We start from the raw sequence: 72089 nt of genomic DNA on the forward strand, positions 1-72089 counted from the left end.
AAGGATAGGAAGGGTTGAGGAAAGAGAGAGAGAAGGGGAGAGAGGTTAATAAAGTCTCTTGTTCCTTACTGGTTGGGGCACTCTGGCCAGTTGTCTGCATCAGGAGGAGACCAGGGACAAATGGGTCCTAGTTGCAGCCGCTGGGTCTGGTACTTTGGCAGGCAAACTGGCCCCTGAGTACCCCGTGTGGTCAGGATGTCAGTCTCAGCAAAGAAGAGTCCCACCAGAGTCACCATTTGTTGCAGGAAAGCGGACACTCTCCAGGGCCCAAAATTGGGCTCTTGTCTAACATTCGGAAATGAATTGTCCAAGGAGACACATGTGCTGACAAAGAAGAGATTTTATTAGGAAAGGGCACCCGGGTGGAGAACAGTAGGGTAAGGGAACCCAGGAGAACAGCTCTGTCTCATGGCTTGCAGTCTCGGGTTTTATGGTGATGGGATTAGTTTCTGGGTTATCCTTAGCCAATCATTCTGGCTCAGAGTTCTTCCTGGTGGTGCACACCTTGTTCAGTCAAGATGGATACCAGAGAGAAGGGTTCTGGGAGGTGGGCAGACAGGTGGTGTCTCCTTTTGACCTTTCCCAAACTCTTCTGGTTGGTGAAGGCTTATTAGTTCCCTGTTCCTTACCAGGACCTCCTGTCATAAAACAACTCATGCAAATGGTTACTATGATGCCTGGCCAGGGTGGGTGGTTTCAATTAGTGTGCTTCCCCTAACACAATAGGGAGGGGATATATGTATAAATATAGTTGACTCACTTCATTGTACAGCAGAAAGTAACACAATATTGTAAAGCATATACACCTCAATAAAAATAAATAAATATTTTTTTAAAGAAAAAAGAACATGAGGAAACTTTGGGGCCTGATTAATATGTTAACTGTCTTGATTGTGGTAATGATTTCTCAGGTACAATATGTCAGAAGCTATTAAACTGTATGCCTTTGAAAAAGTATAGTATAGTTTATTGTATGCCAGGTATAAATGTCCATCTAGTCAAGGCTATGGTTTTTCCAGTGGTCATGTATGGATGTGAGAGTTGGACTGTGAAGAAAGCTGAGCACTGAAGAATTGATGCCTTTGAACTGTGGTGTTGGAGAAGACTCTTGAGAGTCCCTTGGACTGGTAGGAGATCCAACCAGTCCATTCTGAAGGAGATCAGCCCTGGGATTTCTTTGGAAGGAATGATGCTGAAGCTGAAACTCCAGTACTTTGGCCACCTCATGCGAAAAGTTGACTCATTGGAAAAGACTCTGATGCTGGGAGGGATTGGGGGCAGGAGGAGAAGGGGACGACCGAGGTTGAGATGGCTGGATGGCATCACCGACTCGACAGACATGAGTCTGAGTGAACTCCAGGTGTTGGCGATGGACAGGGAGGCCTGGCGTGCTGCGATTAATGGGGTCGCAAAGAGTCGGACAAGACTGAGCGAGTGAACTGATCGAGAAAAGATAAAGGAAAACAGTGAGCTACAGATCACAGTCAGTATTGACTGAGTCAAAAGCTGATCTGATACTATCCAGAAAACTCACAAATTTCTGCTGCCTAGGACCAGCTCACAGACACCACTCTCCCTGAAATCCACTTTTCTGTTCTTATGAGTCTGCTTTGTTCCTCACAACTACATGTAATCTTATAATAAGATTATCCATAATCTAGAAAAAAAAACAATGAAAATTAAAAAGAAAACAATGATAATTAGAAGACAAGCTACAGATTGGGATACAATATGTATCTGTGCAAAAGAGACATTTGATAAAGGACTGGCATCCAAATTATACAAAGAACACTTACCACTCAACAATAAGAAAATAACTCAATTAAAAGATGGGCTAAAGGCCTTAACAGACACCAACACACCTCATAGGATGGCCAACACCCAGAACACTGATAAAGCTGAATGCTTGCAAGGATGTAGAGTGACAGGAGTTCTCATTCATTGCTGGTGGAAATGCCAAATAATACAGCCAAGTAAGTTTAGTGGTTTCTTATAAATTAAACATACTCTTTAGTATATGTGCTGCCGAAAAGAGCACTGAATTAAACATACTCTTAACATATGATCTAGCAATCATGCACCATGGTATCTGCCCAAAGGAGTTGAGAGCTTCTGTGTGTGTGTGAGTCACTTAGTCATGTCCAACTCTTTGAGAGTCCATGGGCTGTAGCCCACCAGGCTCCTCTGTCCATGGGGATTCTCCAAGCAAGAATACCGGAGTAGGTTGCCATTCCTTTCTCCGGGGGATCATCGCTTGCATTGCAGGTGGATCCTTTACCATCTGAGCCACTGGGGAAGCCCCATCAAGAGCTTATGTCCACACAAAAATATGCACACAGATGTTTATAGCAGCTTTATTCATAATTGCCAAAGCTTGGAAGAAGCCAGTATGTCCTTCAGTAGGTAAATAGATAAAGAAGTTGTGATATATCCAGGCAATAGAATATTAATTCATTCCTAACAAGAAATGACCTATCAAATCCTGAAAAAAATAAGGAAGGACCTCCTTAAATGAATATTATTATACTAAGTGAAAGAAGTCAATCTGAAAAAGGCTACATACTATGTTTTCAAATATATGACATTCTGGAAAAGGCAAAAGTATGGAGATAGTAAAAAGATCACTGTTTGTCAGGGGTTAAAAGCACAGGAAAAGATGATTGACTAGGTGAGGACACACAGAGGATGTGTAGGGCAGTGAAAGGATTCTGTATGATTCTATAATTGTGGATACATGACATTATACATTTGTCCAAACCCACTGAATGTACAACAGCAAGACTTAACCCTGATGTAAACTATGGACATTAGGTGAGAATAACGGGTCAATGTAGGTTCATCAGTTGTAACAAGTGTACCACTCTGGTGGGGGAGACTGATAAAGGGGGAAGCTATGCACAACTAAGATCAAGGCACACTTCATTGTGAATAGATGGGGAAACAGTGGAAACAGTGTCAGACTTTATTTTGGGGGCTCCAAAATCACTGCATATGGTGATTGCAGCCATGAAATTAAAAGATGCTTACTCCTTGGAAGAAAAGTTATGACCAACCTAGACAGCATGTTAAAAAGTAGAGACATTACTTTGCTGACAAAGGTCCGTCTAGTCAAGGCTATGGTTTTTCCAGTAGTCACGTATGGATGTGAGAGTTGGACTATAAAGAAAGCTGAGTGCCGAAGAATTGATGCTTTTGAAATGTGGTGTTGGGGAAGACTCTTGAGAGTCCCTTGGACTGCAAGGAGATCCAACCAGTCCATCCTAAAGGGGATCAGTCCTGAATATTCATTGGAAGGACTGATGTTGAAGCTGAAGCTCCAATCCTTTGGCCACCTGATGCGAAGAAATGACTCATTTGAAAAGACCATGATGCTGGGAAAGATAGAAGGTGGGAGGAGAAGGGGACGACAGAGGATGAGATGGTTCGATAGATAACTCAATGGACAAGAGTTTGAGTAAACTCTGGGAGTTGGTGAGGGACAGGGAAGCCTGGCATGCTGCAGTCCATGGGATCATAAAGAGTCAGACGCGACTGAGTGACTGAACTGAACTGATGTGGTGACAGGGTCTACATGAAAAATCTCTGTAATTTTCTGTCAATTTTGTGGTGAACCTAAAGCTGCTTCAAAAATATAAAGCCCTTAACAAAAGACAACAACAAAAGAATATTAGTTGTATTTCAAAAATTAAGCATAGCATATATTCCAATTTGGGACATGATAAAGGTAGAAACATCCAATCTATAGGAGACAGATTAGTCAACAAACACTAAAACAAAGGAAAATTTTAAGTAGGAAAGCCAGTTTTGTTATATTTTTAATAGTTTCTATGTAAATCATATATAACTCTTATAAACAAAAAAAAAGAAGTATTTTAAATATTTTGTCTAATCATTGAGTTCTTTTCTTTCTGATTCTGTCCTATCATCACCATGTTTCAATGGAACCCTACATGTCCATACTCAAGCTTGTTGAGTACTCTGATAATTTCTTGTAAAAATTAAGAGGATATATGTTTCAATTTTCAGTTACCTCATTTTTTATTCTAGTGAATTAAATATTCTCTCCCTCAAATATTAAGATTTAACAATCATTGTGTTTTGTATGTATGGAATTTAAAAACTTTTTCTAATGATAGTTCTTTTAATGTTTTCAAAATCTTTTGTACAAGAATTTGAGAGACTGTAATATGTAGTACCATGAAATATACTAGAGGAATAGAAAAATAATATATGTTCTCATGCCAAATTCTAGTGAAGAAAACAGCTATATTCACAAATACCTATAATATAGCACTGAAATAGAAATGACTACTGGACCCGAGGATTTGACCATTTGAGAGATTTTTGGTAGTACAAAATATCGATTTAGTAACGTATAACAGTCAAAAATGAGCTACATGTAAAAGCTGCCATATTTCTATTAGTTCCCTTTCATGTCACTAAACAAATCCTTTCTTCTTTTTGGTTGCTATTACCTATTTGTCTTATATAATGTGATCAGAAAATGAAATGTGTCTCTGCTACATGTGACATTATCAAAGCTACTTCCTTTAGTGAAGTCCTGATTTGAGAACAGAACAGTATTCCAGAGGCTCAGTTCAATTGCTCCTTGCTCTCAGAAGACTCCGATTATACATTGAGGGATAATTAATCACCCTAAGGACTCTATACTAACTTTTATAAAAGTCCTAAAAATGTGCACATCCTTACCATCTGTGGCTTTGCTATCTTAGAAACTGCTGTCCACTTCTATGCATCCTTCCTTCCCTGAGAAAGGTGGTCTTCTCACACACCATGAACTTTGATGCTCTGTTCTCCAGAGGATCCTCATGCATATTGTCTTAGTTTCTGGAGCTCAACAAGGACTCTCCCTTTTAGATGGTATATAGTGTTCTCCTTTGTTTAAGACATGGTTGATATTGTTGCTGGTTGCAGAATAAGGGAACTTGGTCTGGTGTGAGACACTTCATGTGTTTGAAATCATAGGGGAACACTAACTCACTCAGGCAAGTACAGTAAAGCCTAACCCAAACTGTCTGCTCTACCTGGCTTCAAAGTGTCTTGTTGGGGCTATCAACTGTCACCAGGGCATCTGACCTGGCCACTTTGCCACATGACCTGTCCTTCCATCTCCTTTCCAAAAAGTGGAAGGCAATGGACATTCTGTGAAACTGGAGGATGCCTGAGCCTCAACACACACAGGCACATGTGTGTGCATGTATATAATTCTCACTGACAGCTCTGTGTTGTAAAGGTAATTGCTGCTGTACAAAATAAGGAGATTGAGGCACAGAAAAAGGTGTGATGTAACAAGTCATGTGCTCTAGTTCTTATAGCTAGAAAGTGGTAGAAGTATCTGTGTTAACCGGGTCTTTCTGACTCCAAAACCCTGCTCCTTTTCAAGGACAACTCACTCACCACTAGTTCATGTGAGGTGTCACAGAACAAGTGTAACAGTGAGTGCACACGTTGGGGAGAAGGCAGGGCTAAACAGCTTCCTGTCTCTTTTAGCATCTTCCTGTGAGTTTGTGGATGAATTTGCATTAGCTCTCATGGTTTTCTCTCTCATATCTGAACTGTTTATTTTCCTGTGTAAATTACTTCAATAACTGAGGTGAATTCTGTGAGGGGTTAGCCTTTGTGGCTTCCTTTTCGAGTTTCAAAGGACTCCACAACCATTAATTACTCACCTACATCTGGAAGACAAGGCAAGAATTATTGCCTTCATTGAACCAAAGGAAACCGAGAGGTCAAGCAGTTCCCTGCAGTCCCCACAGCAAGCAAATGATGGAGTGAATCAAGAAATGGAAAGCATACTTCCTAATTTCAACTCTATATTTAGATATTGACTTTTAAAAAAATTTTCTGTTATAAAGAAGGGCAGCACTGCAAATGATGCTGAGCTCTTATTCTACCCATCACTCAGAGGAAGATATGTTTATTAGAGACAGGAAAGACAAGGAGTGAGAAAGAGAGACAGACAACACAGATGGGGCCAGAGAGATAATTTTTGAATAAAAGGAATGAACTTCCATATTCATCATGGAAGAGTTTTGTCAGGAAGAAAGGAAAGCTCAAGGTAAACAGGGAGGATACCAGCAGCAGTCCAGAATTTTCTTCATACCAGAGGTGCTCCTCCCCAGCAGACTTAAGCATAAAAAGAGATGACTGAGTAGGGTTCCCTGAGCTACACAGTAGGTTCTCATTAGTTATTTATTTTATATGTAGTACCAATAGGTGACCTAAATGGGAAGGAAATAAAAAAAAAAAGAAGGGATATATGTATACGTATAGCTGATTCGCTTAACTGTACAGCAGAAACTAACACCATATTGTAAAACAACTGTGTCTGTCAGTCATTCAGTCATGTCCAACTCTTTGTGACCTCATGGACTGTAGCCCACCAAGCTACTCTGTCCATGGAATTCTCCAGGCAAGGATACTGGAGGGGTTGCCATTTCCTTCTCTAGGGGAACTTCCCTACCCAGGAATCAAACTTGAGTCTCCCATATTGCAGGCAGACTCTTTACCATCTGAGCCAGCATGGAAGCCCAGAGCAGCTATACTCCAATAAAAATTAATTTTTAAAAGAAAGGGTAACTATGTAAAAAAGGCACTGATGTAAGATTTCAGAATTTTGAGTCAAGTACATCTTTGCTCATCATACCAGAGTATTCTTTGAAAATCTTCAGGATCTTTCAATAAACAACAATGAAAAAGATTCAGCATTTAAGAAGGGAACAAATGATTTTGAGGGTCTATTCAGCAGAAAACAACCTGGCCACAATTAGGTAAAACTTAATTAGCAAACATGCAGAAGGATTATAATCTCCTTTTAGAGCTTATTTCAATGCTATCTCATAGTCTTTGCATTCTTTCAGACATAAAGTGATTATTTCACATTCTGGAGCTTACTCTTGTCTAAGTGGTATAGGTACATAGTATTTACTCATTAAACAGATTTATAATGTGAAAGAATGTTTGAAATATTGAATAAATGAATTATTTTTGATATCCACACATAAACCATATCCCAGAGTAATAGTTGCATTCTCAATTTTTTTTCCATCTTCCCTGACTCCAGAAAATGGTTATAAAGATAAATTTTGGAACTGTTTCATTGCAGCCATACTATAGAATACAATGCAGCTACTAAATAAATATAGTAAATCTGCATATAATATTTGGGGGAAAATGTCTGAAATATGCTGAGTTTTAAAAAAAGTAAATTGTAAAGTGTACGTTTAGTATGAGCCTGTTTGTAATTTTAAAGACTCTATATTCATTTTATGGATAGAATACGGTGGACAGTCTATGTATGTAACTCAAATGGACATCCCACACTGGCTGAGGATCCTACTGTACTTGCCTTATGGGTTTGTTTATTAATATTGATCTTCAGATCAAGTTTTTGACACTGAATCTCCTCAAGTATCTTGTAATGTCTCACTGAGCTAGTGACTTGACTTCATATTTTACTGAGAAAATAAAAGCCCATAGATGAGATCTTACCCACAATCTTAGCTCATAATCAAACCTATCATGTTGCCTCTCTGCACCCATTTTGCCCATCTTCCCTCTGTCTATTACAATGGAGGGAGTGTCCCTCTCACTATCAAGCCCATCTTTAGCACTTGTGTACTAGAGTCCATATCCTCTTGTTTCTCAAAAATCTTATTTTTATTGTCATTCATGTATATCCTTTCCCTCTCCCACCCTCCCTACCTCCCTCACTCATTGTCTGTCAGTCTTTCTATCTCTCAACAGTGAGATGAACCCTATATCTGTGCTGATCTACCCAATCCTCAGTCCAGCAGAGAATTCCATGGGGAACAATGGAACATGGGGAAGTTTAGCTTCTTGCTTAAACTATGACAGCTAGTGACTAAAGATTTAGACTGTTACTTCTGTTGTGGATGTTGTTTTAATCCCTTACTCCATACCTGGTAGTTCATCACTCTAGTTACCACACATAGAGTGATGTTCATAGCCATTATCATGTGTATGTGCTCAGTTGTGTCCAACTCTTTGTCCACCAGGCTCCTCTGTCCATGGGATTTCCCAGGCAAGAATACTTAAAATTTCCTCCTTCAGAGGATCTTCCTGACCCAGGGATCCAACATGCATCTCCTGCATCTCCTGCATTGGCAGGCGGATTCTTTACCACGTGAAACACCTGGACCACCTAGCTCAGCTGAATTCCTAACAAAAACATTAGATGGGATACAAGGGAAATAGAAAAACCAAAATACTTTTAAAATGAAGAATAAAGTTGGAGGGTGTAAGACTTGACATAAGACTACAGTAACCCATACAGCATGATATTGGTTACGGGAAAGACACATAGATCAAAGGAGCAGAAAGAAGAGTTCAGTAATGACAGAGAGTCTCTCTCCTTGACCAAGGTCTAGTCAGGCTCCTCTGAGCAATTCTCCATTAGGCTTCAACCTTGATCTATAAGACTTGAAGACATACTAACATAGTTTCTAATAGCTCAAAGCTACATCCCTAGGATTACCAGTAGACCCCTTAAAATGCCTGCCTGCATGAGAAACTCAAGATAGCCCCCAAGTTTACTACTTATTCTAGCCATCATCTGAAGATAGAGCCTCTGTCTTCCAGCCTCTGTGGGAGTGTAGAAGTCTAACTTCAGTAAGCACCAGTCAGCAAACCCAGATGGGTATCACACATACCAATCCCTCCCCGTGTCCTCTACTAAGGGCCGACTCACACATTTCCTGGTCTCTCACTCTTGCAAATGCCTGCTTTCTGCTAAGTCGCTTCAGTCATGTCCTACTCTGTGCGACCCCATAGATGGCAGCCCACCAGGCTCCCCCGTCCCTGGGATTCTCCAGGCAAGAACACTGGAGTGGGTTGCCATTTCCTTCTCCAATGGATGAAAGTGAGAAGTGAAAGTGAACTCGCTCAGTCATGTCCGACTCTTAGCGACCCCATGGACTGCAGCCTACCAGGCTCCTCCACCCATGGGATTTTCCAGGCAAGAGTCACCTCTGTATAAGTATGCCTAGTCACCTCTATATAAATCAAGCTGAGTTTGTACTGGGCTCTTTTCCCTATTGCAGCAGTGTATTACTGAATAAAATCTGTCCTTACCACTTTAATGTCTGGCTTTGTTTATTTTTGACAATATAGACCTACAGAGATATGACAAATGATTTTTCTACAAATACACAAAAACATTTTGATGGAGAAAGTGTTGAAAAATGGCATTGGAAATATGAGACATCCATATACAAATCATGAACCTTACAGTTTATATAAAAATTAACTCATAGGTTGAAATATAAAATGTTTAACTATAAATCTCTAAAAGAAAACATAATAGAAAATCTTTATGACTTGTTATGCAAAAAGTCTTTAGAGATGACAATATAAGATCCTTAGAAGAAAAAAATGCTAAATTGGACATACTAAAATTAAGAACTTTTGCTCTGAGAAAAATACTATTAAGAAAATTAAAAGGCAAGCTACAGAAAAGTGTATCATATATATATGACAAAGGACTTGTATCCAAAATACATAAAGAACTCAGTATACTCAAAAGGAAGAAAAAAAAATCAACAGGCAAAACACTTGAAAGAACAAGTCACCAAAGAGAAAAGCTGAAACATAAGCAAGTGAAAATATGTTCAACTAGTCATTCAGTTCAGTTCAGTTCAGTCACTCAGTCGTGTCCGACTCTTTGCGACCCCATGAGTTACAGCACGCCAGGCCTCCCTGTCCGTCACCAACTCCCGGAGTTCACTCAAACTCACATCCATTGAGTCAGTGATGCCATCCAGCCATCTCATCCTCTGTTGTCCCCTTCTCCTCCTGCCCCCAATCCCTCCCAGCATCAGAGTCTTTTCCAATGAGTCAAATCTTCACATGAGGTGGCCAAAGTACTGGAGTTTCAGCTTTAGCATCATTCCTTCCAAAGAACACCCAGGACTGATCTCCTTTAGAATGGACTGGTTGGATCTCCTTGCAGTCCAAGTGACTCTCAAGAATCTTCTCCAACACCACAGTTCAAAAGCATCAATTCTAGTCATTAAGGACATGCAAATTAAAACCATGATGAGATGGTCTTATACACATATTAGAATACCTACAATTAAAAATTATGACAAATTTTGGTGAGGGTATGGAGAAACTGGACTTCTCATTTATAGCTAGTGGGAATGCAAAATGATACAGCCACTAAGGAAAAAAGTCTCGCAGCTTATAAAAAGTTGAATATGAATTTATCATATAACCCAGATATTTCATTACAAGATATTTACCCTAAAGAAAAAAAAAATATATGTTCACATGAATTCCTGCACTCAAATATTTATAGAAGTCTACTTATAATTTACAAACACTGGAAATATTTCAAGTGACTTTTAAGGGGTAAACTGGTAAACCAATCACAGTATATACAACAAAATACTACACAGAAGCAAAAAAAAAAAAAACTACTGATATACTCACACAAACCATATACAACAATTTAGATAAATCTCAAAGGAATCATGCTGAGTGAACAAAGCCAACCTCAAAATAAAATACATGTGATTTCAGTTATATAAAATTCTTGACTACACAAAGCTACAGTGATGTAGCACAGATCAATGATTGCCAGAGGGTAGGAGTAAGAGGGGGATGTAACTGCAAAGGAGGAGGAAGAGGAAATTTTGGAGTTGAGAGCACTGCTCTTTATCCTGATTATGCTGGTTGTTACACAAATCTATATGTACTTTAAAATCTATTGAAGTGTATATAAAATATTTTATTGTATATTAATTTAAAACCAAAATGTTAAATGTGAGTTTTAAAAATGGTCTTCCTTATTCAACAATATCAGTTAGATTTTTAAATTTCTTTATAATGTTGTGTTAGTTTCTGCTGTACGACAGTGTGAATAGCCTCCCTCCAACCATCCTCATCCCCCTGCAGGATGTCTCAGTATCATATTTAAACACCAATTATTATAGAACTCATTTTTTTCATAAATTCAGCTAAAATGAGCCAAATGCATGCCAGATTCATTCAGATCATTATTATATTCATTCTAATGGATTTTTAAAGAATATAATCAACTAATTACATGAGCTTCCTTTCAAAAACTAGAGTCATTTCAACAACTCTAGCACAGTTACCACACAGCTCAAGCTAGAGTTGTAGGTCAGAAAGTATTAGTTATAAGGCCTGTTCTAAGAGTGTTGCATAGATATGTCACCATATAAACATTTTAAAATCAATTTTCACCAGTAGTTCTTTGGCCTTCTCCATTGTGTTATAAGCCCACACAGGCACTTGAGTGAACATGTTTTGTTTTGTTTTGGTTTTTTTTCATAAACTTGAAGTTAATAGCCTCACAGCTTTCTCTTCTATACTACTGACTAGATGGTATTCTAAACTAAGGCTCACATTTTAAATTACACAATTTCTTCCCTTTGCATGAAATTCACATACCTAATAAGTGGTTTAAAACTAACAATTAATTCAATGAATATTTACCAAGAACCTACTAGCTGTCAGTTATTGTGTTAGGTGATCAGGATATAAAGATGAACAAAACATGGATCCTGGCCATAGGGATATCAAAATCTAATAGAGGGCATGAAAAATAGTGATATTAACAGAAACCACCAGTGAGTAAGCTATTCTTCGGGTATAATTTTGTCACTAAGGGAAGAAATATTACCTTCCTTGAGTCTGAAAGGTCACTGGTGAGTATACCTATTAAATGGTTCTTGATGGAGTGTCTGTCAAATTCAAATAAGTTGTTCACATGCTAGTTTTCACCAGGTTGATGATTTTTTAAATCAAATTCTTCTGAAACTTATTACAACAGGACAGCACATCCCCAAAGCCCAGGAGGATGAGCAAGTGAGAACAAAATATCAATATAGTGCATGACATATTGTCCCTTTAGTTTTGAACTCCCCCTTTCACCCATTTTGTTTTGTAGGCATTAGGAAATGTATAAATAATAGTGCTATTTATTTTTTCTTTAGAAAATCATGTCCTAGAGTCAATTTAGTCTATTGACATAAAGTGAACATAATTCATTTTCTTCAACCAGCTCTCTATTACATACCAAGCACTGTGCTTAACACTAGGGACATACAGAGGAATAAAATGAGAGATTATCCTTCAGATGGCTCAAAATCTAGTGAAGGAAGTTAGACACACATGTGGTTTATGAGGAAGGAGTAAATGTATGTATTACATGTTGTTGCTGTTTAGTCTCTAAGTCATGCCCAACTCTTTTTGTGACCCCAGTGACCATAGCTTGCTAGGCTCCTCTGTCCATGGGGATTCTCCATGTAAGAATACTGGAATGGGTTGCCAGTTCCTCTTCCAGGGGGTTTTCCCAACCCAGGGATCTAACCCATGTCTCCTGCATTGGGAGGCAGATTCTTTACCACTGAGCCACCAGGGAAGCTCTATGTATGATATGTAGACATAACATAGAGGAGATTGGGACCAAATTTGTTGGGTGAGAGGGATGCAAGATATGGCTCAAAAATTTACATTCTAACATATTAAAAAAGGTTGTAGCACTTGACATCATGGATCTTTTTATCACTGAAACTTTCTTTTCGTTTCTAGGTATCACGATCACCTGGTTTTTGTGATTTTTATTGATACTCTCAATATTCTCCTTTTTTCTCACTGTCTCTGACTCATAAATGCTACTGTCTTGTACTGTAGGTACGGAAAGCTTGTGTTTCCCCAAAATTAGTATGTTTAAATTATACACACACACACACACACTGCCAATGTGATGATATTAGGAGGTGAAGCTCTGTGAATATGATTAGGGCATGGGGGTGGAACACTTGTGAATGGGATTAGTGCCCTTAGAGACCCCAGAGAGCTCTCTTGATCTCTCTGTCACATGAAGATAATATAAAATCAGCAGTCTGAAAACTGGAAGAGGATCCTCACCAGAACCTGACCATACTGGTGCACAAAAGTTAGATGTTAGCTTCCAGAACTGTGAGAAATAAATGTCTGCTGTTTATCAGTCAGTTTATCTATGGTGCTTTGTTATAGCAGCTTGAAATAGACATGCAGGGTTCCATCCTTTGTCTTGTGCTTTCCTCACTCTATAGGAATTTCCTTGGAAGTCTCAGCCACTTCCATAGCCTACATCAGCACATCTATTACCTCCATCTCTAGATCCTCCATGAGTTTCAGGTGTATATCTAATTGCCTGTTATACATCTTATACGTTCATTCATTATCTATTTGTCTGACATTATATATCTTAAGTGCCTACTATGAATCAAGCACTTTCCTAGGTATGGAGGGATATGTTGCCTTATGAAGTTGTGTCCAATTCTTTGTAACCACATGGACTGTAGTAGCCCGTCAGGCTCCTCTGTCCATGGGATTCTCCAGGAAAGAACACTGGTGTGGGTTACCATTTCCTTCTCCAGAAGGTCCTCCCAACCCTGGGATCAAACCTGTGCCTCCTGCTTGACAAGCAGATTCTTTACTGCTGAGCCATCAGGGAAGTCCATGGAGTGCCAAGGTCCAGAGAATTCAAAGGGGAGATGGAGTCGGCATCTTAGAAAAGAACTATTTAATTTTAAATATAAAGAGAGATTAGGAAAGAATAGTGTAGTAGGAAAATTAGTGGAAAAAAGATGCTGAATAACTTGGTTTATGTGGAAAGCTAACAAAGTCTCAAGACAAGAAACTTGCACCACCTACATAGGCCACTGGTGCCCGCTTGAATAGTGGAGAGTGCCCCGCCTTGGGCTCCATCTCACATGGGTCTTAGAAGCCAGGGCAAGTAAGTAGACATGGTGAGCCTCCACGCTCCAGATGGGAATTCAGCCAGAAAAGAAGAGAAGGAGAAAAGACCACATGGGGGAAACCAGTCTTTCCAGTGACTGGCCCATCCTTTATTGTTCAGGAAAGCTTTTTATACTTTTGGTTGTACATAGGGATCAATGGATAATATAAAGTTATGCAGCGTCAGCAGCCCTGACTCTTATTGAGACCAGGCTTTCTCTCTGCATACCTAGCTGTATACACAAGTCTTAGGTGATTTACATCATCTTCTGGCCAGGAGGCCTATTAGCATTTTATGGCCCTTTTCTGATAAGGGTCCATCAACCAGAAAACTTATTTGCCTTAAAAGTGTTGTTCTTACTAAAGTCTGGTGCCACTCTCAGAAAGCACTAATTAAGATTACATTCTTACATAGCAAAGACACAACAATTTATAACAAGGAAAGAGAAGTACAGTGATTTATAACAAAGAGAAAGTTCATTAACTCAAAAGTCTAGTGTTGCTAACATCAAAACTACTATATTCCTTTTTCTATATCCCAATTACATTGATTAATATCCTCCAGGTGCCTAAAAGATAAATAATATGGAGGCCTGGCAGCAGTCATTGACTCAAAGTGAAACCCATCACCAACATAATTTTTAGCTTTTTAGAAAAGGCTCTATATCTTTAAGATGCTTTAAGATGCGTGCCTCTCACGGTTGAAGAGCTGTAAACAATCACAAGTTGTAAAAGTCCCTAACTGTCAGGCAAGTTAGACAGCCATCAGAGGAGTTTGAGCTGAGACACTCCTTTTATATGCAGGAGACCAGTTGGAGCTCTAAGTTAACTTTTTCCAGAGAAAGATGGTCAGGGATAGCCCCCTGTTATGTCAGAAGAGTGGAAAGCACAGTACAATAAAGCAAGCAGACTCTGGTTTTGGGGTAGATGCTCAGGAAAATCCAGGGGTACCCCTGAGGCCTGATCTCAGCCTTTGCCTTTTGCCAGGCCCCCTTCCTCATGACCTTTGCCATGGGCGGGATTCCCCATGCTGGCTCCCGGCAATGGAGGGAATACAGTGATGAGCATTAACAGATCTTGTCACCGTCACATGGCAACCCCACAAACATCCAAATCTCAGCATAGTCAAACCTGAACAAACACACTTTCTTTCCTAAAGGAATAATAACAGTTAACATTTATATAGTTCTTATAGAGAGCCACGGTTCTGAGAATTTTATCTTCAGTAACCTATTCAATCTCAATAGCAAACCTACGAGATAGATACTATTACCTCCCTTTTAGAGACAAGAAAACTGAAGCAAAGGTACATTAAATGTCTTACCCAAGTTCACACAGAAAATAATTGGTACAGCTGGACTGTAAGTCAAGATGGTCTCTTTTCAAAGCCCGAGCTTATATCTGCTACATTATACCTTTTCTGGAACTTCATTCAGTGTTCTTTCTAAGGGACACCATTAGCCATCCTGTTGTTGTTGAACTTTCCCTCCTACTTTCCCTTACCCTTTCCCGCTCCCTTTCCTTTTTCCTGTCTCCCCTCCCCCTTGCTTTCTCCTCTCTCTCTCCCACCTATGTCACCCAAGCAATCAATCACAAAATCCTATACATGTGACCTCTCTCAGTAGTTTGTATCATCATATTGCACAGATTCTATATTTCTACTGGATCTGCCACTTAACAGTCCTCATGATTTTTGTTCGGGACACTGCAACTGCTTCTTCACAGAGTTTACAACATTAAGCATTTCTTACTTTAAATTCAATTTTCATGAAGTTGGTATCATAATTTATCTAAATAGTCAAAATTACAGACCATACCATTCATTTGTTTTAAAGCCTCTATAATTTCCTCTTTCTTTGTAGACCCTTGGGATACAGAGGGAACTCCCCTTGCTCCCCCTCCTACCCCACCCCACCACTCAATCTGCTTTCTGACTTTCTCTCTAGCAGCATCTTCTCCTAACTCCATCCTTCCAGGTCATCCACTCACAACTCTGAAATGATAGCAACTCCCCCCACAAGTCATGTGATCTCTGAGCTTCACCTTTTGGCCCATGCTCTCCTCTCTGCCTGACATTCTTTCTCCAACTTCATGTAGTTCATTTCTGCTCATATTTTGCAAAGTTAGCTAAAGCATTCCTTTCTCTGATAGCCTTCCCTGGCCACCAGAGTGTTTGATGGCTTCCCTCTGGGACCCAGCAGCACCCCGTGCTTGCCTCAGCCTTCAACTTATCACTGTGTATCATGATTTTCCTTTGACCTGCCTTAGATTAGAAGCTCCTGAAGGTCAGAGACATATTATCTTCTGGCCTCAACATCCCTACTTCATAACCCTTTCACATTGTAGTTTTAAACTCATCTGTGATTATTTAATTAATGTCCATCTCCCTACTGGGATGTAAGAACTATCCATGACAGCAAGAATTGTGCCTATATCTGCATCACATCATGTTCCTAGCACCTAATACAATGTCTGGCCTAGAACAGATGAAAGACATAATGGAAGCTTTACTTGAATGCAAACTTTTTGCCAAATAGAGAGTCAAGCACTGGGAATCCAGAAGGAGCAGAAGTTATGGTCCCTGTCTTGTGGGAACACATTATTGGGGATATGAAACCAGAAGTACATGAAACTAGAGCAAATATCTAAGTGATAAATACTCACATATCCAATACTGTGGTACAGTTCATATACTCATTATAGGTGAGAGGAGAGGAGAATATGAAATAAAGGTAATACTTGGGTGATGTTAGAGAGGAAATACTGAAGGAGCTGAGTGCTTGTATGGCATTCATTAGTATATGCTGAACACTTAAGACCAGAGAAAACAGTAAAAGATTTTAAAGGTTATGTGAGATAACATGGTCCTTGCACTTCTACAGCCTGTTATGTCAAACAGAGGAGGAAGAAAATACTATTTATCTTCTTTTTTCTCCTTACCCTCTCTGGTATCCATTGTAGGCAAGAGGTGTCAGCTCTCCAAACTGGCCCTAGGTCACATGGCATTCCAAGACAGGCATGTGTTTACATGTTGTAATGTTGTGCTGAATGGTATATCTACAACATTTGTACAGCATTTCAACAGGTTTTCTAGTGTTAGCATATTTCCCTGTGTATTTTTTGTTCAGATAGTTAATGTGGTTTGTAAGTCCCTGAAAACAACCTTTCAAAAAGAGATGACATGGTTTTCTCCAACCTCTTTACCCAGATTTCTACAGCATGGGGACTGGCTGACTCCATAGCATTCCATTCAGAAACAGCAGTCCAGATAGACTGAGTCCATTGACCACAGTCACAAATGTAGTAAGTAGCAGAGCTGTGATTCAAAAGGTTTGAGGATTGGAAATATATTATGTGGGAAATGCCTGGCACACAGTAGGCACTAGATACATGCTAGGTATTACTCTAATTAATCCTGCCTGGAGATAAAAGGCTGAAAATACAACCCTTTGAGGTCCCCTTCTGTGCTTTGAAATGTGATCTTTTCACAAATAACAAAGGGTATTATAAGGATCATGGTTTATCTCTCTAAATAGAGCCTATTGTAAAGGATGAGCCATCCATGTGTTGGAACTCTTTTTCTCAATTTTAGTGGAATAGATTTACCACAACATAATGAGTCTCTGCATAATTTTTACTTTTCTTTATGATTTAATTAGCCTCAGTCTTTTCTGTTCTTTGTTTTGATTGGGGCCTTTCAATCTCTACAGCTATTTATTATGAACACTTAGTAATAGACAATACATATTCATATGGCTGCCAAGCTTTGACCCGGGATATTAGAGCTTATTTTCCTTTCCTCATGCATTATAAATAAGAGATTAAAATGTTTATGATACTTAGTTGGGGGCTTGAATTTCATATGCCAGAGTGAGAATTGTACAGATTTGTAAAACAACTTCTTTTATACTCATGATACTGTAATATAATCATTAATGATTTTTTTACTCCTGTTGTTTTTATTGAATTCTACCTTCTCCTGGGTCTGGGTACTATAAGTTTGGGTTTCTACTCTTATGGTTTAGTCCAGGGGTTGGCACATCATGCTACATGGGCCAAACCTGGCCAGTCACCTGTTTTACTAAATACAGTTTTATTGAACCACAGCCACAGCCATCATTTTCATACTTACTATGGCTGTTTTGTGCTGCACTGACAGATTTAAATAGTTGTGACAGAGACCTTACAGCTCACAAAGCTGGACAGGTTTGTCATCTAGACATTTACAGAAAAAGTTGCTTGACCCTTGGTCAAATCCATACCACTTTTCCTATCAGTCAATAGCATATAGTCTTGTGTGAAATTGGAGATTTGAAATATTTTCCATTCTTATGACTGAGACCAATATTCTTACCACTTCAAGTGATCCATGTGCAAAATGACACAACATTCCATATTGGGAATCTCCTGAAGTTCTATTTTCCAGATATTATACTGAGGAAACTGCCCAGTGCCTGTCCAGAAAATCCCAGTGCTAGACATTCCTGGAATAACTGACTGTTAATAACTGTTTTGCATTATGTCACCACATTTCTAAACTCACAGAGTTATCTTGAAAGAAACCAAGGTTTCTTGACCTTCACTGAATTATAGAAAACTGGACTTCACTACTTCTTTATACTTTGCTGTTTCTGCTAGTTTGACTTTACTTTGAAATGTTATACATATTTCAACAAAAAGATTCAGAAAGTAGTTGCAGATGAATTTAATGAACCCATGAGGGAACATTTCAAACTTGTATTGCATGTGATAAATAAAGTCCAATACTGACTTTGGAAAGAATTCTAAAATTCTTAGATTAATCAGAAGACTTGGAAAATGTAAAGAATAACTAGATAATAATAGTTTTAGTAGAAGTGAAAAGTTACAAGCGTGTTGACATGTCATATCTATCATCAACCTGTATTTTCTTAAGTTCACATTTCCTATTACATCAAGCACTGCCTCTTGCTTCAAGTCTAGGAAAATATTTCCTTTATGCTGAGTCATACAAAGGTATAAATCTATACTACATTTCCCTTCTAAAAAGAGCCTTGGATAAGAGATACGCCTTTCTCTTACTGCAGGTATATAATTCATGGTAATACTACATATACAGGATAATACACCTTACGGTTAGGTATTCTGAGTGAGATAATTACACCCAAACTTATGTAAATTTCCTTCTGTTGCCTTAAATTGATAGGTTCTCCTATCTAGTTACATAAAAACTCACAATTCCTTAAGGTTAAACATTTTAAATAAAAAACCAGAACCAGGCTTTATTTGTCATTTTTTTGGTCTGGTTAAGAGAGATAGAATCTCAGGAGTCAGCCTGTATAGCTTTCTCTTTTTCATTTGTTACCTTTATTGGGGTGGTAAGGAAAGATCCAGTATAGCAGAATTATTCTAAGTTTAAAATACATTATGCACTTGATGCCAGCATATACAGCTGATCTGTTTTAGGTACTAAAGCATTTAGGTACATTTCCTCTTCACAAAGCATGACTTCCTGTTTCTGCAAAATAACAGGCTAGGCTACTCTTTGGCACATACACCATGTTGCCTTTAAAATAGCAAACTTGTCTATTTTGACCTAATATGCATTAATACCTACTGATTCCCTCTTGTGCTAGTTGGATCTTTGGGAGTGTAAAAAGTCTAAATCTAATAACTTGAAAGTTATAACCTTCTTATGATCTGATGTGTAACCCATCTTATTTTGATGTTTTGTGTGAGGTAAAGATATTATTTGGTTTTGTTTCAATACACAGCAAATATCCCAAAACTACTTTTTAAAACAAGTCAGATATTTGCTATGTGTTTGGATCCATTATTGAATATTTTCATTTTATTTATGAATATATCAAAGACATAAAAGGTACATATAGCACATGTACAGTTTAAAAGTAACTTGAATACATGGACAATTATGTACCCACCCTTCAGCGTAAGAAATAGCACATTAGCAGTAGCACATTTGAAAACCTTTGGTGTCCCTTTTCTTTTTTTTTTTTTTTCCCCCGTTTTATTTATTTATTTATTTATTTATTTAAATTTATTTTTTTATTTTACTTTACAATTCTGTATTGGTTTTGCCATACATTGACATGAATCCACCACGGGTGTACATACGTTCCCGTTTCCCTTTTCAATTGCACAGTTTTTCCTTTCAATCCAGAAGTAACTGCTGTCCTGAGTTTGTTAAGCACTTGCTTGTTCACTTTATGGTCTGAATGTATTTGTATTACCTACTCCAAAAAGATATATGTTGATTGGTTTTGTCTGATTTGTTAAAAAATATTTAAATAAAAATTGTATACACTTTTCTGGACCTTATTTTTCCACAAAACATGATTATATATATATATGTGTATGTGTTAGTCACACAGTTGTATCCAACTCTTTGCGACCCCTTGGACTGTAGCCCACCAGGCTCCTCTGTCCATGAGGATTTTGCAGGCAAGAATTTTCTGTTACTTTCACTACTGTATCAACAAGATAGACTCCATTCTTTAAATTCAATGAATATTAAATATAAATATGAATTAAATTCCTCCTGATATAAATTTTAGATGTACTTAAGAAACACGTATTTCACAGAAGATTTCAGTAAATACCTTTTTATAAACGGTTCAAATCAACAACACTAGCCATTGCAAAATGCAAATTAAAAACCACAGTAAAATACCTTTCCAAACCTAAAATTAAAAATGACAAGATGTGATGCACGGCAAACTCACATACTACTGATAGGAATTTAGATTATTGAAATTATCTAGCAAATGGGCAGATAAACGTAATATACCCCACAATTTCACTTCTAGTGATGGGCTCTAGTTAAACACATGCCAGGTAACAAGTATAAAGAAGCTCATATAAGACTGATCTTTTCAATTAAAAAAAAAAAAACCCTTACAATAAGAATAACACATATTTTATTCATTTCTTCAACAAGTATTTCTGATCACCTACTAAATATTTGCTAAGCACTCCAAATATATTAACTCATTCAGCCCTCACAACAATCCTATAAGATAGATACAATTAATATCCCCAGTTTAAAGGTGGATAAAGTGAGATTTAGAGAAGTTATATACGTTGCACAAAGTCACAGATACTAAGTGGAACAGCTAAGACTCCAATCCAGGAAGCCTTAACTCTACAGTCCAAGTTCTGAAAGATAATTTCTGAGCATGACAACTCCCAACAGTGTTTGTGAGAGAATTCCAAAGATAGCCAAGATGGCCTGAACTGTGATGCTTGAGTATTGAGTGAATCACTTTCAGCATATTTCTCTACTATTTCACTGATATAGTTTGATTTATCACACATTTATATGTAACATGCTTTTTCAACGGTCCAGACCATCTGATTGTTCTTTGTTTAGGCACAATCTGAACTGAAATTCTCCTGCCAAGTAGGGTAAAGAGCTGAATTGTCTCTAGAGGGCTATTTCAGCCTGAAGGTTTTGTGATTGAAGTTTTATATCAAGTAGATTCTTTATACCATCAAAAATGAAGAAAGTGCATCTATTAACACACTGCAATATCCCTCAGGCTATCTCAGTTTAAAAAATCATGAAATCAACTGTAGCTTCTAGCAGAGTCCTCATCAGTTTAGGTTTAGCAACTGAAATATAGGTGTGTCTCAGGACATATCAAAAGAACAATTTCCCTAAAAGGAAAACAAAATTCCTTTAACTTTTTTGACAATCATTCATCTTTGCCTGGTTAGACATGGATATGTAATGACTATGAACACATTTCACTATTATTGATTATTTCCATTTACATTTAAAGTGGATTACAAAGTTTTCACAGTAATTTCAACTGCATTAGCCTTTGAACCTCACAAAAACTCTACTAGCTTTTGAAAGGTTGCTGCTATGAGCCATGAATGACTCCAGGATTCTTGGCCTCTGGAGGAAAGGAATTCAATCCAGGGCCAGGGATGAGGCTTGATTGCTCAGAGCTTTTGTGTAATAAAGTTTTATTAAAGTATAAAAGAGATAGAGAAAGCTTCTAACATAGACATCAGAAGAGGGCAGAAAGAGGGCACCCTTGCTGGTTTTTAGCAAGCAGTCACATACCTATTAGCAAGCTGCAGTCCCTTGAACTGCAAGGAGATCAAATCAGTCAATCCTAAAGGAAATCAGTCCTGAATATTCATTGGAAAGACTGATGCTAAAGCTGAAACTCCAATACTTTGGCCACCTGATGCAAAGAATTGACTCCTTAGAAAAAAAAAAAAAAAACAACCCTGATACTGGGAAAGACTGAAGGCAGGAGAAGAAGGGACAACAGAGGATGAGATGGTTGGATGGCATCACCAACTCGATGGACATGAGTCTAAGCAAGCTCCGGGAGTTGGTGATGGACAGGGAAGTTGGCTTTCTGCAGTCCTTGGGGTTGCAAAACGTCAGACACAACTGAGTGACTGAACTGAAATAAACAGAAGCTGCTAATTAGAGAAAGGAAATGTCGCAAAACTCAGAGAGTGGCACCAGGCCCCTCACCCACATCGTAAATTTTGAGATAGCATTGGCACAAGATGAGTCATCCTGGGCCATAAAACAATTGACAGGAATCTTGAAGAAAGGCAGATTTCCAAGCAAATACATGGTTCATTAACATAGATTAAGAAAAATATTTCCATAAGAAAAACTCATTGGTTAGCTCAAGGTTTGAGAAAAGTTAAGTTCAGGTGAAACCAGGTGACAACACAGAATTTTAAAAGGAAACCTCCTTTTAATTTTGTATAGGAAAGGGGTAATACAGTCTGACACTTGTAATTTGTTTCCTCCGCCAATTAAGAGAGAGGAAGAAAAGTCTGACTCTTGCAGTCTATTTCCTCCACTTGGGGACCCCCAGACTTGCCTGTTATCCTCTCATTTTTCAGGGCAGGAGTTTTATATTTTACTGTGTTTCTCACATAAGTATACTGAAATCCTTCATCTCATACTATGGACATCAGGAAAACTCTTATTATGATTTAATTATTACTAAATTGCAAAAAGAGTTCTAGGATCTTTCCAAGACAAAGGAGCTGAAAAACTATCTCTCCGCTGGGCTCACAATCTAAGATAAGGTAATTAAAATCTAAATCACCAGGTGATGTTAGGTGACTGGCACTAGGGAGATATATTTGCAACTGGTATTATTTTGATTACCCACATTCTACAGAGCGCACACTATTCATTCAGAGGGCAGAGAAATTGATGGTCTCGGAGGATACGATGAAAGATTGTGTTTGAAGCAGGGATTTTCACTTTGGTGATAATGGAACAAGTAGGCAGGGGTCAATCATGAAATCATGGAAGAGAGCAAAAGCAGGGTATGGGAGAGGGTCCAACAATGGTTGAGAGGGGGGTTCATTTGTGTAAAGATATGCTTTTTTTTTTCTTTTAATGTTTTGAGACTAATCAGTTCAGTTCAGTTCAGTCGCTCAGTCGTGTCCGACTCTTTGCGACCCCATGAATCGCAGTACTCCAGGCCTCCCTGTCCATCACCAACTCCCGGAGTTCACTCAGATTCATGTCCATCGAGTCAGTGATGCCATCCAGCCATCTCATCCTCTGCTGTCCCCTTCTCCTCCTGCCCCCAATCCCTCCCAGCATCAAAGTCTTTTCCAATGAGTCAACTCTTCACATGAGGTGGCCAAAGTACTGGAGTTTTAGCTTTAGCATCATTCCTTCCAAAGAAATCCCAGAGTTGAACTCCTTTAGAATGGACTTGTTGGATCTCCTTGCAGTCCAAGGGATTCTCAAGAGTCTCCTCCAACACCACAGTTCAAAAGCATCAATTCTTCAGTGCTCAGCCTCCTCACAGTCCAACTCTCACATCCATACATGACTACTGGAAAAACCATAGCCTTGACTAGACGGACCTTAGTCGGCAAAGTAATGTCTCTGTTTTTGATATGCTATCTAGGTTGGTCATAACTTTTCTTCCAAGGAGTAAGCGTCTTTTAATTTCATGGCTGCTGTCACCGCAGTGATAATGGCACATAAATTTATACACTGCTGTTGAAATTGGTAATACTTTATAGCATCTCTTATTTCCTCCTCTCAAAAGCCTTTGTGGACAGGAAAGGCACTATGGTCAGATTACCAATGAAGTTACAGACTACAAAAGGTCAATTTCACTTGGCAAGTGTCACAGAGGTCCTGATTGATGGGGTAGAGACTAACAGTCATGCCATATGAATGCTTTATCTGGGCAGTATCCATTCAGCTACATTATTCAGTGTTCACTTTTGTCTTGAGTTTTCACTTCTATAAAATGGCAATAACATCATCACCTTCATAGGGTTCTCATTAGATTTAAATAAGTTTAAAAGCAACTAAGTCTCACTCTCACACACACAAATGCATAGTACATTTGACTTTGTGTTCACTTAGCAAATACTTGTTGAGTATATACCAATGAGCTGGGCAAGAATCCAAAGTTCTAGGGAAACAGTTCAGTTCAGTCACTCAGTCATGTCCGACTCTTTGCAACCCCATGAATCACAGCACACCAGGCCTCCCTGTCCATCACCAACTCCTGGAGTTCACTCAAACTCATATTCATCGAGTTGGTGATGCCATCCAGCCATCTCATCCTCGGTCGTCCCCTTCTCCTCCTGCTCCCAATCCCTCCCAGCATCAGAGTCTTTTCCAATGAGTCAACCCTTTGCATAAGGTGGCCAAGTACTGGAGTTTCAGCTTTAGCATCATTCCTTCCAAAGAAATCCCAGGGCTGATCTCCTTCAGAATGGACTGGTTGGATGTCCTTGCAGTCCAAGGGACTCTCAAGAGTCTTCTCCAACACCACAGTTCAAAAGCATCAATTCTTCGGTGCTCAGCCTTCTTCACAGTGCAACTCTCACATCCATACATGACCACTGGAAAAACCATAGCCTTGACTAGACGGACCTTAGTCGCCAAAGTAATGTCTCTGCTTTTGAATATGCTATCTAGGTTGGTCACAACTTTTCTTCCAAGGAGTAAGCATCTTTTAATTTCATGGCTGCAGTCACAATCTGCAGTGATTTTGGAGCCCCCCAAAATAAAGTCTGACACTGTTTGCACTGTTTCCCCATCTATTCCCCATGAAGTGATGGGACCAGATGCCATGATCTTCGTTTTCTGAATGTTGAGCTTTAAGCCAACTTTTTCACTCTCCTCTTTCACTTTCATCAAGAGGCTTTTTAGTTCCTCTTCACTTTCTGCCATAAGGGTAGTGTCATCTGCATATCTAAGGTTATTGATATTTCTCCCGGCAATCTTGATTCCAGCTTGTACTTCCTCTAGCCCAGCGTTTCTCATGATGTACTCTGCATAGAAGTTAAATAAGCAGGGTGACAATATACAACCTTGACGTACTCCTTTTCCTATTTCGAACCAGTCTGTTGTTCCATGTCCAGTTCTAACTGTTGCTTCCTGGCTGCATACAGATTTCTCAAGAGGCAGGTCAGGTGGTCTGGTATTCCCATCTCTCTCATAATTTTCCACAGTTTATTGTGATCCACACAGTCAAAGGCTTTGACATAGTCAATACAGCAGAAATAGATATTTTTCTGGAACTCTCTTGCTTTTTCTATGATCCAGTGGATGTCGGCAATTTGATCTCTGGTTCCTCTGCCTTTTCTAAAACCAGCTTGAACAACAGGAAGTTCACAGTTCACGTATTGCTGAAGCCTGGCTTGGAGAATTTTGAGCATTACTTACTAGCATGTGAGATGAATGCAGTTGTGTGGTAGTTTGAGCATTCTTTGGCATTGCCTTTCTTTGGGATTGGAATGAACAGTACTGAATAACAAAATTCTTTAAATGTAGAGAGAATATTGTGATTGGAGAAGGGAGTGAATGTAAATAAATAAGAAAAACATATGTTAAAATGCTCTAGAGAAAACTAAGCTCAGTAAAGTAAATCAAGAGAGCACTGGGGAGGGGACGCGGAGCTATTGTTTTCTATGATTGCCACTGAAACAAAAATCAATGTACAGGGACTGAAACAAAAATCAATGTACAGGGACTTAAAACCAAGAATTTTCCAACTAGAGAAATAAAAGCATATTCAAAAGCTCTGAAGGACCATTCCTTGGGTGTTCAAAGACATCAACCAGGTCTACGTGGTGAGACAGAGGGATGAAGTGGAAGTATCGTGGGAGATGAAATCAGGGAGGCAGAGGAGAACTAGCAGCTTGTAGATCCTGCAGGACCTTGTTCATTACAGGTAGGACTGTGTCTGTTTCTGTCAGTGAAGTTGGAGCCATTGGACAGTTTTGAACAGAGCTGTGACAGGATATGCCCTAACTTTCTAAATGGACACTTTTTTGTCTGTGTTAAAAAGAGACTACACGGGTCAAAGATTTGAAAGCAGTGACAAAGCTGAGATGAGAGATGATGGTGACTGGGACAATTTGCCATCAGTAAAGGTAATGCAAAGGTGTTGAATGTTGGATGCATTTAGAAGGAAATGCTAACATTTTGCTGGCAGTTTGGGTGTGGGCTGTGAAAGAATGTGGAATCAAGAGTGACTCCATTGGTGTTTCCTGAGTGGCTAGAAGGATTGGGTTACCACTAAGATGGGGACGCTTATGGAAAGCCAGATATGGGGGATGGAAGGTAAAATAGGAATTCAGCTTGATACAAATTAGGTTTGAGCTGCTGAAGACCCATTTGTTTCAATTATCTACTTTTAGGCAACAACCACTCCATCTTATTGGGGCTTAGAACAACAATAACAGCATTTGTTTTGCTTAAAAGTCTGCTATTTGGTATGATGTGATGGGGACAGCCAATCTCTGTTCCACTGCATTCACTGGGCGATTAAAAACGGGGGCTGGAATGATCTAAGGCTTCACTTACTCACCTGTCTGGTGCTTCCTACTCTCAACAAGAATCTTGCCTGTGAGGATTGCCTAGAGCTCTAGCCAAGTGTCCTCTTCATGGGGTGGAGGCTTCCTCACAACATACTTCTTGGGTTTCATGGACAAGCATAATGAAGAGACAGAAAGGCAAATCTCACTTTGCCGTGTATAACCCAGCCTTGACAGCTACATAGTGTCAATTAAGCCACATTCTACCACAAAGGGTATCACAAAGGCCTATTCAGGTTTAAGTAGACAAGAAACAGATGCCACCTCTAGATGAGGGAATGGCAAGATTCTAGCAGAGTGTGTGAGATTGCAAATATTGCTTATTACCATTTCTGTCACAATGTTCAAGCAGAGATTTTGAATAGGCAGATGAACCTGGGAGCCTGGAATTCAGGGTAATAATGTTGCCAGAGATATAAAATAGGAATTCTCCAACAAAAATATATTTAAACAAAGAAGGATGAAATGAATTACTACAGGATAGTAATTCCATAGGGAGTTACTATGGATAGAAAAGAAAAAAAGTATACGGACTGAGCTCTGAAGAATCCAATAAACATGCATCAGAGAGATAGCAGTGAGGCATCAAAGTATGAACAAAAAGAGCGAGAAAGGAAAAAAAGGAAGGGGTGATATCCTGGAAGTCAAGAAAAGAAAGTAGTTTGAGCAGGAGTCGAGTAAAATGAATCTGAACATGTGGTGTTGGTTTCAGAAAGGTTTGCTCTTATTGTTCAGAGCAAGTCGGGTGGAATGATGGGAAGTAAAGTCAGACGGATGATCCCTGCATGTGACATGTGAAAGAGAATGAGGAGGGTGCTTGATGTGGTGTGTGTCACATGCAGAGGCAGTCTCAGTGTTTTGTGGGATTCAAGCATGAATGCTCTACAGGTGAGAATGAGTCAGAGAAGTTCAAAATGGAGAATAAAGATAATTTGTTACTCTTATTGTCTAGAGAAACTAAATTGAATTTTACCAAACTATTTATAAATTGAAGTGCAAGTTGATATAAAAGTTGTATTAGTTTCAGGTGTACAGCAAAGTCATTCAGTTATATACTTTTTCAGAATTTTTTCCCTTATAGCTTATTATAAGATATGAATATAGTTCCTTGTGCTATACAATAGGTCCTTCTTTATTAGTAGGTAGTAGTGTGCATCTTGATGAAAGTGAAAGAGGAGAGTGAAAAAGTTGGCTTAAAGCTCAACATTCAGAAAATGAAGATCATGGCAACTGGTCCCATCACTTCATGGGAAATAGATGGGGAAACAATGGAAACAGTGTCAGATTTTATTTTTTTTTGGGCTCCAAAATCACTGCAGATTGTGACTGCAGCCATGAAATTAAAAGATGCTTACTCCTTGGAAGAAAAGTTGTGACCAACCTAGATAGCATATTCAAAAGCAGAGACATTCCTTTGCCAACAAACGTCTGTCTAGTCAAGGCTATGATTTTTCCATTGGTCATGTTTGGATGTGAAAGTTGGACTGTGAAGAAAGCTGAGCACTGAAGAATTGATGCTTTTGAACTGTGGTGTTGGAGAAGACTCTTGAGAGTCCCTTGGATGGCAAGGAGATCCAACCAGTCCATTCTGAAGGAGATCAGCCCTGGGTGTTCTTTGGAAGGAGTGATGCTGAAGCTGAAGCTCCAGTACTTTGGCCAACTTATGTGAAGAGTTGATTCACTGGAAAAGACCCTGATGCTGGGAGGGATTGGGGGCAGGAGGAGAAAGGAACGACTGAGGATGAGATGGGTGGATGGCATCACCAACTCAATAAAGGGGAGTTTGAGTGAATTCCAGTAGTTGATGATGGACAGGGAGGCCTAGCGTGATGCAATTCACGGGGTCGCAAAGAGTCGGACTCAACTGAGTGACTGAACTGAACTGAACTGAGTGTGCATCTATTAATCTCAAGCTACTAATTACACATATTTTTTCTGTAGATACGTCTTAATCATTCCCTTTATTTTTACATTATGTATTCCTTTCCTTGAGACGTTGCCTTACAATGGGAGTTTCCTATTGCCATTGTAACAAATGTCCAGGCTTTTAGTTACTTAACATGATAGTGGTTCATTCTCTGGCAGTTCCTAAGGTCAACAGTGTGAAGTGAGACCTCCAGAGTCCATTTCCTTCTGGGGGCTTTAAGAGGGAACATCTTTTCCTTGTCTGTCCCAGCCTCCAGATTCTGTGATGCAGCCACAAACCAAGGAATGCCAATGCCTGCTTCCATTATCATATTATCTTTTCTGTCTGGCTGTCCTGACTTCATCTTATAAGGTCAATGGTGATTTAATGGGGCCCATATATGCAGAGTACATCATGAGAAATGCTGCGCTGGAAGAAGCACAAGCTGGAATCAAGATAGCCAGGAGAAATATCAATAACTTCAGATATGCAGATGACACCACCCTTCTGGCAGAAAGTGAAGGGGAACTGAAAAGCCTCTTGATGAAAGTGAAAGAGGAGAGTGAAAAAGTTGGCTTAAAGCTCAACTTTCAGAAAACTCAGATCATGGCATCTGGTCCCATCACTTCATGGAAAATAGATGGGGAAACAGTGGAAACAGTGTCAGACTTTATTTTCGGGGGCTCCAAAAATCACTGTAGATGATGATTGCAGCCATGAAATTAAAAGACGCTTACCCCTTGGAAGGAAAGTTATGACCAACCTAGATAGTATATTCAAAAGCAGAGACATTCCTTTGCCAACAAACATCTGTCTAGTCAAGGCTATGGTTTTTCCATTGGTCATGTATGGATGAGAGAGTTGGACTGTGAAGAAAGCTGAGCACCAAAGAATTGATGCTTTTGAACTGTGGTGTTGGAGAAGACTCTTGAGAGTCCCTTGGACTGCAAGGAGATCCAACCAGTTCATCCTAAAGGAGATCAGTCCTGGGTGTTCATTGGAAGGACTGATGCTGAAGCTGAAACTCCAATACTTTGGCCACTCATGTGAAGAGTTGCCTCATTGGAAGAGACTCTGATGCTGGGAGGGATTGGGGGCAAGAGGAGAAGGGGATGACAGAGGATAAGATGGCTGGATGGCATCACCGACTCGATGGACATGAGTTTGGGTAAACTTCGGGAGTGGTTGATGGACAGGGAGGCCTGGCGTGCTGCAGTTCATGGGGTTGCAAACACTCAGACATGACTGAGTGACTGAACTGAACTGAAATGAACTGAACCTGTATAATCCAGGATACCCTGCACATCGCAAGAGTCTTAACTAATTGTGTCAACAAAGAACAGTTTGGCATGTAAGGTAACAGTCACAGCTTCCAGAAACTTGGAGATGAGCATTGTTGGAGAAACATCATTCAACCAACCACATTTATGAATTTTAAGTCATTTGCCTGCAGACTAAAAATCTCCTTTCAAACTTTCTTTTGTGTTTCCTTTTGTTTTTATTTGTTTTGGTCTTTCTGTGCAATACCTGCAGCTGGTGAAATCAGCTTTGCCTTTAATTAAACCATGTTCTCTCCAACTAGATCTGTGTAGAGATTGTTTCTTTCCTATCCTGAAAGAAAATCCAACTTAACAAATGTAAACTACTGACAAGTCATCTAGGGGAATGAAAGAAGGTCAAAAATTGAATATGCTTCACGGTTATTTTTGTTTTTTAGTAATATTTCAAACCAATGTGCAGGATTACAAAAAGGGATGGGTTCTAATAAAGAATGGCTTATGCAAAAAAATGTCCTTTCTTAATTGGAAATTATTTCTTCTTTGAATTGTGAGATTTCCAAATATATACCCTTTCCTCTGGACTTGGGATAACAGACTGGTGCAAAATTGGGAAGAGTATGTCAAGGATGTATATTGTCACCCTGCTTAATTAACTATATGCAGAGTACATCATACAAAATGCCAGGCTGGATGAAGCACAAGGTGGAATCAAGATTGCCCAGAGAAATATTGATATTTATTGAGGTTATTGATAACCTCAGATATGTAGATGACACCACCCTTATGGCAAAAAGTGAAGAGGAACTAAAGAGCTTCTTGATGAAAGTGGAAGAGGAGAGTGAAAAAGCTGGCTTAAAACTCAACATTCAAAAAACGAAGATCATGGCATCTGGTCCCATCACTTCATGGCAAATAGATGGGGAAACAGTGGAAACAGTGTCAGACTTTATTTTCTTGGGCTCCAAAATCACTGCAGATAGTGACTGCAGCCATAAAATTAAAAGACACTTGCTCCTTGAAGAAAAGCTATGACCAACCTAGACAACATATTAAAGAGCAGAGATATTACTTTGCCAACAAAGGTCCATATAGTCAAAGCTATGGTTTTTCTAGTAGTCATATATGGTTGAGAGAGTTGGATCATAAAGAAAGCTGAGTGCCAAAGAATTGATGCTTTTGAACTGTGGTGTTGGAGAAGACTCTTAAGAGTCCCTTGGATGGCAAAGAGATCAAACCAGTCAATCCTAAAGGAAATCAGTTCTGAATATTCATTGGAAGGACTGATGCTAAAGCTGAAACTCCAATACTTTGGCCACCTGATGTAAAGACCTGAGTCCCTAGAAAAAAACTTGATACTGGGAAAGACTGAAGGCAGGAGGAGAAAGGGATGACAGAGGATGAGATGGCTGGATGGCATCACCGACTTGATGGACATGAGTTTGAACAAGCATCGGAAGTTGATGATGGACAAGGAAGCCTGGCATGCTGCAGTCCATGGGGTAGCAAAGAGTCAGACACAACTGAGAAACGAAACTGAAATGAACCCTTTTCTCTGGTTACTTTCCTCTTGCTAGAAATATAAATCACTTTCACCATCTTCATTTTTTTCTCCATATTAACAGAATAGAAAAAGGTCATCATTATAGGGCTGTTTAAAAGAACACATGTAGTGACATGTGTATATTTATGACATCTTTGCCTTCATGAAGGCTTAGATGCCTGCATGTGATGCAAAGAGAGACAAGGCAGACCAGGCTGTGCCAGGTGCAAAGGCAGCAGGAGTGCATGTCTCATTTGACTGGAACATGGCCTCACTGCAGGTGACAGCAGGTGTTGACACTGGAAAACAGGGCTTTCCTTCCATGCACTTCAGGTCAGGGTTAATGACAGCAATATGATCAGATACTGCAGCCATCCTTCAGAATCTCTTTGCAACGTGAAAACATCTCAATTGATTAGGATACGTTTTAGAAGTCAATGAAAATTATGGCATGCATGACTGGAAGGTCTCTATTGTGCCTCCTCCTATAACATTGATGAAAATTAAACAGTAAGGTAAGGAGCAGCTCCTCACGTTAAAATCGGTACAGCAAGTAACAATCGGTGCAGCAACCTCCATTTGGTAAAGCATATTTGCACCTAGCAATATGGAAGGCCATTTTAGTTCAGAATTTGGAGGATAGATGGAGAAGAGTAAATCCTACCCAAATATAACATATGCCATGAAGTTCTATGATATATATTTAATGCACACTTGAAGATATTCTCAACACTTGACCCATTTCAACAAAGTTAATCTTCACAAGAACCCTATAAGATAGGGACCACTGTACGAACTTCAAGTAGAAGGAAACTGGCACTCAGGTAAAATGACCTAACTTCACACAGGAAATACCAAGCGAAACTAGAGAGTAAACCAAAGCATTCTGAAATCAGATTTTGTGTCTTTAGTCACAATATTCTACAGTTTCCTTATCTTGTGCTAAATTTATTTGATTGCTTTGGGATATTTGATTCTAGGTTGATTTGTGCAAATTTCTATTAACAGAGCAGGGTGATTCATGATCTGAGTTGGTGTCTACACCAAACATAGGATTAAAACTACTTCTGACCATGGATCTAAATAAAGAAGCAATTTTTTTTAATTTACATCCACAAGGTTAACTGCTGGTTAATAATTAAAATATTTTGTATTTATATGGAGATTTTTAATTTTCTATCACCATATGCAATACCTCATTTATCCCTCATAACCACATGTGAAATGAACAGTATACTCATTTTAAAAATGAGTAACTGAGGCTTAGATATTTTAAGAAATTTGTTCAAGGTGATACAATAGATGGAAGTGGCCTCGCTGCAAACTGAGTAGACACCAGTTATGAATCTCAGTATCTTAACGGAAGTTCTCCTCTACTATTTCTTAAGCAGTCTTATTCCTGACCTTGGCCTTACAGTGGCAGTTATAGCCCCTAATAAAGATGTGTGTGCTTTGAGGTGAGATAAATAACTAGATGACTATAAATGTTCATGCCTATAGTTCTATGATTTTCTGTTCTCTGAGGATGTGACCTGATTGAACACATGAATAGATGATATGAACTGTATTTTCCAGAAGCTCAATTAACCTTGGATTTTCTATGGGGAAAACATTATTAGTGATGCATCCATCTGAGTTTTTATCAAGGTTAGGGCTCCAACAATATAGCATAGACTATGAAGTTTGAGCATTTATATTCATCAGAGTAATAAACAGTATTTTGTGTAACAATCTAAAAATGTGTCTTAACCTAACAAATATTATTTTTCCCTCAACACAGATTCAAGGCTGTTCCTTGCGGGCAGCTTTTCTGAGTGGTAACTCATAACTCTGCCATGTCAGACCCTTTACTTCTAGTCAAAAGGAGATAGAGATGGTGGAGAATGAAAGCATGGGAGGTTACACAGAAGGTTTTAGAAGTCAGAAACGGAAGTGGTACACATCACTGCCATACATATTTTATTACCCAGAGTTCAGTCACATGGTCCCTTTTTAGAGCAAGGGAGGAGGGGGATGCAATTCTATATAGCATTGTCTTCCTGTGTTGTAAGGAAGAAAAGAAGAATATGATGAAGCCCATGGCATTCTCTGTGTCAACAGAGAGGTGCATCAAGGGTTCTACCAGCCCCACACATACCTTATTCCAGCCCTTTCCACACAAAAGCAAATTCCCATGTTTAGAGTCAAATGTGGTTGAACAAGAGCATATATTTGTGTGATGGGCCTGGTAGAAATCATCTTGGCTACCTCTGCCACCACTTTGGCTTGTTAGAGAGAACTAGCCATAGGACATTTATAACATTTATTGAAAGTGACCCCATATCATCACTGTTGCTGTGGTCCTCTTCCATCATCTTCAACAGTAGTACCCGAGGAACAATACTAAGATATGGTGTCTTACAATCCACAAAGAACTTGACCAACTTGATATCATTTAAATTTCACCATCTTCTGAAATGGTCAGGCAGGAAGCAGCTTATAGAAACCAGAGTTCAGAGAAGTCAGAACTGTTTTCCTTATTGTTTCCCTGGTGGCTCAGATGGTAAAGAATCTGCCTGCAATGCGGGAGACCTAGGTTCAATCCCTGGGTCAAAAAGACTCCCTGGAGGAGGGAATGTCAACCTACTCAGTATTCTTGCATGGAGAATTCCGTGGACAGAGGAGCCTGAAGGGCTATGGTTCATGGGGTCACAAAGAGTCGGACAAGACTGAGCAAATAACACTTTCAATTTCAGGAGGCAGCCAAGTGGAAACTAGAACCTTGATCTCAGATCACTTGCCTCTAGTAGAGTCCTTTCCATTCTGCAGATTCTCCTGTCACACTTCTAGCATCTGTATACAGATTCCTATGTGAGGTCTAGGCAAGAAGGAACTCTGAAGCAAAGATACTGAAATAGATTTTCCTTTTTTTTTTTTTTTTTAGTATGGGCTTCCTCACAGAGTCAAAAACTCTGTCAGTCAATAAGTGTTTACTGAGTACCCACACAAGGGAATGACACTGTTATGCAATGCCTTTGAAAGGAATTTATACTTTGTTAAGTGTTTGAAAATTGACTTTCACAGGGTGAAAAACTTTTGCCTTACATTTGGCAGAATATTGATTTGAGAACAACAGCTCTTTGGACAAATTCAACACAGCAAGATTTTATGCTGTTGATAAATCAGGCCAGGTTTTCTTTGAGCCTAACCTGGAGACAGTGACAAAAGGAAAAAAAAAATCAATTAGTGTGTTGGGAGTAAACTTCTACTGTCCACACAATAATCTTATCCTAGACTGTGATAAAAATAAGAATTCAAGTACATATGTTAGAAACAAGCAGATGAAAACAACTAGAGACGGTCAACTTTGCATGACTATGATGCTTCTGGACTAGCAAATGTTGGCAGTGCCCTTCCAATGGAAGATCTCCCTGTACATGTAGCTTAAAGATGAGTATGAATTGCCTACTCTCTGTCTCTGTATCCAGGTCTTACATATGAGATGATCTTCTGTGAGTTAAGCTGTGTAACTCCAAAACAACCTGCAAAGATTAGCAGTCTACAGAGTCACCTAAAGAAACAGAGTAGACAACTAATACAAGGCTTCCAAGTGTTTTACTGTCAGACGGAAGATGCATCAGCTATATTATCAGATAACAGTTAGATCATTTGTACACCTACAATGTGCCAGGCATATGCTGACCATGTTCCATGCATAGGTTTAGTCAGTCTTGGCGTGAGAACCAATGACTGAAATATCCCTTATATCATCCTCATTTCACAGATTAGGCAACCAAGGCTTACAGTCATCAGGTGATCCTTCCAAGGTCATGCAGCTAGTGAATTATGGAGTCAAAAATCAGGATTCAGATACATGTAGGGCAGATTTCAGAACTGGAACAGAAGCTCAAGTGGCCTGCCACCTACCTGCTCATCAGAATCACCTTTGGGGCCTAAAAAGAGAAATGGCTCTGTTCTGCCTTATATATGGCATCTGAATTCTGAGCATTGGGTTTAAGAATCTGTACTTGGAAAAATCTTTAAGATGAGTCTATTTTGCAGTGGAGAAAGAACCACTCCACTAAGAAATGCTGCCCAGAGAATGGAGAGTTACTATGACTGGAAGAACACTAAGCTGGCCCACATATTATACCTTATCATATCATATTATACCTGAATGTACACACACCATCTAATCTTCTCCCTTGTGTATGAATGGAGCCTGTGAATATCACTGGAAGCGTACAGCTTGATGAACTGACATGTCAGAGATGATGGAATAGTCACCTCTGAGTTTGTTATTTTATACAGACTCTATCTTAGATTGGATGAGAGACTTTGCTGTTGTCTTGTAAAAGCAAAACAGTCATGTTTGGAGAGGACTAGTTGCTGAGAATGGTCCTTGGCCAACAACCACTAAGAAAAGGGAAACTTACTCTTACAACCTGAAGGAACTGATTTTGCTACCATGATGAAAAGGACCTTGAGTTCCATAAAGGAACACAGATGATCCAACTTGTGGTTTTCAGCTTTGTAAGACCCTGATTTGATGACCTAGTTAAGCTGTGCCCAGACTCCTGACTCATACAAACTCTAAAATAATAATTGTGTGTCTTAAGCTACTAAGTTTGTATAGTTTGTTATACCGCCATAGATAACTAGTACAATTGTAAAGGAAAAATTATGTGTCATTCAAGCATAGTTCAGAAGAGGCTGCACGGGACCAAGAAGGCCAGCAGTGGTCGCTGTATTTGCAGTGAGAAGCTCATTGCTGATGAGCTCTCTAGCTATACCTCTTCGGATTCTATGCTAGCCACGTATACTTCTGAATTGTATTTGAGTTTTCCCATAGGTGTACACAAGATGTATGTTAACTAAGGGATGGGAGAGCTTTGGTCCCTTAACAATGTCATGTAACATGACAAAGGAATTAACTGGCGTTCTGGTTTACACCTTACTGTCTGTGGCCTTTGTTAGTATGGATCTCCTGGTGAGAGGGCAACCATTTTGGGTACAAGTCCAGCTTTTAAAGCAGCTTTCCCTGGAAAGACCCCTGTGCATCATAGCTTCTCACCTGAATAAAAATCAATGATATGCCTGCTATGTCCTAGACTCTATCAGCTCCCATTGTGGGTACTCTGATTGAAACGTCTTCATCAAGAAACTTCTTATTTGATAAAAGCAGCCAAGTAACTAAACAAGCAAACATACCAAGAAGAGTGGTATATGGAAGCAGAGAGATGAAAAACATTTTGGGGGTGTATTGCCCCAAATGTAAAGCACCTATTTTCTTTCATGACAGAAATCTGTGCAGTATGGCATTCACAGGTTTGACATTTACTGTTTTATCTGGGATTTCCTCGCTGGTAAAATCATCTCAGCGAACATTGTGCACTGGAATTCTGTCTCCATTTGTTTTAATAGCCAGTGTAATAGCAGAATGCTGGTGCCAACGTCCTCTATTTGTCCTTTACTGCAATCTTACCTGGCAAGCCGCAGGAAGCAGTACAATAGCTAATTTCTAGATAAGTATATCTTAGGACACCACACAAAAATCAGCTGCAGGTTTGGACTGCCAGATTGAATTTTCTAAACATAATAGCTTAGCTGTAGCAGCAATAGAGTAGATATTTCTTCTCTGATGCATTTGTATCCACTGATACTGAAGATGGGCAGTTAAAGGAATGGAGCCTATTATTACCATCTTTTTGCAAGCACAGATTTATCACAGATTCACACATTTTCCTGCCTATCTCACGCTCAGTTACTGGGATGTTTACGAAATGTCCCTAAAGGAAAAGGGAGGTGGTCGAGTAAGGAGGAACTGGGGCTGTATTTTCTCAAGCTTCGGTTGATATCAAGTTTTACAGATATGAGTACTAAGATCATGCTGCTTGCTATGAAAATGCTATTGCTCTCCCTGACAATTATAGTTAAATTTCATAGGGAGCATCAGACCCAGATCAGTTCCATGTTAGATGGTGGGCTGACAGTGATGAACTCAAGTTAACACAGCTTCTGTCTTCATGGTAGCTGGAATTACTTGAAGAGACAAAGAAATAAAAAATCAGGTAAATACCATTTACCCTAAAAAATGATAAAATTATTGGACAGGACAAGTAATAATGAAAGACAAAAATTTGTAATTGCTCACATTTGTATGAGTCTTTTTAGTTTATCTTTATAACTCTAGAGGAAGTTGTGATTAACCTTCATATTAGCTCTGAGGTAAGATTTGGAGAGGTTAACTGACATGCTGAAGACCACTTATAGGGGCTTCCCTAGCAGTCCAGTGGTTAGGACACCACTCTTCCAATGCAGGGGGCACAGGTTCCATCCCTGGTTGGGGAAGTTAAATCCTGATGCTGTGTGGTATAGGTAAAAAATAAAAAAATAAAAAAAATAAAAATCACACACACTTTTAATGCACTAACTCAAAGTTGTTCTCCTAAACTTTGAATCCAGGTCAACTTCATCAATTCTCAAAGCAGAAACTTTCTATAGAGACAATGAATTATCATGTGGAAGAAGTCTCATGTGAATGAATGTAATGAGGGGAAATGAATGATCAAAAGGAGAACAAGGTGAAAAACTCATAATTAAGGACCTCCTACTGTTGAAATGGAAGCCAAAGAATGAGTTAACTTGACAGCAGGATACGGAGCCAAGTCAGCAGCATTACGAGTAACAAAGAGGCCCTAACATACTCTCTGTTTTCACTGCATAGCCCTGTGTATAACTATAGACCCACCTTCTTCAGTTATTTGAACACAGAATTCAGTGCAGGAGACCCAGGTTTGATCCCTGGGTCAGGAAAATCCCCTGGAGGAGAGCATGACAACCTACTCTAGTATTCTTGCCTGGAGAATCCCATGGACAGAGGAGCCTGGTGGGCTGTGGTCCATGGGGTTGCAAAGGGTTGGACACGACTGTGTGACTAATGCTTTCATTGCATACCCTTCAAGTAAAAATGAGGTTTATGGAGTTTGACAAGTGACAAGTATCCCTCACCCAGGTCCTTTTGTCAAAGAGATGGTGTTTACAAAAGAGAGAGAGTGTGTATCTCTCTTCAGTGGTACTATTATCACTATGCCACTCATACTGCCATCTGGCTTCCACAGAGGCCCAAAGGTGCTGAGGAATTGAGTCTGTGCCACATGTGCTAGCCTATTAGCAACCCTAGTGTGGGAAAGTATTAAGGGTCAAAGAACAGGAGGACCACTCCTGTTTCTATACCCCATCTCCTTCCTGGCTGTGCCTCCTTATGGTGGGGGTGGGTAGCAGAACGTATCACAGATAGTCTGAGGAGATAGACTTCACCTATTCACATGGGACTTGAAGGTGATGGTTATCTCTTATCTGGCCCTGGCTCAGGAGCAAGCAAGCATATGCTGCTAATGGGCCTCCATAAAACTCATCTTCTGGATCAAGGATAATGCAAGAGAAAAGAAGGAATATGTAGTCAGCCTTCCTTTGCACTTCCCAACTACAGGGAGGGATGCCAAGTCCCAACAATTCACAGACATTTATGAAATTGTTTTTAAAATATGGTAACTCATGTATTGAGGGAACTATTTTTTTTAGCATCAGCTTCTCATGCTGGACATTGCTCATGGCATCCCCATGGTCCATAAAGTCATTGGCGATACATTGGCTACACTGGTTTGGCGTCTACCTTAAAGAAAAACATCAAAAATAGCTCTGAAATAAATATGAGAAGAAAAGTAAAAGATTACAGTTTCCTTAAAAGTAAGGGTATAGCCTATGTCATAGGAACATGGAAAGGTAAAGAATAGTAGGAAGATGTACTAGATAGGGTCCCAAGAGAGAAAAGAGAGTATACTCAAAATGAGATAATTAATCTCACCCCAAAGGGACACTTCACCAATTTGTGGGTATAAGGGAACCTCAAGAGAGGATACAGTAGTAAGGAGAGTTACCAGTTGTAAGCAGTTACCAGAACTTAAAAACCGAAACTGTTATATATTTGCCTTAGGAGGCATAGTGACCTCTGGATTCAGATACACTTATTCAAGGTGACTCTCTAAGGGGAAGACAGATACTGAGGAGAATTAAACTCTTCCTAGCAGAAGCATTTTTGAATTTTTTTTTCCAAATAGTATTGTTAGCCTCAGGAAGCTTTTAAGAATATATTACTTTTAATCATTAAAAACATGAACTTTGAAATATCAATAACTTCAGATATGCAGATGACACCACCTTAATGGCAGAAATCAAAGAGGAACTAAAGAGCCTCTTGATGAAGGTGAAAGAGGAGAGTGAAAAAGTTGTCTTAAAACTCAACATTCAAAAAATGAAGATCATGGCATCTGGTCCCATCATTTCATGGCAAATAAATGGGGAAAACATGGAAACAGTGAGAGACTTTATTTTCTTGGGCTCCAAAATCACTGCAGATGGTGACTGTAGCCATGAAATTAAAAGACACTTGCTCCTTGGAAGAAAAACTGTGGCAAATCTAGACAACATATTAAAAAGCAGAGACATCACTTTGCCGACAAAGGTCCATATAGTCAAAGCTATGGTTTTTCCAGTAGTCATGTACGGATGTGAGACTTGGACCATAAAAAGGCTGAGGGCCAAAGAATTGATGCTTTCGAATTGTGGTGCTGGAGAAGACTCCACTCCTGACAGTCCCTTGGACAGCAAGGAGATCAAAGCAGTCAATCCTAAAGGAAATCAACCTTGAATATTCATTGGAAGGATTGATGCTGAAGCTCTAATACTTTGGCCACCTGATCCAAAGAACCAACTCATCAGAAAAAAGACCGTGATGCTGGGAAAAATTGCGGGCAGGAGGAGAAGGGGATGACAGCGCATGGGATGATTGGATGGTATCACTGACTCAATAGACATGAGTTTGAGCAAGCTCCGGGAGATGGTGAATGACAGGGAAGCCTGGCATGCTGCAGTCCATGGAGTCACAGAGTCGGACATGACTGAATGACTGAACGTCAACAATGTATTGGTAAAGTACACTATTTTGAGAGTATTGAAACTCACAGGTAAATATTTGTAAGATTTCATAGTTTACTGAGGTGCTATGGTTTGAGTGTGCCCTGTTCCTAATTCATATGCTGAAACCCTAATGCCAAATGTAATGACACTCTCTATAAGGCATTTAAGAGGAACTTAGGTCATGAGGATGGAGCTTTCACAAATGGGATTAGTGCTCTTTTAAAAGAGAACCTACAGAACTCCCTAGCCTACTTCTATCATATACAGACACCGGTTATGAACTAGGAAGAGGGTCCTCATCAAAACATGACCATGCTGAAGTCTTGAACTTGGATTTCCAACCTACAGAACTGTGAAAAAGAAATTTCTGTTTTAAGTTACCAAGTCTGTGGTATTTTGTGATAGCAGCCTGAACAGATGAAGACACAGGCTTACAACCCAACAGTATTAGTTTTGCACTTTGGGATTTTGAACAAGATGGATTCGTTGCACAAAAGGGCAACACTGGTAGACATTTAGAATTGACAATGGCTAGAAACAGCCTGGAATCTTCACATTAGGTTGTACAGTATCTCCAAATATTTCTTTCTTAAAAATTCCAAGGGTGAAAAGAGAGTTCAAGTTAGATGACTGTTCAGTTCCAGCTGCTCTACAGAGAATGCCAATTAAGCCCAAATCACATCATGGAGATGCAGCATGTGGCCCTCTAATCATTGACTCATCAGAAAAGTCTTTGATGCTGGGAAGGATTAGGGGCAGGAGGAGAAGGGAATGACAGGGGATGAGATGGCTGGATGGCATCACTGACTCGATGGATGTGAATCTGAGTGAACTCCGGGAGTTGGTGATGGACAGGGAGGCCTGGTGTGCTGAGATTCATGGGGTCACAAAGATTCGGACATGACTGAGCAACTGAACTGAACTGAACTGAATGATGACCAGCTCTTACCAAGGAGCAGTTTTTCCTTACTGTCCAATGTGATTGATTGAAATCAAATCCTAATTTGAATGTGATTATGCCAATGAATTGCACACTTTCTGTTGGTTATAAATCACAGTAATGCTAGAAGTTTTATTCTTGGTACAGTATTAATTTGAAGCTTTTGACTTCCTGGATATGGGAAATTAGGCCCTTTCAATGAAAATTTAGGACCTACCATGTCTTTGAGAGTCAAAAGCAACAATATGCCTCAAATTTCCTCCTTGTGTGCCAGTCTCCCATGGGCAAATTTCTGTGGCACCGGCTCTTGTGATTCAGAACCAACCTAGTCCCCTTCCTTCAGAGACCCTTCCTACAAGTTTGTACATGGTGATTAGGGTTACATTCTTTGAGAAATGCTGCTCTGAATCTCCAAGGGCAAGTTCAAAACCTGGAAGCTCCACTTGGAAAGATTTGGATTCCTTGTTGAGGAATCATTCACTCTGAAACACCTTTACAGGGCTCAAAAGCTCAGGAAGTACCAAATGTGCTGGTGGTACTTTGTTTTAATTTTATGCTATATTCCAGAACCTGTGTCCTTCATAAAGTGACAGTTCTGTTATGAAAACATAATATCCACCCAAAGCCGTCTGAGCCCCACTCCTGATTGGTTCAAGTATGGCTCATCAGGATACAACCAATGATGAGAACCTGGCCATTGGGCTGGTCTTTCTTTTACTTATAAGAATGTGTGTAATAGATAAACATTATCCCTTCATTTCCATTTCTGCTCCTCAGTTGGTCAAAGCTTCAGCTGGGTTCTATCGTGATTCTACATGATTTCCTCCCCCTCTATGTATCTCTGTTTAAGAACATGCAGTCTATGACTCTAGTAGCTGCAAACCTGAGGAAGTGTACAGTATCATATGCTCCATGGCAAGATAAAGCAACAGACTAAGAAACCCAATGCTTTTCTTCAGTTACTGTCTATTCCACAGTGATTGTAAACCAATGTTTGGGATATCATTTCCTTAACTCTTATGTGGTATTAAGCTTCTTAGCTTTGAAGACAAGCAGAATTTATTATAAATGAGGCCCATAAAACTATGTGCACTATAGATATGACTTATACTCCAACCTACATTTGTAATATCATTGTGAAATGAATTGACCTGTCTTGCCATTCCTGATTGCCTAAGAGAAGGAAACTATTATCAGCACTGAATATTCACCTCAGACAAAAACAACCACTAGAAATGAACTAGCCACACCCTACATCACTGTTCAGGACTTTATAAATAGTATATTTTCCCCAGGGAATCCTTCATTATCCAGACGTTACTCCACATACAACTCTGTCTGTCTCTAAGTCTAACTTACTTTCACATTCCTCTGCAACTACCAGGGATTCACTGTTTCCATTGCATCATTCAGATTTTGTCTCCAAAGGCGGCTTGTCTCCAAATTGACCAATACATGCACACAGGTCAAACAGATCTCAGTTGGCATTTTTGTAAAACATGACAAGCTAATTATAAAATTAGCATTGGAATGAAAAAGATCTAGAATAACTAAAATGATCTGCAAATAAAAATAATTTGGAGAATTCACATTTTCTGATTTCACAACCTACTTTAAAAACTATAGTAATCCAAATAATGCAGTACTGGCAATGAAATAGATGTGTAAACTCATGGAACAGAAGGGAGGTCTCAGACACAGAGTCACACATATATAGTCAGTTTATTTTCAATAAGTGCTTAGATAATTAATTTGGAAAGGGATTTTTTTAAGCAGTCAAAAATTATTTATCTATATACAAATATTTATACATATAAGTATATATCCAGATAGATACACATGTGTGTACATACATATATGGATATATATATATATATATATATATATATAATAATGTGTATATATACCCCAAGCTATACAGAAAAATCAAGTTGAATTATGTCACTGACATAAATACAAGAATTAAAACTATAAAACTTATAGAGAAAATATGGGAGAAAAATATTTGTGACCTTGGATGGGTAACATTTCTATATGAAGTAAGAAACATTTAAAAATGGCATGCTCGACTTCATCCAAAATAAAAACTTTTTATATAAACTGTCAGAAAATGAACATGCAAGCCAGAAACTAGGAAAAGCCCAAATATTCACCAACTAATGAATAGATAAAACAGTTGTGTTTTCTATACAATGGAATGCAATTCAGAAATGGAAAGGAATAAACTACTAATATATGTAGCCATATGGCTGAATCTCAAAAGCAACATAAGTGAAAGAAGCCAAACACAAAACTCTAACCACTGTATGACTGCATTTATATAAAATAGTAGAAAAGACAAAATTATAGTTGCAGAAGGCAGATCTATAGTTTCCAGGGCCTGGAATTGGGAAGAGGAGAATGGCTGCAAAAAGTCTAGAGGGAACTTCAGGAGACAATACAAATATATCTCTGTTATGGTTATCGTCAAAAGAGTCTATACATTTGTCAAAACTCAGTAAATTGTATAGTTAAAATTGGGGGATTCATTTTATGGAAATTATACCTCAATGAAACTGATTAAAATATACTTGATGAAAAAGATGCATATGTACATTTTCACATATTTGATATATACATATATATTTTTATATGTGTATATACTTGATGTTTAATAAAGATAAATGGCAGCTTTGTAGCCCCTTTTCTTATGTATCAGTGGGTATAATAGCTAATAATTCAGCTATACAATAAATACCACTGGAATGAACAAGTCAAAGTACTGTTAATTAAAATACTAATTTTTAAAATTAAAAGTACATATGTACAAAAGAACATATGATTTTCATGAGTGCTTTTTATTTTGACTAGTAGAGGCACACCCATCAGTGCCCTTTCATAAGAACAATCATCAGCTGGGGCTTGGGAGAAGCCCTGTTGGAAGGGCAGTCATGTGCGTAAGATATAGGTAAAGCAGGCACTGGTTGGGCAGGGAATGTACTGAGAACCCGAGGACAGCTATGTTGAGTGGCCTGATCACACATCCCACCTCTGTATACCCTGCATGACCCTTACAATCTTGGTCCGCCCCTCTTTCACAATATCCCTGGGGTCAGGTATATACAGGGCACTGCAACCAGATACAACAAATATAATACAGACAGTAGCAGGCAAAAAATATTGAGGGTAAGAGATCTAGCATGCTCAGAGAAGTCATTTATTTGCCAGGATGTGCAGGCCAACTTTTGAATCAAGCACTTACTGGGTCAATGGAGAGCTGGTCAACAGCAGCAGTGCCCTGTCCAGTTATAAGGGAGGTAAGGCCACACCTGGTTTTCACCAAACGAGGGGAAAGGAAGGCTCTCATGTATGGCAAAACTAATACAGTATTGTAAAGTAAAATAAAGTAAAAGAAAAAAAAAGAAAGAAACATTCTCATGGCCAAGCCAGGAGTCAGCAGGCATAGTACAGATATATCAACCCATGTTGTGTTGAGTGCCATTAGGGGTGGAATCATTAGGTCTTTCTAAACAAAAACCAAACTAGACAGCATATTAAAAAGCAGAGACATTACTTCACCAAAAAACGTCCATCTAGTCAAAGCTATGGTTTTTCCAGTAGTCATGTGTGGATGTGACAGTTGGACTATAAAGAAAGCTGAGTGCCAAAGAACTGATGCTTTTGAACTGTGGTGTTGGAGAAGACTCTTGAGAGTCCCTTGGACTGCAAGGAGATCCAACCAGTCCATCCTAAAGGAAATCAGTCCTGAGTATTCATTGGAAGGACTGATGCTGAAGCCGAAACTCTAATACTTTGGCCACCTGATACAAAGAGCTGACTTATTGGAAAAGACCATGATGATGGGAAAGATTGAAGGCTGGAGGAGAAGGGGATGACAAAGGATGAGATGGCTGGATGGCATCACCGACTCAATGGACATGAGTTTGAGTAAACTCTGGGAGTTGGCGATGGACAGGGAGGCCTGGTGTGCTGCAGTCCATGGGGTCACAAGGAATCAGACACAACTGAGTGGCTGAACTGAAATTGAAACAGAAAAGCAGTCACTTCCACTAGTTGGACTTGAGTGTCCAGAAGCCAGCCTATTCCACTCCACAGAGCATAGCCCAGTAGGGCTCATGGGCAGTCAGTTGTAATGTTTACCAACAGGCTCCTTCTGATGTATTGGCACGTGAGACAGAAAGATGGTGAGAGTCTTCCTCCCCCATTGCCAGTAGTCCCCATATAGTCACAGTAGCCAGGTCAATTTTGCCTGAGTGCATTTGTTGATTGATTGATTACCAGTATGCCTGAGTGATTACCTTGAAAACAGATCTAGTTGTCTGAAGGTCATGCCATATGCAGGAGTTCCATGCTTACAAAATGGACAATTAAAATATCAATTAACTCAAACTCACATTCTACGTGAAATCAACTAGGAATGAGCAGAAACGACAGAAACAGAAGTTCAATCAATAGTTGCCAGAGCTTGAAATACAGCCGAAAGAAAATAATTAAAAAACCATAGAAGACCCAGGCAGTAAATATGTTCAAAAGTCAGGGAAGAAAAATAACATTAAAACTGTCTGAAGCACCCACACATGTGCACAACCTTATTTTACTTTACTTCAGTGACCACTGACCAACCAGTTATATTAGTTATAATCACTAAGCAAAGATCTCAGCAGTACATACCTGTGTTATAATGAAGCCTGTGCTTCTTCTTAGTTCCAAAAGATCTGCAGCTTGCAAAGACTCTGCCATATGGAAAATTGTGAAGCCAGCTGTCTTAAGGACTCTGAGGAATATGTCAGACTAAAAAATATAAATGATAAAACAAACAAATCAACGGTTATCCTAACTCATACGGCATGAGAAAGAGTTTATCAAGCCATATATTGTAGATGAAGAATATCATGAATTAATCTGCAATCTCTTACTGTTCATTTATCAATAGCTCCTTTTAGCAGCTGTGTCCCTCTTTGCCACATTAGGTAAACATTTCACATAAGGAGCAGTGCTTCTGACTATTCATAAAACCACTTTCTAGATGATCTAACCAGACTTAACACCTTATACTTCCCTAAATTGAACTCTCCAAACCTCCAGTTTCACAGTATTTTCTCTTATATAATTCTTACCATACCCCTACCATGTAGTATGAGGTATCATCTTCTTGGTCTTAATGTTGGCTCTTCTCTAGGATGTTCTATATCCTACATCCCAGTGCTGCAATTTAAGGGAAGCACAGGTAAAGTTATACTCAACCTAACTACTTAGGACCGAGGCACACAATTAGAACAATTGTCTTTGTAGCTCAGTCAGCTCCTACAATGGGCATGAATTACCATGGTATAAAGCCCTGTTTATACTCCTCATAATGCCAGTAGCCCAGGCTTAGAAGTAATAACTGTTTGACAGTCTAACAAGTGTCTTCATCTAGTAAGCAGTGAAGTGGTTCAGCAGTATTAATTCTTCGTAAAAGAAAAGCATGATATCATTGCCCAAAGAGGATTTGAAATTCTTCTTTCATTTGAGAAGCAGATACAGCTATATGTAACCTATGTAGCTGTCATGTTGAAGAAACACAGTGTAAACATAAAGCACATTTATTACTGTTATTTTTTGTTTCATTGAACTCATATTTATTTAGTTTGGCTATTTCTTTCTATAGCTCTGGAAAAAAAAATAAAGATGCTGTAGAACTCATAGATCTTTAAAGTCATTTTTATGTAATACAGGTCCTCTGAGAACAAATTAAAATGTTCAGCCCCATGTAATAATTAAAACTGCATATTTGTTAGGAAGTGAGTGTCCCTCTCCTCTCCCCTGAACTCAGTGAAAGGAATGTATTCTTTTCACACCTTGTCTCTCAATTCCTCTTCCCTCAACCTGGTAATTCAGGTTTATATTACAACTAAGGGAAGGAGGATAGGCTATAGAGTAGGAATCTCTCTGTATGACCAAGACTGACCTGGGAATCTAAGTCTGCCTTTCTGGTAAAGTGATTCATGGATTCTGAAGCATGTCCAGAAAAGTGGCATGCTTCATCTGCAGTGTCCTTGATGAAGGCTGTACCCATCAGAGTCCCACAGGATACATACAGATGGCATCCTCAGATCCAGATCACTTGAAGAAGGTTTATGTTAAAAGGTACTATTTACAAAACTGGAGGTGGAGCATAGGCAGATGACAAGGGAAAGTGAAACTGGCTGGGGTTATTGACAGTGGGAGTTAACACCTCTAGGCCTGAGTGGATCACAGGAGGGAGTGATCATCAGAATCCCGAAGGAGAAAACCAGAGGCCTCTGGTAAAGGGTTATGGCATGTTGAGAGACCTCAGAGAAAAAGAGCCAGGAAACAAATATCTGATCTTGTTCACTCCTTCCCTCAGATATTCTGATGTGGATCCCCATGGGGAAACCCAACTGCAAGCCAAAGGGCAAGGGAGCATCAAGATTAGCCTTCCAGAGCAAAGAGTAGATGTAAAAGGGAAGAGAGAGGATGCAGAAGAGCAGATGGATGGCAGCCAAAATAATCTTTCTTCTGGCTCCTAACACTGTCTTCAGCCCCTAGCATTTTGTAAGATCTACAGTTGCCCTCTGCTAAAGTCTGTCACTGATCTAGGTGTCCCTTCTTGCTCAAAACCAAAGATAATATGGACATAACCCTTTAGGTCTACAGGAAACTCTCATGGATTTTCACAACAAACTCAAGAAGTATCAGCAGCCATATAAAATGCCTTTAGTTTGGTTTGCCAATGAGTAACCAACTTGTTTCATGCCTTTTAGATTGTTCTGGCATGAAAGAGAATTATACCAAACTATAAGGGGCAAAAATTAAGACGTCCATGTGCTCCTCTTAAACTCTTCCATACACTTGAGGTGAGGAACAAAAGCACTCCTCACTCTATTCAGGCTTGAATATCAAGAACATCATGGATAACCTTAGACTCACACTTTTGAAGTTTATTATCTTCAGCTGAGAAAGACCATATATTTAGTTTTTTTCTGAAAGAAAAAAAAAAACATGTTGTATACACTAATTGTCCCAGTTTAGGATATACACTTGTAGCTTAGCAATAACCAGAGATAGAAGTCCTATGACTGGTCCAACTTGTGGGATGCTCTCCTCTGTGGCTGGAGTTGAGGATTCATATAATTGAAAGACCTACAAGTACCACTGAAGAGTCTCAACGAAACCAGTCATATAATGATGGTAAAACCTGCTCATTAGACAAAAGTGTAGTTATTATTTCTTCCATTGTATGAACACAGAATCTTATAAATGAACTTGAGAAAATTCCAAGATCAATAAAAATTCTAAACAGAATCCTGAATGGATGACACATAATACATAATGCTACTTGACGTGGGAGGATACAAGGGCATGCATAACTGAAATGCATGGTCAAGGACAAGTATAGTTCAGATCAAAAACTACAGGAGATGATTTACTGAAGGTGCTAGACAAAGACATTGCTTTAACACCTTGATCACAAAACCCCTGTGGTTCTCACAATTGCACTTTATAATAGACTTTGACATTTGGAGAACTGACTCATAAGACTGAATCCCCCTGTCCACTTTATTACAGAGCAGTATTTTTCAAATTTTAGTCCTCCTAACCATCACCTGAGGGTCAGGTTACAAAAATCTTTGGCCTTCCTTACAGAAATTCTGACAGAGTAAATATAGGATGAAACCCAGGAGTCAACATGTTAAATAAGCATGAGGTGATATTAAAAGATGGCCCATAAACTGATAAAAATAAAAAATAATCTCATCAAAAACACTTTTAAACTATTTGCCTTTGAATCAAGACACATTTCTAGCTTTCTAGAAATAAGTGCAGCTTATTTCTACTGCACTTCCCTTAATTTTCTATCTGTATAACCCAGTTTGGAAATCTCTTTATTTGTAGTCTCCATCAAAAGCCATCTAGCAACTTCTAGAACACCAGGAATGGCAAACTTGTTGTTCGTAGTCACAAAGTAATGTCTGACTCTTTCAGGACCCCACGGAGTGCAGCAGGCTCCTCTGTCCCTGGAATTCTCCAGGCAAGAATACTGGATTGGTTGTCATGCCCTCCTCCAGGGGATCTTCCTGACCCAGCTGTTGAACCCACGTGTCCTGCATCTCCTGCATTGCAGGCAGATTCTTTACCATCTGAGCCACCTGAGAAGCCCCTCTACTCTGACTCTGTTGTTGTTTGTTTAGTCACTAAGTCGTGTCCAACTCTTTGCAACAACAGGGACTGTAGCCCAGCAGGCTCCTCTGTCCATGGGATTTCCCAAGCAAGAATACTGGAGTGGGTTGCCCTTTCCTTCTCGAAATGGGAAATTTACTGCATATAAAAGTTTATTGCAGAGTTAATATTAATTTATGCAATCTTGAGTCTGCAGTGCTTTTTAGCATTTTCTTTTCTAGTTTCCATATAAGATAAAGCACTGAGTTTGTGAGGGGATGAATATTTGGCCAGATTATTCTGTTCTAGGTAATACTGCCATGCTGATACAGAGTGTACCCAATACACTCTTGGGGGGGGGGTGTCTAACCATTTATTTGCATGCGGCTATGAAGTTATGCCTGTGTGCTGTGTGTGTATGCTCAGCTGCATCTAACTCTTTCCAACCCCATGGACTGTAGTCCACCAGGCAGGAAAACTGGAGCATGTTGCCATTTCCTACTCCAGGGGATCTCTCCAACCAGGGATCAAACCTACTTCTCTTATGTCTCCTGTATTGGGAGGAGGATTCTTTACCACTGTCCTTCAATGACCTTGACATAATTCTCTAAATTCAATTGACCACAGATGAGGCAGTATTTTTTCTTGACTCTAAATTCTATTTCATTAACTGATATTTTTAAATCTCATGCTAGTACCATAGTGTCTTGGAAACTGTAGCTTTATACTAAATTTTCAAATAGGAAAGTGTGAGTAATTCAACTCTGTTCTTTTTCAGGATGACTTTGGCTATTCTAGGCTTGTCAGTATGTACAAAAAAGGCAGCTGGATTATTGATTGGGATTGCATTGATTCTGTAGATCAATATGTGGAGGATTTACATATTAACAGTACTGCCTTCTGATCCATGAACATGGGATGACTATTTGTTCAGGTATTCTTTAATTTATTTCAACAATATTCTGTGATTTTTTAGAGTACAAGTTTGGGTCTTCTTTTGTTTAACTTATTTCTAAGCGTTTTATTAATTTTGATGCTTTTATAAATTGGACTAACATTAATTTTACTTTTGAATTGTTCATTGCTAGTGTAAAAAAATACCATTGCTCTCTGTATATTGATTTGTATCCTGCAGTGTTAATGAACTTGTTTACTAGTTCTAATAGCTTTTTGTGGATTCTAAGTATTTTCTACATGCAAAATCATGTTATACATACTCTAATAGTTTTACTTTATCCTTTTTGTGATATAATAAAAACATATTTAGACTTTGTCCCAGTTCCTGGCATAGTGCTCTTAAAACTTTTAGAATCTCTGGAGTGACAAGTAGTCTTTTATATGCTAATGAGATGACTAGTTGCTGAGGGATCTTAAATAGCTTCAGGTGGGGTCTGGTTACCAGAAAAATCAAGTCCTGATTAGAGGGTTGGAATTTCAGTCCCATTCCCTGATCTCCAAGGAGTATAGAGGGGCTGGAGGTTGAGTCAATCACCAAAGGCCAATGATTTAATTATAAATATAATGAAACTTCTAACAACCCCTAAATGATGGGGTTCTGGAGCTTCTGAGTTGTTAAACACTACAAGATGCTGAGAGTGTGGCACACACAGAGTGTTCCCTTTTTCCCACAATTTGCCTGATGCATTTTTTCCATTTGACTATTTGAGTTGTATCTTTCATAATGAACAGTAATAGTAAGTAAAGCATTTTTCTAAGTTCTGTGCACACCCATGCATGCTCAGTCATGTCCGTCCCACCAGGCTCTGCTGTCCACGGAATTCTCCAGGCAATAATACTGGAGTGGGTTGTCATTCCCCCCTCCAGGGGATCTTCCTGACCCAGGGATCGAACCTGCATCTTTTACATCTCCTGCATTGGAAAGCAGGTTTTTTACCATTAGGGCCACCTGGGAAGCCCTTAAGGTCTGTGCTATGTGCTTGATTGCTCAGCCATATCTGACTCTCTGCAACCCCATGGACTCTAGCCCACCAGCCTCCTTTGTCCATTGGGGACTCTCCAGGCAAGAATACTGGAGTGGGTTGCCATGCTCTCCTCCAGGGGATCTTCCCAACCCAGGGATCAAACCCAGGTCTCCCACATTGCAGGTGGATTCTATACTGTCTGAGCCACCAGGTAAGTTCTGTAAGTTGTTCTAATAAATTAGCAAATCCAGGGAGGGGGTCATGGGAACCCCTGATTTCTATCTGGTCAGTCAGAATCATAGGAAGTAACCTAGGACTTGAGAAGGGAGTCTGAACTAGGAGTAGTCTTGTGGGACTAAGGTCTTAACATATCCATGCTACCTCTGGCTAATCTGTATCAGAATTAAATTGAATTATAGAACACCCAATTTGGGTCTGGAGTGTTAGACAATTGGTTGGTATGGAAGAAAATATCATAAATTTGGTGTTAGAAGTTTTACAGGTTAAAACAGCTCAGACTTTCCAATATGGATGCCTTTTATCCCTTTTTCTTGCCTGAATGCCCTGAATATAACTATCAGTAGTGAGAACATACATCTTTGTCTTGTTCCTAAGTCATATTGTTCACTGTTTCTTCTTCCTCAAAACACATTTCTCCTCCAGGTGTTTGTAGCACCAGCTTCTTCATACCTTTCAGATGTCAGTTCAAATATTCTTAATTGGAGAGAACCCATCCATTTCTAAAATAATTTTCAGTCTCTGTTCAAATTCCAGTCATTCTCTATTCCATGCTCTTTTATAAATATGTGAAATTATTGTACTCAAATTGTCCAATCCCCTTTCCACACTCTGTTGCTAGAATCTTAGATCAATGAGAGCTGACTCCTTCTCTAACTTGTTCAGTGTTGTGTCCTTCATGCTTATAACAGTATCTGACACATGGTAAGCATTAAATATTTGTTGAATAAATGAACAGATAAATAAATGAATGAATCAATCAATATGTTAGTATGTACTTGAAGTAGAGTTTCTCAACCAGAATGACACAGAATATCAGATGGTCTAAAATGGGCATAGCTTATATACTGATGCTCTTGGCAATGACCCTCCCCATCCTAAAGGCCAGCCTTATCCATTTTTTTTTTCTAGGTAAATTGTACAAATAATATCTATGCATGCCATGTTAAAAAAGTTTGGGAAAATTGGTAGAGATGAATTCGTTTACTCTCTTTTTATTTCCTCTTTTTTAAAAAATAGATGCCTTCATCTACCCAGGTGGAAACGACAGAGAGGCTTACTACTGACTACAAGAAAGGAGCCCAAATAGCCATTTTAAGGCAAGAATTAAATTTAATGCAACAAATGTTCCATGCCTGTAAAGAAAAGAAAGTATGTCTGGGCAGGTGCTGTGGTGGTGGTGGTGGAGGGGGTGGGGGTGACTGGCTGTGTTCATGCACTCAGTGAGCTGGTGTTCCAAAACACCCTGGCCTAAAACATGTGGCCTTTGTACATGTGCATTCACTCCTGAATGACTCTGTGATCCCATGGACCATAGCCCATCAGGCTCCTCTGTCCATGGGATTTCCAAGGCAAGAATGCTGGAGTGAGTTGCCATTTCCTTCTCCAGGGGATCTTCTGACCCAGAGATTGAACCCATGTCTCTTTTGTCTCCTGCACTGGCAGGTGGATTCTTTACCAGTGTGCCATCCGAGAAGTCTGGAAACCCACCTACTCACCATTTAAAACTCAGCTAAAGCATCTCTTTGCTCAAGAAGTTTTCTCTGAACTTCTGAACCACATTAGGTCAAACAAATCCCACTACATTTTTAGTGCTGCTGCTCCCCAGTGCTCTGTAGTTTCTCCATCATTGTAATTACAGCATTTATAGAAATTATCTGTTTACATATCTATTTTTCCAACTAAACAGACAGTTCTATGAAAATGGTGGCTTTGTGTTTGTTCTCTTTGTTTCTGCAGGGGAACTAGCCCATTGTTTTCTTCTTAGTACATTGATAGTCAATATTTATTGCTCTTTCTTAATGTTATGTTGGTATATAATCTGACTCTGGACTTTCTCAGAATTACTGAGGAAAATTAGATCATGTTCTTAATGACCATGGGAACGTTTGGCCTTGGCAGATAAAAGCAGCCAGGAAGTAGTGTGTGTACCTTATTCTCAGTGGTATATCCAGCAAAGCTAAAACCATGGGGAACTAATAAGCTGACCTTTGGAGAGTTGTCAAGATTTGGGGATGGAGTAGGGTATTTTTGCATAAGCTAAAGAAAAATGTGTAAATGAGGCTATTCAGACCTATGGGTTAAAGTGGGATAGAGGCAGCAGATGACAGAAGGAGCAGTGATTTAATATGCCTGGCAAGGGCCCAGGAAAAAGTTTTCAAATCCAGGAAAAAACAGATGGGGTAATATTGATGTAAGTACATTTATAACAGCATCAAAGAAGGTAGACGGACATTTATTTTGCCACTTTTGGGGACTAGCCACTAAGACTTCTTGTGCATTTTCTCTTAGTATACCTACAATTTCTGTCTAGCTCTCTCTCTCTTTTTTGTCCCCCACCCTGTCACTCTGATCTCAGCTGCTTTGGGACTCTAGCCAAATACATTACTCTTTCTCAGCAAGAACTCTCTTTTCTCTGTTTAATGTTGTGATAACAGTGCCTTTGTGTTCGTCGATCTCACATGATATGTATCACATAACATAAATAGTGGTCACCACTCACTGGGCTTAGTGGGTGAGGGGAACTGATCCACTGGATGGGGCAGAAAGTGGAATAAAACAGGGGAGAGTGATAAGAAAAAAAGTTAAAAAGACTAGATAACTCAATAGGCTGATTTAGGGGCAGCAATTTTATACCAGAACCCTGTGTTCTTATAGCAAATGGCTTGGTGATGTGAACATGATAGGTCTGGTTATGTTCTCCAGTTTAGTCACTCAGTTGTGTCTAACTCTTTGTGACCCCATGGACTGCAGCATGCTAGGCTTCCTTGTCCATCACCAACTTCTAGAGCTTGCTCAAACTCATGACCATTGAGTCAGTGATGCCATCCAACAATCTCATCCTCTGTCAGGCCCTTCTCTGCCCACTTTCAATCCTTCCCAGCATCGGGGTCTTTTCAAATGAGTCAGTTCTTTGCATCAGGTGACCAAAGTATTGGAGTTTCAGCTTTAGCATCAGTCTTTCCAATGAATATTCAGGACTGATTTCCTTTAGGATGGACTGGTTGGATCTCCTTGCAGTCCAAGGGACTCTCGAGAGTCTTTTCCAACACCACAGTTCAAAACCATCAGTTCTTTGGCACTCAGCTTTCTTTATAGTCCAACTCTCACATCCATACATGACTACTGGAAAAACAATAGCTTTGACTAGACGGACCTTTGTTGGCAACAAAACTTATGCCATTAGAGCATTTATTACGAGGTTTTTTGCGTAGCACCTTGCAACGTGCAAAGTAGATTTTAGAGATAGTCTCCTATATTTCCTAAGGCATTTGTTCTGCAAGCCTTTGGCTCCTCATCCATGACTACCCATGACCCAAGTCCAACTTTCCTCTACTGTCTTTTCATTGCAGAAGTAGGCCTTCAGAAAGTAGCATCTTTACGTGTTCCTTCTGGCCCAAAGCTATTCAGGATGGCCATTTCCCATTTCCCTATTCATGACAAAGAGGTTATTATAGTTATAGAAAATCACAAAATTGCCCAAGTAGACAAAAAAATGTAGCTTCTCTGTCTATAACTTGTGACTTTCTAAGGAGTAACACCCTCTTACACATACACACACCCCTCCCTACTATATAACATGGAAATATCTCTTTAAGTTACAAGTACCTACTCAAATGGCTTAGACCAGGTTTTATTTTATTCCTTCACCCCCTCCCTGCTCTTCTCCAAAATGAATTTAAGATGTATCGGGAAAGCCAACTTACCTGACTTGGGGACTACAAAGAAGAGATAAGCCCCATATTCTCATGGATAATGCCTTCCATTGTCCAGGAGCTTCGGTTTACCCTTAGGCATATTTCTCATTTCCCTGAACATGTAGTGTCATGCTATTCCTGAATTCTAAAATGTTTGGCTCATGGCCTCACATCCTGGCATTTTGGTTGTCAGTGACCATTTCTAACTTAGTAATTGGTCTGCCCTTCTGTTTGCACAGGTGACTCAGACCCTTGAGTTAGAGATGGCACTCTGACACAGTCGATCTGCCCTGTAAGCACATAGTTTCAGGGCCACATCACCCCTAACTCTGTAGCCTTTTATTGTAGATTCTCTAGGAAGTATCTTTCCTTACTTTGTTGATACCCTATAAGGAAATTCCAGAGTTTTACATGCTTTCTGCACCATGTGGGGACTGCAATTCTTGACCATATTGTACTGCAACCTTTTCTCTGTCATAGCCTCCCTCCAGACTGGGGTGTTACCAGTATGCAATGTATGGACAGAGAAAATCATGAGGCTAAGCTTATCTGAATTTGGTATTCCTTTAAAATGATCTATGTGTTTCAGAATTACACCCTCTCTATCCCCAGATGTGGTACTGAAGATGTGAGGCAAAGATCCGATGAATCATCTCTTTGTTCAAATTCTATCTTCTCCTTTTCTCCTACAATTCTACAGGACTAGAATGGAATCAACTTTTTTCCTTAACAAACACTGCTTTTCAAGCTGATTGGCTTCCTATTTTCATAATTAGAATATGAATATCCAAACTCTTTGTTTCTATTTTTGCCACAATTCTAACCACCTCCCCCAAACTTAAGAACAAACATATATTTGAATGACTAGGAAGAAGGTTCTATAAATTGACAGACTTATGAAATATGATCTCTATACTATGTGTGAGTAGCTAACTTTATAAATGTTTTGACTGAAGACAAAGATAACATGTTAGAATGAGCACATACTGGTTGTGTTTATCTCTTCCCAACTCTGTTAAGTCAAGTTGTTAATTGGATATCAGCCATGTCTGTTGTATTTACACAATGGAAATTAACAAATGCCACAGATCAGGGTATTTTTTTTTTTAATTAAAGAGCTTCATTCAACATTTACCAGCATACCACTGTATTGGGTACACTGCAAAAACAAGTTTATATCCAGCTTTACCTTATGTAGACTAGTTAACAGTCAGAATGCTAAGGCCAGGCAGCCTAGAGAGTCCCAGATGTACCCTCCCCATCTCCTAAAGTCAAAGAATACTATATGCAAGTCCTCACTGCCGATGCCAGTTTGACAAAGGTAATGGCAAAGTCCACAGGTATACCAGGCTTCTGGTATAATAACATTGTGGAATTAGCAGTACCACCTCGGAAATTCAATAGTTTCCCCAAATGTGTCCCAACACTGGTAACAGGGGCCTTATGTCTTCACCAATCCTTCAAACAAATTCTGTTTTTTATCATTTAAAAGAGAAAGCCAGAATCAGAAAGAGTGCTACAGTTTGACATTGAAAAATGACGGCTACAGTGTATTTTTCCCAGCTATGTCAGGCCATAGTTTACATGATATTTTAAGGTCACTCCTGATATATGGCTAACAGCAAACAGTTTAAAGAGAGTTTTTAAAGGATTGTTGGGGTTTTGTAGAATACATATAAAAAAGCCCTAAATTTATACTTCATTTTTAATCTTATGTTTTTCCTCTGTTAAAAACTAAAATATCTTATTGGTCATAGCCATGGGAGTGCTATGATATAAACAGCAGATTCTTCCTAAGTTTTCCAATTTTATTAGGCTGTGTACTTAAGAAAGGTCAGTAGCAACAACAGGAAACAACATTGATCCAAGACCAAAATTAAAGACAGGATCATCTCAGAAGAAGATAAATGTTTTAGAGTCTATTATATCTCCCATATTTGATCAGTAAAGGTAAGGAAAAGATTTATTCTGGAACATTGATTTTATTTTATCTTGGTTTGAGCATCTAAATTATTTCTAATGTGTTTCTTTTGGACATAGAGTATGAAATTGGAAAACCAGCTAGAATAACAATAAAAAAGAACAAACAAGCAAAGATTACTTGAACATGTATTGTTCAACTTATTATCCATGTGAATGGAGGAAGATAGCATAGAGCCCACAACAGTGATGTGATAAAGGAAGCTCATGATATGGTTTCAGAGGGATACATCTGAACTCAAAAGCTACCATCCTACGTAGCCCCACATGATCCCATGTGTCTGTGTGTGTATGCATGTTTTCAACATTTCATAGAAAAATATGTATTTCCTAAAATAAACAAATAGGAGATATTCACAGTAGATCATAAAGGGCCAACAGTCAAAATGCTGAATTCTCGTTTTAGCCAGTTAATGTAACTGGAAATTTGTCATCCATTTCAGCAAAGGACTGAGGTGCTTTGTCCAAAATCCAGTCATTTTTCTTCAATAGCATCTCTTTAGGACAGGGTTTCTCACCCTCATCAGTGTTGACATTTCATATTGGATAATTCTTTGTTATGTGAGGCTATGCTGTGTATTGTGGGATGTCTAGCAACATTCTTGGCCCCCACCCACTAGAGTCTATTATCATGCCCTCTTTTAGTTGTCACAACCAAAAATGTCTTTAGACACTGCCACCTGTCCCTTAGGGGGAAAATCTGCCCCAGTTGAGAATCACTGATTTAGTGGAAAAGAAAATAAATTCTTATATCACATCAAGGAGATAAATAATTCCAAGTGGATTAAATATCTCGTATGCTCAAAAAATCATAACTACTAGAAAATATTCATTTTCACAATGTTTTTTTAAATGTAGCCTTTGGGAGTTAACTAATTGAAGATGTTGTTCCTAAGCAGGACATGACCTACAAAACCTCTATGGGATAGGACTGTATGCAAATTTAAAACTTCTATAGGGTAACAGATGCTAAAAGTAAAGTTAGATTATAAATCACATGGGAGGTGAAAGTATTCATAACATATTATATATTCCCAAATATTAGATGAGGCTTATTTTGTTCACAGAAGCAATTACTGCTGAGAAAAGGAGAATCCATGTGTGTGAGGCTGAATATAGCTTTCTTCTATTATGAGTGTTTCTCAATACTTTATTTAAAAAAAAAAAAACCCAAAATGTCATTTTGAGAATGTACCAGAATGACCCTATTTAGAGCTAATTTAAAATAATTATAGAGATCACCTGATATAATTTTCCAAAAGGAAAAAGGAAAAAAAAATAGCATGAATGTATTAATTACTGTGACTTAACTACTAAAACTGTTAAACAAAATTAAAAAAAAACCTCTTAAAAATTATATTGCAAAGCAAATATATGCTCTTGCTTTCTTTTCCATTTCTTTTTCCTTTCCCCTTATTTATTTACTCATTCACTTTATTTTTGTCTCTTTTTATGCTTTATTTTACTTATTTTTCTAATATAAATTTATTTATTTTAATTGGAGGCTAATTACTTTACAATATTGTAGTGGTTTTGCCATACATTGACATGGATCCACCACGGATGTACATGTGTTCCCCATCCTGAACTGCCCTCCCACCTCCCAACCCATCCCATCCCTCTGGGTCATCCCAGTGTACCAGACCCGAGCACCCTGTCTCATGCATCGAACCTGGACTGGTGATCTGTTTCACATATGATAATATACATGTTTCAATGCCATTCTCCCAAATCATCCCACCCTCACACTCTACCACGGAGTCCAAAAGACTGTTCTATACATCTGTGTCTCTTTTGCTGTCTCGCATATAGGGTTATCATTACCATCTTTCTAGATTCCATATATATGCATTAGTATACTGTATTGATATTTTTCTTTATGTCTTTCCTCACTCTGTAAAATAGGCTCCAGTTTCATCCACCTCATTAGAACTGATTCAAATGTATTCTTTTTAATAGCTGAGTAATACTCCATTGTGTATATGTACCACAGCTTTTGTCTGCTGATGGACATCTAGGTTGCTTCCATGTCCTGGCTATTATAAACAGTGCTGCGATGCACACTAGGGTACACATGTCTCTTTCAATTCTGGTTTCCTCGGTGTGTAGGCCCAGCAGTGGGATTGCTGTGTCTTATGGCAGTTCTATTTCTATTTTAAGAAATCTCCACACTGTTCTCCATAGTGGCTGTACTAGTTTGCATTCCTACCAACAGTGTAAGAGGGTTCCCTTTTCTCCAAACCCTCTCAAGCATTTATTGCTTGTAGACTTTTGGATCGTGGCCATTCTGACTGGAGTGAAATGGTACCTCATTGTGGTTTTGATTTGCATTTCTCTTATAATGAGTGATGCTGAGCATCTTTTCATGTGTTTGTTAGCCATCTGTATGTCTTCCTGAGAAATGTCTGTGTAGTTCTTTGGCCCATTTCTTCATTGGGTCATTTATTTTTCTGGAATTGAGCTGTAGGAGTTGCTTGTATATTTTTGAGATTAATTCTTTGTCAGTTGCTTCGTTTGCTATTATTTTCTCCCATTCTGAAGGCTGTCTTTTCACCTTGCTTATCGTTTCCTTCGTTTGGCAAAAGCTTTTAAGTTTAATTAGGTCCCATTTGTTTATTTTTGCTTTTATTTCCAATATTCTGGGAGGAGGATCATAGAGGACCCTGCTGTGATTTATGTCGGAGAGTATTTTGCCTATGTTTTCCTCTAGGAGTTTTATAGTTTCTGGTCTTATGTTTAGATCTTTAATCCATTTTGAGTTTATTTTTGTGTATGGTGTTAGAAAGTGTTCTAGTTTCATTCTTTCTACAAGTGGTTGACCAGTTTTCCCAGCACCACTTGTTAAAGAGATTGTCTTTTCTCCTTTGTATATTCTTGCCTCCTTTGTCAAAGATAAGATGTCCATAGGTGCCTGGATTTATCTCTGGGCTTTCTATTTTGTTCCATTGGTCTATATTTCTGTCTTTCTGCCAATATAATGCTGTCTTGATGACTGTAGCTTTATAGTAGAGCCTGTACTCATTTGCTTTAAATTTGAAGTATAATTGACATGTATACAGCCACGATGGAAGATGGTATGGAGATTCCTGTAAAAACTAGGAATAAAATCACAATATGACCCAGCAATCCCACCCCTAGTCATATACCCTGAAGAAACCACATTTGAAAAAGACACATGTATCCCATTGTTCATTGCAGCACTATTTACGATAGCTAGAACATGGAACAACAGACTGGTTCCAAATAGGAAAAGGAGTCTGTCAAGGCGGTATATTGTCACCCTGCTTATTTAACTTATATGCTGAGTACATCATGAGAAACGCTGGGCTGGAAGAAGCACAAGTTGGAATCAAAATTGCTGGGAGAAATATCAATAACCTCAGATATGCAGATGACACCGACCTTATGGCAGAAAGTGAAGAGGAACTAAAAAGTCTCTTGATGAAAGTGAAAATGGAGAGTGAAAAAGTTGGCTTAAATCTAAACATTCAGAAAACGAAGATCATGGCATCTGGTCCCATCACTTCATGGGAAATAGATGGGGAAACAGTGGAAACAGTGTCAGACTTTATTTTGGGGGGCTCCAGAATCACTGCAGATGGTGACTGCAGCCATGAAATTAAAAGACACTTCTTGGAAGGAAAGTTATGATCAACCTAGATAGCATATTCAAAAGCAGAGACATTACTTTGCCAACAAAGGTCCGTCTAGTCAAGGCTATGGTTTTTCCAGTGGTCATGTATGGATGTGAGAGTTGGACTGTAAAGAAAGCTGAGTGCCATAGAACTGATGCTTTTGAACTGTGGTGTTGGAGAAGACTCTTGAGAGTCCCTTGGACTGCAAGGAGATCCAACCAGTCCATTCTGAAGGAGATCAGCCCTGGGATTTCTTTGGAGGGAATGATACTAAAGCTGAAACTCCAGTACTTTGGCCACCTCATGCGAAGAGTTGACTCATTGGAAAAGACTCTGATGCTGGGAGGGATTGGGAGCAGGAGGAGAAGGGGACAACAGACAATGATATGGCTGGATGGCATCACTGACTCAGTGGATGTTGGTCTGAGTGAACTCCAGGAGTTGGTGATGAACAGGGAGGCCTGGTGTGCTGTGATTCATGGGGTCTCAGAGTCAGACATGACTGAGGGACTGAACTTAACTGAACTGAACATGGAAGCAACCTAGATGTCCATCGAAGTATTAATGGATAAAGAAGTTACAGTACATATGCACACCGGAATATTACTCAGCTATGAAAAGGAACACTTTTGAGTCAGTTCTAATGAGGTGGATGAACCTAGAACCTATTATACTGAGGGAAGTAAGTCAGAAAGAGAAAGATAAATATATTCTAATGCATATATATGGGATCTAGAAAAATAGTACTGAAAAACTTATTTACAAAACAGCAGTGGAGAAACAGACATAGAGAATGAATAGACTTAAGGACATGGGAAGAGGGGAGGAGAGGGTGAGATGTATAGAAAGAGTTACACGGAAACTTACATTACCATGTGTAAGGTAAATAACCAACGGGAATTTGCTGTATGGCTCAGGAAACTCAAATAGGGGTTCTGTATCAACCTAGAGGGGTGGGATGGGGTGGGAGATGGGAGAGAGGTAAAAAGGGAGGAGATATATGTATACATATGGCTGATTCATGTTGAGGTTTGGCAGAAAATGACAAAATTCTGTAAAGCAATTATTCTTTAATTAAAAAATAAATAATTTTTTTAATGCAAAGAAAATATGATATGTTATCCTAATGTAAATAAAATGCTTAAGTACAAAAATACTAGTTTTAGATGTAAAATACAGTGATTTGAAATTTATCTCATCAACATGATATAATTACCATCTGTCACCATTTAAAGTTATCACTGTATTATTGACTATATACCCTTTTCCATGTATTGATCTCCATGATTATTTTATGAGTGGAAATTTGTGCCACTTAATCCTCTTCACCTATTTCACTAACCCTTCTTACTCATCTCACCTCTGGCAAAAACCAGTGTGTTCTTTGTATGTATGAATCTATTTCTATTTGATTATGTTTATTTGTTTTGATTTTTTGATTCCATATAGAAGTGAAATCATACAGTATTTGTCTTTCTCTCTGACATTTCACTTAGCACAATAGACTCTAGGTCCGTCCATGTTGTAAATGTCAAGATTTCATTCTTTTTTATAGTTAATTCATATTTCATGAATATAGGTTCCATATTTTCTTTATCCATTTATCTACTGATAAGCACTTCTGCTGCTTTTATACCTTCAGTTCAGTTCAGTTCAGTCGCTCAGTCGTGTCCGAGTCTTTGTGACCCCATGGACTGCAGCATGCCAGGCCTCCCTGTCCATCACCAACTCCCAGAGTTTACTCAAACTCTTGTCCATTGAGTCGGTGATGTCATCCAACCATCTCATTCTCTGTCCTCCCCTTCTGCTCCCGCCTTCAATATTTCCCAACATCAGGGTCTTTTCAAAGAAGTCAGTTCTTCACATCAGGTGGCCAAAGTATTGGAGTTTCAGCTTCAGCATCAGTCCTTCCAATGAACACCCAGGACTGATCTCCTTTAGAATGGACTTGTTGGATCTCCTTGCAGTCCAAGAGACTCTCAGGAGTCTTTTCCAACACCACAGTTCAAAAGCATCAATTCTTCAGTGCTCAGCTTTCCTTGTAGTCCAACTCTCACATCCATACATGACTACTGGAAAAACCATAGCTTTGACTAGATGAACCTTTTTTATATCTTAGCTATCATAAGTAATGCTGTCATGAATGAAGGGTTGCATATATCTTTTTGATTTAGTGTTTTAATTTTCTTTGAATATATACCCAGGAGTGGAATTTCTGGACTGCATAGTGGTTCTATTTTTAATTTTTGGAGTATCCTCCATACCATTGTTCATAGTGGCTACACCAATTTACATTCCCAACAACAGTGTACAAACATTCCCTTTTCTCCATATCATTGCCAAAATTTGCTATTTGTAGACATTTTGATGATAGCCATTATGACAGATGTGAGGTGATAGCTCACTGTGGTTTTTATTTGCATTTCTATAATAATTAGTGATATTGAGCATCTTTTCATGTGCTTGTTTTCTAGTTTTCCCAACACCATTTATTGAAGAGGATGTCTTTTCCACATTGTATATTCTTGTCTTTGTTTTAGATCAATTGGCTACATAAGTGTGGGTTAATTTGGGGGATCTCTACTCTGTTCAACTGATCTGTTTTTGTGCCCATACCATACTGTTTTGATTACTGTAGCTTTGTAGTATATTCTGCAATCAGGGAGCATATCTCCTAACTTTATTCTTTCTCAAAATTGTTTTTGCTATTGGGGTCTTCTCTATTTCCATACAAATTGTGGAATTATTTCTTCTAGATCTGTGAAAAATATGATTGGCATTTTGATAGGGACAGCATTAAATCTATATGACTGGATAGTACAGTCATTTTAACAACATGAATTATTCCAATCCATGTGCACAAGCTATCTTTCCATTTTTTGTATTGTCTTCAGTTTCTTTAATTAGCATCTTATAGTTTTCTGAGTACATGTCTTCTATCTCCTCACATTTCTTCCCAGACATTTCATTCTTTTTGATGAAATTATAAATGGGATTGTTTTTTTAACATCTCTTTCTGATTATTGTTAGTATATAGAAATTCAAGATTTCTGTATATTAATTTTGTATCCTGTAACTTTACTGGATTCATTGATGAATTCTAATAGTTCTTAAGTGAGGACATTAGGTTTTTCTATGTTTAGTATCATGTCATCTGCAAATAATGACATTTTTACTTCTTCCCTTATGGTTTGGGTGCTTTTCATTTTTTTTTTTCTTGTCTTATTTCTGTGGCTAGGACTTTCAATACTATGTTAAATAGAAATGGCAACAATGGACATCCTTGTTAGTCCTGATCTTAGAGAAACCAGTTTTAGCTTTTCACCTTTGAGTAGCCGAGTATTACATTAGCTCTGGGCTTATGTAGAGGCTGCCCATTGCTGCTGAATCATCTGTATGGCCCAGGACACCCTGGGTCTGATGCCAGCCTGCTGATGAATAAGGCTGGGTCTTGGGGTGGCTGGCTGCAGGTTTCAGAGCTGATGTGGCTCTGCTGGTGAGTAGGACCTAAATCCAGATTTACTGCTGGCCCATTGGTGAGTGGGGCTGGATTCAGGGCAGCTGTATGAGGGGTCCAAGGTGATTCAGAGCTAGTCCCCATGCACAGATGGTAGAGGCTGTGTCTAGGGCTAGTGCTAGCCTACTGGTGAGTGAGGCTGGATCCCAGGGTTTCTGACCATAGGACCCTGGGGGTCCTGGAGCTGGTGTCACCCTGCTGGTGGGTGTGGCCAAGTCCCCATGCCAATGGATGCAGGGGCTATGAGGGTGTGTCCCAGGGCTAGTGCCAGTCCACAAGTGGATGGGGTCAGGTTCTGGGCCCTCTGTTTTCCAGGTCTGGGTTCAGGGGTATGCAGGAGTCTCAGGGGGACATATGGAAACTTGCCTGCTAATAGGTGGAGCTTTGTGCTGATCAACTGGTAGGTGGGGCCAGGACCTATTGCTAATTCAAAATGACATTGGCCAGCACCAGTATCCTTGTAGTAGAATGTGCTTCCCAAAATAGATGCCACCAAAGTCTGTGTCCCCAGGACATCAACGTCTGCCTCCTACTTCTTTGGTCTGTCTCCTCCCTATTTCTCTGAACATCTTCTTTCCTTTTTGTGTGGCACCATGACCAAATGTCCCCCTTTTATAAGGATACCAATTATATTGGATTAGGACCCACCCTAATAACCTCAGTTTAACTTGATTAACTCTATGAAGATCCTGTCTGCAAATAGGGCCACATTCTAAGCTACTGGATCTTAAGACCATCACTTATGAATTTGGGGGGGTGTTGCACAATTGAACTTTAAGAGTACCCATCAATTTTTCCCTTTCTTTTGTTAATATAAAGTACATATCTTTCCTGCTATTTAAGAGAGATCATCTTATGATGTTCTAGACAAATGTCATCATGCCATTTTAGTAGGATTTATCATGTCCTTTCTTTTTTGTGTTTTTATGTATTCCTTCCCAACTGGATTGTTTCTATTTTTATTTAAACATAGTCAATCACCAGTGGCTAGGAAGATAAGAAAGAAGGTCCTTAATTATTATTATTATTTTTTTTTAGAAACTGAATTACTTTCTTTATTCCTTTCCCACCATTCAGGTCCAAGTTACTGTTAGTTTCTCACCTGCACCATTGAAATCCCCCCAACTGATCTCTGATCCACAGTGTCCTATCCATCCTAAAATAAGTTCTCCATGAGACATCTAGAGTGATTTTTCCAAAACATAGTTTTGATCAACTCTCTCCCCTGCTTTAAGCCCTAAAATAATTTCCCATTGCCTTTACAATGAAATTGCAACTCCTTAACATGACATATAAAGCTCCCCGCTCCCTGCTGCCATGATCTAGCTCTTGCAAACCCCTTCAGTTTCATTTCTCACCACTTCATTTACTTTATATTCTATATGCCAGGCAAATTAAGCTCTTTCAGCTGTTGACTGTATCCATTTTTCTGTCTCCTCTTAAGGCCCCTGAATAAGCTGTTCTATCTGTTTGGAATGGAAATCAAATATAACTTTATAAAACATGTTTCTATATATTTAATAATAAAATTTAATAAGTATAAAAAAAATAGAAATCAAATATAAATCCTCCTCTTTTCACCTAACACCTATTTGTCTCTTGGATCTCAATTTCACCATTATATCCTCTGAGAAACATTTCCTCACTCCACAGACTTAATTTGGTTTCCTTGGTTATATGCTTTCCTATCACTCTATATGAGGACTTATCACACAGTTGTAACTATGTATTGGTGACATACTCAGTGTCTGTCTCATCCACTTATCTCTAAACCATATGAGCTTAAGAAATGTGTCTGGCCTCATCACTATGTGCTCCAGTTCTTAGGTCTAGTATCTAGCCCAGAAATTAAACTCAATGAATTGTTGTTGTTTAGTCAGTAAGTTGTATCCAACTCTTTTGTGACCCCATGGACTGTAGCCTGCCAGGCTCCTCTGTCCATGGGATTTCCCAGGCAAGAATACTGGAATGGGTTGCCATTTCCTTCTCTAAAGAAGTCAATGAATACTTACTCAATAAATATCACAACTGTAATTGCATAATATTAGATTTTTCTTTAAGCAGTTAGCAAAGTACAATACCTGATATAGATGTTTAATAAATAGCTCTTGAATGAATAATCAAATAAATATTACTCATAACAGTGATATTAAAAAGGAGGCATGATAGAAATTTGGACAGCATATTTTAGGATAAAGAAACAGAAGAAAAAGATACCTGATATTCAAAAATGTATTCCATCTTATGAGTTTCAAATACTATCCCTCAGATTGCTTTTGCTCTTCTAAGTTTGTTCATGGGAGCTTTAGAACTCAGAAATGTCTAAATTTTGTGTAATCATATTTATAAATATTTTTCTGCATAAGTTCAGGAACTGAATATTAATCAATTTTAAATTCTTCTTCCACAGATAAATCTATATTCCAAATTTGGTAAGAAACTAAGACATTCCTTAAGAAAGAAAACTTCTGTACTCTGATATTCCAGTTGACATGGGCGCCAGTTTCTATCAAACAGATAATTAAGAGGTCAGAAAATCAAGAGGATGTCCATCATTATCATTATTTTGTCCTCAGGACATTCTCATATCACTGGTACTTCCTGTTGTCTTCAAGTATTGTGCATATTTTATCCCTTTCAGAAGTCAGAGCAGTGCTATGGATTAAGGCCAAATATGAAGAAAACCCAGAATCAATCCGTGGGATACCTGACCAGTTGCAAAACATGTTCACAAAGAAGCAGAAGCAGCTTTCACTAAATAATGATTTCTAGCATTCCTGAGTCAAAGCTGTTGTTTTAATTAATACAGATATATAAAGAAAATGAACAAGGCCAATATCTCTTTTTAAAATCTGCAAATCTACTGCCAGCATAAAAATAAACTGCAGAACAAATTTAAATTTACATGCTGCTATTCCTTAGTATTGGGACACATTTAATTCAGTTCTTTAACTATGTATCATGTCAATCTACTCCACTATCCTTCCCTGAAGAATCCCATGGACCTGGAAGTATACAGTCCCTAGGATCACAAGGAGTCAGACACGACTGAAGTGACTTAATACGCATGCAGTTCATTTTTTATTTATAAATGATCTCATTTAAATTCATTAAATTCACCTATCTACACACACACACACACATATATACTGGGAATAAAATCATGTAACACAAGTATCCTAGGCCTTCTATCCCTTCATTACAGCAAGTCAAGGCCAAGTTGGGACTTCAGTTCAGTTCAGTTCAGTTCAGTCGCTCAGTTGTGTCCGACTCTTTGCGACCCCATGAATTGCAGCACACCAGGCCTCCCTGTCCATCACAAACTCTCAGAGTTTACTCAGACTAACATCCATCAGTCCGTGAGACAATCCAGCCATCTCATCCTCTGTTGTCCCCTTCTCCTCTTGCCCCCAATCCCTCCCAGCATCAGAGTCTTTTCCAATGAGTCAACTCTTTCCATGAGGTGGCCAAAGTACTGGAGTTTCAGCTTTAGCATCATTCCTTCCAATGAACACCCAGGACTGATCTCCTTTAGAATGGACTTGTTGGATCTCCTTGCAGTCCAAGGGACTCTCAAGAGTCTTCTCCAACACCACAGTTCAAAAGCATCAATTCTTCAGCACTCAGCTTTCTTCATAGTCCAAATCTTGCATCCATACCTGACCACTGGAAAAACCATAGCCTTGACTGGACAGACCTTTGTTGGCAAAGGAATGTCTCTGCTTTTTAATATGCTATCTAGGTCATCATGAGAAACGCTGGACTGGAAGAAACACAAGCTGGAATCAAGATTGCTGGGAGAAATATCAATAACCTCAGATATGCAGATGACACCACCCTTATGGCAGAAAGTGAAGAGGAACTAAAAAGCCTCTTGATGAAAGTGAAAGAGGAGAGTGAAAAAGTTGGCTTAAAGCTCAACATTCAGAAAATGAAGATCATGGCATCTGGTCCCATCACTTCAAGGGAAATAGATGAGGAAACAGTGGAAACAGTGTCAGACTTTATTTTCGGGGGCTCCAAAATCACTGCAGATGGTGACTGCAGCCATGAAATTAAAAGACACTTACTCCTTGGAAGGAAAGTTATGATCAACCTAGATAGCATATTCAAAAGCAGAGACATTACTTTGCCAACTAAGGTCTGTCTAGTCAAGGATATGATTTTTCCAGTAGTCATGTATGGATGTGAGAGTTTGACTGTGAAGAAAGCTGAGCGCTGAAGAATTGATGCTTTTGAACTGTGGTGTTGGAGAAGACTCTTGAGAGTCCCTTGGACTGCAAGGAGATCCAACCAGTCCATTCTGAAGGAGATCAGCCCTGGGATTTCTTTGGAAGGAATGATGCTAAAGCTGAAAATCCAGTACTTAGGCCACCTCATGTGAAGAGTTGACTCATTGGAAAAGACTTTGATGCTGGGAGGGATTGGGGGCAGGAGGAGAAGGGGACAACAGAGGATGAGATGGCTGGATGGCATCACGGACTCGATGGATGTGACTCTGAGTGAACTCCAGGAGATGGTGATGGACAGCGAGGGCTGGCATGCTGTGATTCATGGGGTCGCCAAGAGTAGGACACGACTGAGCAACTGAACTGAACTGAACTGAGATTTGTCATAACTTTCCTTCCAAGGAGTAAGTGTCTTTAATTTCATGGCTGCAGTCACCATCTGCAGCGATTTTGCAGTCCAAAAATTAAAGTCTGACACTGTTTCCACTGTTTCGCCATCTATTACACAACCAGAATAATATTTGACCTCCATAGATAACCTTAATTCCATCAATAGGTGTTCAAAAGAGAGCCACACAGACTTGGAATAAATCTGCTTTTCCTCTGATGAAAATGTTAGTCACTAAGTCACGTCTGACTCTTTGTGACCCCATGAACTGTAGCCTGTCAGGCTCCTCCATCCATGGGATTCTCCATGCAAGAATACTGCAGTAGGTTGCTGTTCCCTTCACCAGGGGATTTTCTTGACTCAAGGATCGAACTCAGGTCTCCTGCATTGCATGCAGATTCTTTACTGTCTGAGGGAAAAACCTTTTCTCTGATAGGTATACATTATGAGCTTTGCACAACGTGACTTTCTCACTTTCACTTGTAGGTGTTCAAAGACAGCCCCAGATACCCCTGCCTTGGAACCCACACTCTCCCCTGCCTTGAATCCACTCTGTCTCACTGAGTCCCTTATCTGTGTTTATGTCAGTTACTGCAAGACCCTAGGCTAATATCATCTCTAATCAGTGAGAGTTGGACCATAAAGAGTGCTGAGAGCCAGAGAATTGATGCTTTTGAACTGTGGTGTTGGAGAAGACGCTTGAGAGTCCCTTGGACTGCAAGGACACCAAACCAGTCAATCCTAAAGGAATCAGTCCTGAATATTCATTGGAAGGACTGATGCTGAAGCTGAAACTCTAATACTTTGGCCATCTGATGCAAAGAACTGGCTCATTAGAAAAGACCCTGATTCTTGGGAAAGATTGAAGGCAGGAAGAGAAGGGGATGACAGAGGCTGAGATGGCTGGATGGCATCACTGACTCAATGGACAGGAGTTTGAGCAAGCTCCGGGAATTAGTGATGGACAGGGAAGTCTGGAGTGCTGCAGTCTATGGGGTCGCAAAGAGTTGGGCATGACTGAGTGACTGAACTAAACTGAATCTACACTAAGTCTTTGCACATTTCTTATTTTTTCTTTCTTAACTCCTCCTTTACTTCTGAAAAACATCCACTGGGCCTCCTGCAGGACATGGTCTGTCATGCCCAAAATGTCTGACATGCTCAGTTTCTCTGACTTTTTCCATCCTCCAAGGAAACTGCATCAACCTTTTCAAGAAATGGCTGGTTCCTCTTCTATACCTATCCCACTGCTGGGGTTGGAAGGAGAATATGTGTCCTTGCTCCACGTCTCTGCTTCCTAAGAGATCATTCTACTGTTTAGCTCTATTAGCCCATTAGCTCTATTAGAATTTGATGTTATACTATTGTGTTGCCTACAGCATCTTTTTGCTGCTGTCATCCAGTCTCTTACTCATTTTAGATGATGACTCCCTGATATGCTCTCTAGCACTACTCCTGCCTTAATTGGGCAACTTAAATATAGAGAATTCTTCCAGACCCTTAGCTTAACTTCCTTTTCTCTAACAATGTTACCCACCAATCTACCACAATGCCCTCCTCTATGATCATACCTGTGATCTGTGCTGTTGTGTATGTTGGTCACTAGACACATGTGTGCAGCACTGAAAAAGTGGCTAGTTCGAACTGAGATGTATTCAAAGTATAAAAAACACACTGGATTTCAAAAATTTAGTATAAGAATGTAAAACATCTCAATATTTTTATATTAATGTTTAAATAATAATACTGGGATGTTTGCACTAAATAAATATTTATTTAAATGCAGGTAGTAGAAATTTGACAATTATGTATCTGACTCATATTTCTAATGAGCAGTTCTGTTGTAGATATCCCCATGACCAATAACTGCAAACCTTCTATGGTCTCAGTTTAACACGTGATCCTCTCTGACAAGCACCCACTGCCTTTCTAGCTTTGTCCCTCTAATATACTACCAGGACCTCTGACCCACTGATCCTATTCCTTTTCCACTTTTTTTTTTTTTTTTTGGCTGCACTGGGTCTTAGTTGCAGCAGATGTAGTTCTAGTTCCCCTGTCAGGCATCGAAATCTGGCCCCTCCATTAGGTCTGATATACCCATGCACTTTTCCTCTAATCTATGTTTAGAGATGAATTTTCCTTTCTCCTATCTAAAATCATTTTTTTTTCATATGAAACAACTCCTATTTCTTCTCATTCCTTAATATATGTTTCAGCCATTCCTCCATCCTTTCTTTTTATATCAACAGTCTCCTTTCTTTTCCCAAGAGTATACAAATGTACCATTTCTCACATGCTACAACAAATATTTCTCTTTATCCCATTTTTTCACCAGCTTCTGCTCCAGTTCTCTGTTTCCATTTATAGAAAAATCTCAAAAATGATTGCTTATATCCATTCTCTCTATTTTTTTTCCTCTAACTATTCTTAAGCTTACTTCAATAAAACGTTCCCCCCTCCATATACAACAACTATTTTGTCAAGATCATCAATAACCACCAACATTCACTTTTGGGTCCTTATGTTACTTGACCTATCACCACCATTTGACTCTGTTATTCATTTCCCAGTGACTTGATACAAATTCTGCACTTCTCTTTCAGGACTCTACATCTTCTTGGTTTTCTTCCTATCTTACTCATTGCTCCTTTTTAGTCAGGTTGTCAACATGAAGTGCCAGAAGGGTAATTTCTTGGTCTTTTTTCCCTTGCTATCTATATTTAATTCCTTTGTGATCTTATCAGTTTCCATGATTTAAATGCCATCTAAATGTTTTTGACCCCCAAATTCATAACAAATCTTCAGCCTAAATATCTTTTTTGAATTTCATAAACATTTCTCTAACTGCCAAACTGACATTTCCTCTTGGATGTCTAAGAAGCATCTCAAACTTGTTATCTTTCTTCAGCCAAAACCTATTCCGACTACTATTTTATTATGAGTCGATGATGACTTCATCCTTTAGACTTCATCCTTTAGATTTCTCAGACCAATAATGCTGGTGTCATCCCCGAATCTTTTTTAAATCTTCCATCCCACATTCTACCTTACTGGAA

The sequence above is a fragment of the Oryx dammah genome, unplaced genomic scaffold (genome assembly GCF_014754425.2).
Source record: "Oryx dammah isolate SB20612 unplaced genomic scaffold, SCBI_Odam_1.1 HiC_scaffold_23, whole genome shotgun sequence".
NCBI lineage: Eukaryota > Metazoa > Chordata > Mammalia > Artiodactyla > Bovidae > Oryx > Oryx dammah.